This window comes from Grampus griseus, assembly GCF_964374135.1.
Source record: "Grampus griseus genome assembly, chromosome: 20".
NCBI classification, from domain to species: Eukaryota; Metazoa; Chordata; class Mammalia; order Artiodactyla; family Delphinidae; genus Grampus; species Grampus griseus.
Window position 1 is genome coordinate 11,609,104 of NC_139014.1, and position 68,391 is coordinate 11,677,494.

The window sequence follows — 68,391 nt, forward strand, 5'->3', positions numbered from 1 at the left end:
CCAGGAGGTGGAGGTGGACGACGGAGGCCGGGGGTCTGCTGGGACCTGGGCAGCGGTGAAGGTTGCGCTGGGCCCGGGCACTTGTCCGCCTCCCCAGGGCCCAGCCCAGCGTCGCAAACCCCACGTCCCCCGGCCGTGCAGAGACAGGCCTCGGCTCGGCGACCCGGGGCAGGCGCTGAAGGGAGAAATAATGTGGCCGATTTGGGGCGTTGAGAGAAAACAATTTCTGACTCTCAAATCGCCCCTCTCCAAACCTCCAATCCTCAGAGGAAGATCCTGGGCGAATTTGACTGGGGGGCGGGGTGATTGTTCCAGGCTCTCCAGGAAGCTCCCGGCTCCGGGACGGCCGACCGGGCACTGCGGCGTGGCGGCCCAGGTGACGCCGCCGGCGGACGTAGACCCCTGGGGCTCCGGGGAGCTGGCCCGGGGTCCTGGCTCGGCAATGCGGAGTGGGGGCCTGGTCCCGTTAGGGATGTTGGGGGGGGCGCGGCGGGTTCAAAAGAATGGGCCGAAAGACGCATGAGGGGGATGGGAGAGGGGAGAAAATGAAGGTTATTAAAAAAAAAAACTCTTGAGTTACAATCAATAAAATTACTCGCTTAATTAGCATGGTCATTCGGTTAAGCAGAATGCAGTAAAAGCGGAACCTCGGAATGGGGGGAGAGGAGAAAAGCTAGCGTCGACCCCAGGCCTTCCCTCAGAGACACCTTTGGGCAGCGGGGGAGGGGAGAGGGTGTGCGTGTGAGTGTGTGTGTGTGTGTGTGTGTGTGTGTGTGTGTGCGTGCGTGATGGCTTCGCAGATTTGGGTTTTTATCACCCAGAGGAGCCAGCAGCCTTTCGCCGAGGCGCCCTCGCCGCAGGGATCCGCGAAGGGGAAGCGTCGAGCTGTACGGCCGGGTTCCCTCAGGCTCCTCCGGGCGGAGCGTGGCCGGGACGGTGCGTGTGCGCGCGGGGATCGGGGCGGCCCGGGTGGCCAGCGCGCGCGCGTGCAGCGGGGAGACGCGCGGAGCTCTCCGGACCCGGCCGCCGGGCCTGGCCGCGAGGCTCGGGCCGACGGGGTGGGGGGGTGGGGGGCGGGCGGGGCGGAGACCCCCGGGCGAGCCGAGCCCCAGAGTCACCAAGTCTCCTCTGCTTGCCTCCGCAGACTATGGACCCGCACGGCGGCCGCCGGCTCGGCACGCGGCCGCCCGCCGAGGAGACCAGTCCGCCGGCGTGCTGACCGGCCCCACCGCCGCCGCCGCCAGTGACCCCGGACGCCGCCTCCTCCGCGCCTCCCGCGCGCCGTCCGCGCGCCGAGCCGCCCCCGGGCCCCGGCCGCGCTGCTCCCGGGAGGCGGCGGCGGGCCGGGGCCGGGGCCGGGGCCCGGCATGGATGGCCGCGACTTCGCACCGCCGCCGCATCTGCTGTCGGACCGCGGGAGCCTGGGCCACCGCAGCGCCGCCGCTGCCGCGCGCCTCGCCCCGGCCGGGCCCGCTGCGCAGCCCCCGGCGCACTTCCAGCCCGGAAAGTACTTCCCGTCGCCGCTGCCCATGGCTTCGCACACAGGTCAGTGCCGGCCGGGTGGGCGCGGGAGAGGAGGCCCTGCCGCGAGGTGGGCACGGTCGAGGGTCGTACGGGAGCCTGCCCCTCCTCTCCTTGGAGCATTTGCGGAGAAGCCTTCGGTTTCATTTCCCTGCACCGGCACCGGTGGCGGCCCGCGCATCCTATGGGCGCCCCGAGCCGGATCATCGCGGTTTAGAACGGCCTTCCCCAGGGTCCCCCAGTGTCTCGGAGGGGCAGCCTCGGAGCCGGCTAAAAATAAAGCCTTTCCCCTCCTGCCACCCTCCCCCACCCCTTCCTGCAAAAGAACTAAATTCCGCGGAAACCTCATTTCTGCATTCTGCATTCTGCATTCACATCCTTAAAACATTCCGGGGCTGGGACAACGAGGCACATTCTGCGGGAACAAAACGGCCGTTGTGAAGGTGGGGGGGGGGGGTGCCGCGGCCTCTCGGATTAGGGCGGTGTGTGCGCGGGGTGAGCGTTAATAGGGACTGCTGGTGTAAGACGAGCAAATCCTGTTTCTATATAAAGCCTTGAAGTGTCAGGGCGAGAATGGGTTTGCAGGGGATGCATTTGCTTTAACAAGTGCCTCTGGTATCCTGCTAAAGCCGGACAAAGCGTGGCCAGATCGCGGCCCAGCCCCGCGGCCTGCGCCCTGGGGGAGCGCAGCGCCGGCGCCGGCTCGGCTGGGGGCGGCGCGGGGGCCGCCGACGGATTTCGGTGCAGGCGAGTTCGCAGCAAATTTGCTCCAGGAGGAGAGAGCTGGGGCCGCCCTGCACTCGGGTCTTCTCCAGTTCTCTCCCGGAGAGAGCTGTTCCTTGGCAGAGCTGACCCAGGCCTCCAGAGCAGTCCCCGTCTCGGGTGGCTTTGATATTACTGTCGAGCCAGGTCAGAAGAGAAGCAGGGCCGGGCAGAGGGTGGCGAAGGGGCCGCGATCTCGCCTGAGACCCTGGAGTTTACTGGCCAGTGCCGGCTGAGTTTGCAGGAAGCTGGAGGGGCTGCGCGTGTGGGGACCCGCTGGTCACCCTGAAAGGTTGGCTTGCTTTTGTTTACAGTTTGTTCTAAACATCAGAAATGTTGTTTGCCGCTTTTTTTGTTGTTGTTAATTTGGCAGTAACAGTTATTGCTAGCTTGATGAACTGTGAATACTAATAAAATTATATCTGCTTTAATGGGATTACAATTAGTGTGTGGATTAAAACGGATGGCAGAGTCAGGCTAAAAGGGAAAATGTCAGAAGGGAGGGCAGTCAGAAAGAAAAACATAAATTACCTAAAAAGAAAAAAAATACGAGAAATTGCTTGATTACTAATGGGCGTTTAGCATTTACAACGTGAGATACGAAAAGTTCGAGCACGCTGGGAGTAGAGGGGCTGGACTCAGCACTCTCCTGGAATCAGCCCTTCGCCCGCGTTTCCTGTTCCAGTGCGAGCCTTCTGCAAGGCTGCTTTTTTTCTCTTCCTTGCTCTTCCTTCTTCCTTTCCCTTGCTTTTTTCTCTTATAGATTTATAACTCAAAAAAGCAAAAGTACTTGCCTGGGCAATTGGTGATTTTAAATATCTGTCCTTGCTGTTCCTGTGGTTGTCTCTCCTGCCCCTGCATTAGAGATGCTGCCCGCCCAGCTCAGCCCACACTGGGGGGTTGAGGTTGGGGGCTTGTGGTGGCAGCAGGGACAGTGCTACAGTTTCCCTAGCCCCTTCTGGCTGCACACACACACACATACACACACACCCCCCGCATATGCCATACCCTCTAGCCTGGAGGGTACAGAAACCGGTCCAGAAGGGCCCCCGACACCAAGGCTCTCCCAGTAGTACACAGACAGGCTGGGGCTGTGCCCCCCATGGGGTGGGGCAGGGCCAGACCAGATTCCCCGTCAGTTCAGGTCACTGCTGTCTCTCTCGTCCCCATTCAACAGCCCACGGCCCTCCCCAGGTCCTGGTCAGCCGCCATTTCCCCTTTCTGTTCTTATATCCAGATGCCCGCACCACCGAGTCAGGTGGGAACGTGGTCTGGGTGGCCCAAACCATTGTCTTGTTCATTCCAAGTTTGACCACGTGGTTCTTGGATCGTAGGCCATGGAGGGTTTGGAGAAATTGGATGGGTGCTGGCTTGGTCTGTGTCCTTGACCCAGACCCTACCCACCTCCCCCATATGCAGGGTGCTCTAGGGGGCGCTGGAGGTCCCCAGGGCACCCTGGGGGGGGGAGCTGGAGGGCCACGTGTCCCCTGCTCCTGGAGGCTGTTTGCACCTCCCGGGGGACCAAAGAGACCTATTGTGCTTGGAGATGTTCAACCCATTTGTGACGGGAAGGCTGGCCTACAGGGCGTCCAGCTAGAAACATCTGCCGCTGAAAGCCTTTTGAAATTGCTGAAAGCCAGTATCTTGTATTGGTTTTAAAATATAGCTACATCAATTTTTTTTAAAAGGAATTATACCCCAGACTACTTTGCTTTGGTCTGTATCTGTATATGATCTAGTTTAAAAAGAAAAAGGTATAATTAAGTTCAAATATTTTTTGCATCTCTTGTATGTATTTCAAAACGGCCAGTTTGGCAGACTTTCTTCCATTTTCGCGGATGGCCTCGGGTCCGCAGGCCACGGCTGCAGCAGCCCATCCCGCCCCTCCCTGCACTGACTACCCTGCTGAAAGGAAAATTGCTCCGAGCTTCTTCCTATTTGTCCGGCTCTAACATGGGAGTAAGATCCAGCCACCGGAGATTGAGTCCCTGGCTTCTGAGGATTGCTCGTCCCTGGCACAGACACACGGCCTGGCCAAGGGTCTCCCTCCCTGCCCTCCGCCAGTGCTGCCCTTCCTCGTCCCCACCCAGTGCTTTCAAAATGTCAGCTTGAGGGACCCCGATGGGATATTGGGCTCCAGGGCTCCTTCCATTGTTTTTCTAAAACTGAAAGTGCCGATAGCTTTACCATCGGGCTGAAGGGTTTTATGGTAAAGTGCTGTTCCAGTAACCTTGTCACCAAAAGGTGTAATTAGAATGTTTGGAATCGTTATTTTTAGTGCAGTGTTAGATTTTGTCTCTAATACAGATGGTCCGGAGGCAAAGCTGTGAAATCTAGGGGAAAAAAAAGGAAAATCAACAACGCACCAACCCAAGATTTTTCATCAGCGCTACTGCCTGGAGCGATTGGGGATCGCGCCTCTCCTCCGAGCGCGTTTAGTAGGAGGCAGCCCGGCCTGGGAGAAGCCCAGTCCCCGCCCCCTCTTCTAGCCGGTCAGCTCCTGCCCTCCATCCTTCTCTGTACGTCCCCCTCAGGGCTGAACCTTCGAGAATCACCGGGTCTCCACCCGAGGAAGGCGGAGGAGCCGATCAAGTCTTGGTTTCAGCAATGTGACAGCGGGTGGGTTCTCCTCTCCGCCCCTTCTCCCGGCTTCTTTGGGGTGTAAATGGCCGGGCCTGGAAGCCAGGTGCCCTGGGCCTGCGGTTGTTGGGAGTAAACAGGACGGCACGTTCCTTCTGGTGGGAGAACCACAAACTTCTCTCCTGCTAACAGTGCTTCTGATTGCTAATCTCAAAAAAAAAAAAAGAAAAGAAAAGAAAAGAAAAATGCAGAGGAAAAAAAGATAATTTCCGGGTGTAAAAAGACCCCATCAAAGGGTCCCCCTCCCTCCTCATGGGATATTTTTTTGTAAAGGAAAAAAAATACATTTTCGTAAATACCTCATTAACTCAGTGACACGGTGGAGTGTTTCTGCAACAGTTACCAACATTAAGTAGGTGTGAAAAGAGTTACTTTCCGAAGACTCTACCCATCCTGCTCTGTTAAGTGACAGAAGCAGACATCAAAGCCAAGGCTGCCCTGCGGAGCCAGGAATCCAGTGGCCTCGTGGATCGGCCAGGCTGTGGCCGCCTCGCCCACCCCAGTGAAGCCATTTTTGGAATGTGGGTTTTTTCTCAGTGGGGCTTGTACTGCCCCCATGTCTGATTTTTCCTACAAGGATATTCCTATAGGAATATCCAGGTCATGTGAGCACTAAGGCAAATTAGCCAGCAAGGCAGGGAGCAGCCTTGTGCCATCCCTCATCACCCCCAAACACTCCCGTGTATTCTTAGAAATCTCCCTCGTCTGCTGTGAGACTGGGTTCAACAGCCCGCACAGACAGGACAAAACGCACAGGAGGCTGTTAGAATAACATGGAGGGAGCTAAAAATACCCCTCAGAAACACACATAAAAAAGCCAAATCCAACAACAGAACGAGCTAAAAATATTCCAGGCTTTGGCAAAGAGCACAGAGTTAAATAAATTATACAAGAGCCATTCATGGGAGCAAGTTGACTTTCTCTCTTACGGGAACTTGGTTCAAGCTAATAAAAATAATAATTTACTGGCCACTGAGCTTTGCTTGAGTTTAGATTTAATTGGTGGGGCTTCTGGCGTTTGTCACTTCTTGGCGATTAGTGGGCTTGCCCTGGCCTGGGGTAGGGTGGGGATGGGGTGCTGAGTCTGGGTCCCTGGAAGCAGGGCAGTGTCTCCCCACCAACCCGAGGAGCAGGGCCTGGGTGCAAGGGCAGGATGCCCAGGAGGCCAGAGGAGGGAGGCTGCAGGGGAGTGGTCAGGGAAGGCAGAAAAGAGGACAGGCAAGGCGCCGCTATTTTAATTTGATAAATGATCGTATACCTTTAAGAGTGTGTTTTAACAATCAAGATACACTCCAGCAAGTTGATAGGATGTTCGCTGTCAACTTACATATGTCATCAGCGGGGGCTGTGAGCATAAATAATGTGCGAGAGTGTGCGGGATGCGCTACAGCCTCGCCAGGAGCCCGGCAGGTAGCACCCTTGTCTCTCCTGCTGTCTGGGGGCAGCTGCCAGAGGAGGATAGAAGTCGGGGCACTTCAGGCAGGGTTTTTTCCCCTCTGGGGAGTTCCCAGGTCTTCCCACCAAAATAAGAGCTCCAGATGGCTTGCTCAGAGAGACCACTGCGGGTATGATCTGAGGCTGGAATCCAGCGTTGGCTGGTATCTTTTCAGGGGGCAGATGTCTTAAGTTCAGCCATTTCCCAGGAATGTCAAACTTCCACCTTGGGATTACAGTCAGGGTAACCTCCTTCGCTCTGTCCTCTTGCTTGCTCTTGATGAGACGCCCCTGGAAATCCCAGCAGGCCCTCCCAACTCCCAAAGGACTACACTTCCCAGAATGCTCCTGGTCTAGCTCCAGGGTCTGAGCCTGGGACCGGCCCTGAGCTGGGAATTCCCAAGCTCAGATAGAGTTCAGCCAGTGCCACTGGGAATGAGTGCTTTCTGGGCGGAAGGGGGCCTTGGTTGCCACCTCCAGTAACCCCTTGCCCTTCCTCCTGAAAGAGGCCTCTGGGCCCTGCTTGGCTTCCTCCCTACCATAAATATCTGAATATAGGCCCCAAAAGATGGGAGCTGCCCCTCTGCCCCAGGGGCACCCTGTGCAGAGGGCAGCTGCCTTGATTGGCGTGGCCAGAGTCCCAGGGGGATTCCCACCATATGCCCTGATCCCAGCCCATTGCACGTGGCCTTCTCAGAGGGGCCCTGGTCACACTGGCAAAGGGTCAGCTTGGAAGGGACGTGGGGACTCCACCTGGGTGGCATCAGGGCATCTCTGCCTAGAGAGTCCCATGAGAAAACCCTGCACAGACTTTGGGGCAGCGCCCCACTCCCCAGCCTCCCACTGACAGGCGGCAGTAAACCCTATCAATGCCGTATTGACCAGTATCCACCTGGATGACTTCTGATGAACAGAAACCATCCCCCCAGGACGGGGGTGCTGTCCTAGCCCCTCTGGAAGGAAGGCCTAGCCCATCATCACCCATCCAGAGAAAGTTCTCACTCCTGCCGCTCCCGACAGCCTCCTGGAGAGGTGGGCACCCCTTGGGAAAGGCCCTCGTTGGAGGTCTTTGCTGGGACTTGCGCCACAGCTCTCGAGCTGAGGCCGACCTCAGGGCTTTGGGGTGCAGCATGTGCCCTGTCTGTTTGGCAGTAGGTAACTTGCACTGCAGGGCTTCCTCCTGCCTTGCCCGCCAGGGGATGGCTCCCCGGGGTTCCCCTGTCCCCATTAACCTCTGGGACCTCCTTTCTCCCACCAAAGACTCCAGATTAAAAGCAAACAACAAAATTACAACCAGCATGCACTGTCTAGAACATGTCCCCAAAGCCCCGGGCCACGCCAAGGAAGGTTCGGGTTTTGCAGCCCGCACTCCAAGACTGCTGCTCCGTCTCGGCTTTGACGCCCTGCCCGATGACGTTTTTATGGGATAATATACCATTTAGATCATGCAGGCCTATTTGTCAGTGGGCCGCCCCTGTTTGTTGTAATATATAATATTACTGCCTCCTGTGGCCCTGCCAGCAGCTGCCACTGGAGGACGGGGACCGGTCGGTGGGAACTGGGTGTGGGCTTAGAGGAGGTAGGGGGGCGCCGGGTGGGAGTTGCCCCCTCCCCGCTTATGGGATTGGTGTGGGTTTGCAGTAGGCTGCGGGCCTGGCGGAGAGGCATCCAGTGCCCAAGCTGGGAGCCAGCCGGGCTGGCATCTGAGGGCTGCTGCAGCTGTCCAGACGATTAGGTTCCAGATTGGATCAGCCAGGAAGCTTTTTTTTTTCTTTCTGACCTACGGTGGGGGAGGGGGAGGAGGGAATGAACAGGTGGGTTGGGTTCCCTGCCCCCTCTCCCCTCCCCCAGGGCCCCCAACAAAGAGTCCAGTGTTTTTAGATCCAAAGACTTTTGAGGCTGGGGAAGGGGGGACCCACTGTGTGCCTGGAACCGGAAGGAAAGTTCAAGCAGCCCTGCTTCATCTAAGTATAGGAACTTGGTTTCCTCTAGAAATTACCAGAAATGCAGGGAAGGGGCAGAGGATAGGTGTGCTGCTGAGAGAGGCCTCTGAGCAGTAGGCTGGGGTCCCCAAGGGTGGCCTGGGGTGGTGTCTTCTTGGGGAGCCTCGCCAAGTAAGACAGACCCATCAGCCACATTTTAGTGGCGGTTTACTAACTAAACCACGCTCTGCCATCTTCTTGGGAAGAGGCAGTCTTGGCTGGATCCCTTTGCTCCTCCTTCAGGGAAGCCAGAGCCTTTCTTCCCTGGGACTTCCTTCTGAAGGCAACTCTGGGGAGGGCACCATGGCCCCATCATCACAGAGCCAGACCAGGCAGGGCCCCCCACCATCAAGGCAGGCATGCTGGGAGCACAGCTGGATGGGGGTGAAAAGAAGGCAGTTTGGGAACAACCAAGGGGCGGAACCCAGGGTGGGGACGCGGTGGGGGTGTAAGGAAGGGGCTGCGCTCCCAGGCCGCTGTCCACCAGCATCTCACGAGCATCTCACAGCACCCTGTGGCAGGCTCCGTCTCAGCACAGGCATTGCTGCCTGGCTCAGCCCGTGTCCCCTTTGGGGGCAGAGGCACAGACCTACCCTGCAGACCCCAACGTCCCCACAGGCCCTCCAGGGCATTAACTGGCTGAGCTCACATGAGCCCACAGTGAATGGACACACGTCACACCTGCTCACGTGTGCTCACACCCCCAGGCATGTCCTTACACCCACACCTGCTCACACTCATGCAGACACTCGCTCACGGACACTCACAACTGGCCTTCAAGGAGTCACATCCCGGTTGGCCCCTGGGAGAGCCAGCCCGCCCCGCAGTCGGAATGTGCTTTCTGATCTGTCTCCAGTTCCCGCCACCTGCTCCATCCTTCAGCTCCTGGCCACCTGCCGGGGATGGAGCCTGCAGGTCCCCAGTGACGCTCGGTGGCAGACTGAGGGCCTGATGTGCAGAGCTTGGTGCTGGTGAGCTGCCCACCCCCGCTTCAGCCCCCTTCTCCACTGTGTCACTGGCTTCTGCCGAACTGGAGCTGGTCCTTTCCCAGCACCCGCCCCAGGCTTCTGCTTCGAATGAAGCTATCCCCACGTCCAATTCCTCCAGGAGGTGCCGGTCAGCTTCCCTGCTCTGCCTCTACCTGCAGGTCAGCCCCAAGCCTGTCTGAGCCTTCAGCCCTGCTTCTCCTTCCCTTGGGGCCTCCCTTACCCAAGCCCCCTACACCGTAGGTCAGCTCCCACCTACCACCCTTGTCATATCACTGTCCCCGAAGGTTCCCAACACTCAGCACATGTGCCAAGCCACCCACAGGCTCTGGCCACCTGTACTCCCCTCTTTGCTGCCCCAGGTACCTCCTCTGCTCCCCTTCCCCTGTCTCTCCTGGAGTCTCCCCACCTGGGCAGCGCCTACAGCCACCAGTGCCCAGGCTCCACCCGCATGGTCCGTGACCTCCGGCCCTGACCGCCCTTGGTAGTCTGTCCCCCCAGGCCTTGCAGCACCCCCGCCCTTCTCCACGCGGGGCCATCTTCCCCGTGGGACCCCAGCGTCCTGAGTCTGGGTGTCTGTGCCCTCCATCCCTTGGTTCCCCCAGAGCTGGGCCTGGCCGTTGCTGGCCTCCCTCCCGTGCAGGATGGCTGGGGCCGAGACGGGGTGTGCGTGCCTGTCCACACTTGGGTAAGGCACACACGTGCCTGTGGACATGAAAAGAGCCCTGTTCGTTTTTTTTCTCCTGCAATTTTGACCCCACACTGGAAAATCGAGACGATAACCCTCTGGGAGAACCTCACGAGGAAGAGAAGGGCAGGAGACACCGGATTCTGAATTGGCCCTGGTCTCTTCACTAAAAACCAAGATGCCCGCCCGACACCCGACCACACATACATGGGGACATTCACGTGGGCAGTATCTCCAGCCTGTGTGGCCACCTCCCAGGGGCCAGGTCAGCATCTCCTTACCTTCCAGAAGCATCTTCTTTCGTCCGCAGAGGCTCCCAGACTGTGTGCACTCCATTTAAAAGAGGTGTCAGAGCTAAAAAGATTGGCAGAGAGGACAATCCCCTCCTTCTTAGTGTCACACCCAGTGACGGGGTGAGGGGGTGGCAGTGAGAGGTCCACTGGGCAGTGCAGCCCAGCGTCATCCTTGTGGCATGCGGGCTGGCCTCTGGGCGCACGTGTGAGGTTGTGCAGTGGAGAGGGGGACCAGTGGAGATAGAACAAGGCTCAGGATGGGACTGTCCCTGCGGAGACACCGCTACCCCCTCCCCCTGCAGTAAGGGAGGGACCTGGTGGTGCAGGAGCTGGGCACCGGGTGGGACCACTTTCTGCCTGTCCCCTGACTGGCCCCTGCAGGTGACTCCCTAACCGTCAACATGTGTGGTGGGGCACCTACGATAGATTGGAGGACAGAAGCCAGCGGCTTCACCTGGGCCTTAGGGCCTGGTGGGCGAGGGGGGACAGACGCTGGGGGAGAGCTGCCCGCTCCCCTCCTCTCCCTTCTGTGGTGGCTGTGTGGGTGGCTGCATAGGCAGGGGCTGGGGGGGGTGGACAACCAACAAAAGGGAAATGAGGGCACAGGAGAGATGAGGGAGCAGGGCTGTGGCCCCTCGCCGTCTGCTCCATCTCCATCCCGGGCAGTCAGGCATGGCAGCGAGGGGCTGCAGGCACTGGAGCGTTGAGTTGCCAGGTGGGGCCCGCTCGCCGCACCACTCTGCTTTCCAGCATTTACACACCAGGAGGCTTCGGAGCCGCTCCTGGTTTGGGCCCCAGTGCCCGGTCTGGGAGGGGTGCGTGGCTGCCCGGGGCTGGTGCCAGTTAGTGGCACACCCCTGCCTGCACATCTCGTGGCGGCTCTTCCCCACAAGCCCTGAGTCTCCAGATCCTGGTCGCTTCTCTCCCCCAGGCAGCGCTCACACGCCTGCACTTTGTACTCAGTGGGGCACAGGCCCTTGATGCCTCTTCCCATCACTCCCTATAGGGTCCTGGCGGCCGGCAGGTGGGGATTCAGGACATGGACATGGACATGGACGTGGGGAGGGCAGGACCGGGGCTCCCGCCCGCCTCCTGGCCTCAGCAGCACCGTGCAGAAGGGTGCCAGCAGATCCCTCTGTGCCTGGCCTGTGTGCACAGCCTTTCTCACCCTACACAGGATGCCGGGGAAGGAGCCGGACCTGTGGCCCCCCAGGACTTGCCTGTTTGCCTGGTGAGGCAGCTGCCCTGTCCAGCTGGCCTCCCACAGGCCTGGCCAGCAGGTCACCTGAGGGCAGTTTGCCTGAAGCCAGTCCCCTTTTTGAGACATTTTGCATCCCTTTGGGTCTCCTAAAAATAAGCTTTCAATTTGTTTTAAATTAATATTAAAATTAAATCTAAATTAAATCGCAATGCATCTTTAGGCGAACTCTTAAAAAGCCCTTAACGAGTGTGAATACAGATAAAATCAAGAAAAGTTGGGAAGGTGCACACGAGCAGCGTCATCTTTCCACCTGTCAAACATCTGCTCCAAGACACAGGCCAGTGAGACGGCCCCAAGCAGCTGCGCAAGGTTGTGGGTCACCAAGAGGTCCGAGGGCCATTGTTGGAAGCCAGGGTGCCCGGGCAGCCCGCGACTTCCTGGGATTCCAGGGTGAGGGTGAGTGACCCTGCACGCTGCAGCCACTCAGTAACTGTTTGTGTAACGAGTGAGCTGGGTTAGAACTCCATTCTCTGGACGGGGCTCAGGGCCCAGTCTGTGGCTTGGGTGACAAGGACGTTTGTGCTGTCCGGTCTGGACAGCACTTTCTTCCGATGTTCCCACGCCAGCTGCCTGCTCTATTGAGGTCAGCAAGTGCCCCGGGCTTACCTGGGCACTCCTCCTGGACTGCCTGGAGCCGATGGAGGTTCAGGGCAGCCCCACCAGGCCCTGGCTCCCGAGGGCCGCTGGACCAGGTGGCCGGAGGGCATGGTGCATCTTGAGGTCTCTAGACTGTGTGGGGGGCACCCTTTGGAGACCTCATTCCACCCGGGCAGCCCAGCCCAGAGCCCCCTCCCCTGGTCTGGCAGCAGAGCCTTTTCTACACACGACACTTGGTCGGAGCCCAGCATGTGAATCGGGCGAGGGGTCAGTCCTCAGGCTCAGGGCTGAGTCCCCTGCTGCCCCCTGGTCCTGAGGCAGGTGGGGTCCAGGTGGAGGCTCAGCAAGGCCACGTGCTTGCTCTGTGGTCACATCGGGAGCCACCCAGGAGCACAGGCTTCTGGGCTGGAGGTCCAAGGCTGGTTCTCTGCCTGAGCCCCCCGCCCCTGGCATGGGGTGGGGCTGGGGGAGCACAGGGCTGGGTGCCCCAGGCTGTGGGTGAGCTGCACGGGGCAGGGGTCTTCCCTCCGTTGGGAGCTCTTGCTGGGCCGCCCCGAGGCTGGTTCCCCGCTGGCTCCCCTGGGCTGGCTGGCACTCCATCCCCATTTGGGACCCCCAGACCAGTGGGGTGCACTTCACCCCAGAAACAGCTCTTCTTGCCCTGTTCACTTCAAGAGTTCCCAGAAACACCGGAGTTTTACGTCAGAGAATTGAGGTTTTCTCCCTACTTATACTCACCGTCTTTAGAAATTAAAATACGTTCTCTCCGTTCTTCGAAGGAAGTGGGGTGTTTGTCAAAGCGGCGCTGTTAGAAGAAACTACAAGGATACAGAGCCCTGGGTGCGTCCTGCCCCCACCCCATCTCCCTTCTTATGGGAGTGTAGCGCTGCCCCCAGGAGCACACTGTGGGGGATCCCTGCTCCCCAGCGGGCTGCCCCCCAAATGCTCCTCCCACCAGGAGCCGTGGGCAGCCGCGGTGCCAGACCTTTCCCTGCTTCTGGTCACAGACGTTAGAGTCGGGTTGGGAGGGCAGGTCTGCTGAGAGCCTCAGAAGGCAGGGATGGGGTGCAGAGGGTGACCTGTCAGAAATTCCAGAATGTGGGCTCCCTGGAAGGCTCTGCCGGGAGAAGCACAGGGTACCCCCCCATCTGCTGGGAATGAACTGGGAGTGTTGGGTGCCCTCTTCCCCTGCCTGCCCACAGCTGAGAAAGAGGCGTGTTCAGGCCAGCTCGAGGTGCTGGGTGCCTGGGTCCAGGGGATGGGATGCAGGAGAGCGGGGTGGGCCCCTCCGACCCTGTCCAGATGGGCTCTCCCTCTGAGGGGACCGGTGGGGCTAGGGCGTGAGTGTGCACCCTGCCGTCTGCACTGGACTGCAACCACTAGGGCGTTTGTCTCCCTGCAGCTGGCTTAGTTCAGGATGGTGTGAAGGGAAGCCTTGCCTTGGCTGGAGACGCTCCTCCAGCTGGCGGGGTTTGGAGGGGGTGGCGCCGACCAGCCCTGGTCACCTCCCTGCGCCCCCCCGCCCCCCGCCTGTTTGCTGGCCTTCAGGGGCGTCCTGGAGGGGGAGTGCTGGTCATTCGCCAGGGAGGGTGTGAGAGGGAAGGGAGGCGGAGACCCCAGAAGGTGTGAAGAATAGGAGGGGGTGGGGGGCAGCCCTCTGAGTCACTCTCGGCCAGAGTCCGAGGCGGCCCTGGTGGGGAGTGTTGGCCACCCCGCGCTCCCCGCCTAGCCAAAAGACTAAATTTACCCTTTTAATAAGAACCAGACTTATATCCGGTTTTCCTTTTCTTTTATTAGTTCTGGGCTGTTGGTGGTTGGGCCCGTCCCCTGTCATCGTTGCCTCTATATTTGTGGGCCTGGTGGCTCAGCAACCACAGAGTTTTCCTATTATGGCCTGTGAGACACGGCCTTTGGGCCAACCGGGTCTTCTAGAAGGTTCTCCTGGACCAGCAGAGAGGGGCTTCCCCTGTGACGCACTCATGTTTCTGGGCGGGCACCCCTCACCGGGGCTGCCCCTGCGTCCCACGGCCGGGCTGGCGGAGGCTCGCGTTCTGCCCCCACTGCTGCCGCCCCCACGCCCCTCCCCCACCAGCACCCCCTCTCCCACGGCTGCAGCTGTCTCTCTCTGCCTCCAGCCTCCTCCTTCTCTTCTGTCCTTCCTTCCTCCCCGTGCCTGTCTCGGCCTCCTCTTCTTGTCCCCCTGTCTTCTCGGGGCTGTGGATGGCAGCTGGGGTCATTGGGTGGCATCCTCAGGGATTCTGGGACTGTGGCAGCAGCGGGTGGCTTGAAGCAGGGAAGGCTCCATGTCCGGTGAGACCAAGTGAGTGAGGGGGGTCAGACAGGCCGACATCTGGAGGCCACCGGTTTGTGGCTGGAGGGGACTGCCGCAGATCCCGATAATTTCTGTGTCCTGGAGAGCCTGCCTGGTGAGGCTGGGCCTGCCCGGAGCGGGTCCCAGATCGGAGGGGGCTTCTGAGCTGCTTCTCCACCACAGAGGAATCAGGCTGTCTGTGGGGAGATGGCCCCAGCCACGTGACCTGCCAACTGCCCCCAGAATCCACACAACCGCTGGACCCGCTTTCAGGTCCGGGTGGCTGGGGGCTGAGCAGCTGGGCTGGGGAGGGGGCCGACTCCCAGGCAGGAGGGGGTCGGGGGTCTTGGTGCTGCCGCTCGGTACAGGCTTGAGACTAGAGTTCCCCTTCCACCGTGAGTAAGCTGGATGTGCCCCCCAGGGTGGAGAAGGAGGGGGGTGTCCTGTTGTTTCTCGCCTGCCACCACAGGCATCAGGCAGAATTAAAGGCCAGGAGCCTTTTTCAGAGTCTGGGCCAGGAAGGAGACCGGTTTGGTGGCAGTGTGACCCTGGGAAGCAGCATCCCTCAGGGCCGGCCCAACCCGTGTGTGACTCCCTCACACAAGAACAAGTCACCACCTTGCGCACACTTGGAGCCAGGTGTGCACACCCACGTCGAGTGCACCCTCGGAGCCTCTGCCCCAGACCTGCATGCACATCTGTGCCTGTGTGCACGGCCATTGCCCACATGCACACTCAGCCATGCACACACACCCAGACACACCCTGAGTGCCCACACATAGTCCCATCGCTGCCTCTGTGCCCCTGTACACAGACACACACCCAGGCACACACATTATCTCATGCCTGGGCCACTGGTGGGTTCCAGCCCAGCAGGGAGTGTCCCTGGTGGCATCAGGAATTGAGCTTGCAAACTCGTGTACACCTAGAGTGGGTCTGGTGACCGGTGGTGTGGTGCAGCCTCTGTGGCCCCTGCTGTGGCCACTTTGGGTTTCCTGTGGGACAGTCCAAAGCGGCCCCTCCCACCAGGGCCTGGTATCCCCATCCCTGTCCCCCTCCCCCCATTCTGCTCCTGGGTGGTCAGACAGATGGACACCCACCTGCCTTCGAGCAGGCTGGACTGAAGCTTCTCCACCCCCGTCCACGCGGACACCCAGGGTGGACATCCTCCCTCCCCTTCCCTCTCCTGGAATGAGAGGAATGTGGGCCGAGTCCACACAGTGGGCTGTTATCCTTCCTGCCTCCTCTTCTCCAGTCCGCTCCCTCTGGAGCCTGGCCCAGCACTGGAGGGGCACTTTGGCCTCCTAGGCAGGCCGCCCCTGGTGTCCTGAGGGAGACCCAGGGATGGCCTCAGGGGAGCTGGGTGTCCCCACGCCCAGGCAGGCTCTGCAGGGGGCTGGAGGCCGTGGGGAGCCTGAGCAGGTGTGAGCAGGAGGGCGGGAGCTGTTTCGGGCGGAGGGTGCAGCCGCCAGACGCAGAGCTGGGGAGCCCGGTGCCAGCAGCCTGTCAGCTGGGCCTCCAGAAGCATCAGGAGAGCCTGGGAAGGGGCTTGCTTCTCAGCAGCGGCCGCCAGCCGTCGCAACGAGGCCCTTTTTGTTTTTTACAACCCGTTTCACCGTTTCCAGAAAAGGTAGCTCACTTAAGTCAAAACAAATGCTCGTTCTGCTGTAGCTCTGCGCTCCCGCTCGCTCTCCCCAGCTCTCCGAGGCCCTTCTCTGTCCCTCTGTCAGCCTGGCATGAAGGTGGAGGCTGGAGGGAGAGGGGGTGAGCAGGCGCGGTGCGCACCTGGCTGTCCAGGGCTCCGGACCTGGCCTCTGGTGTGCCAGCCCCTCGCGCTCTGGGGCTTTGCTGCCGGTCAGCCCCTCCCTGGACTGGAGGCTCCCTGGGGTAGCACGTGGGCTCCAGGAATGCCCTCAGCACCCCTCGGGCCCGCCCAGCATCTGTTGACCGTCTCGGCTGCAGCAGGTGGGCCTGGCACAGGTTGACAGAGGAAGGCCCCTCCCCTGGTTTTGCCTGGGCATGTGCGGTCACCTCTACCACGGCCAGCACATAGAGGCCCTGTGAGCAAAGGCTGGGCTTAGTGGTCAGGGCATTCCCGCCCAGCTCCGTCCAGCTGGGGCAGCTGGGAGGGAAGTAGCCACACAGCCAGGGTCCAGGTACGGCCTGTCTCCTGGTCCAGGTTGTCTGGGCCTTGGAGCGTGGGAAAGGTTGGGCCTCTGGGGGTGGGGCCTGGCCTGAGGAACTGGGCCATGGCAGTGGGTGGGGGGTGTCGACCAGCCCTCCTGGGCATTCTGGCTTCCGGAGTGGTTTTCTCAGCCAGCCCGGCACCCGGGCCAGGCCTCCGTGGTGTCCTAGGCAGAGCTGAGGCAGCGCTGGAGTTGGGGCTGGAGCCCTGTGTCTGGGGCCGCAAACCCTGGATTGGGCCAGCCGGGCAGTGGGGATGGCCAGCTGGGGGCTGGTGCGTAGTACAGAACGGCCTGCCTCACACAGCCTGACACCTCACACCGCATTCGGGTCCCTGTCCCAAGACGATGCTAACCTTGGCCAGATCGCTGTGATGAGAGCCTGCAGAGGATGCAGGGCACTGGCCACCGTGACCATGCTCACTGGAGGGGCCAGGGCAGCCTTGGAGTGGACAAGCCTCATCCAAACCCCAGCCCGGGCACTTGGGGCCGTGGGGCCAGCACTGATGATGCCCATTCCTTTGTCAGCCCCGTGGTGGGACCACCACCTGGGATTGCGAAGACCTGAATTGATACAAGGTTCATAAAGCCCTTGCCGAGAGAAGGGCTAGTGCAGATGGTGCCAGGCTCGGAGCTCCCAGCCCGGGGGCTCTGAGCTGAAAGCCCCTTTGGCCCTCCCTGCTGCTTGGGGCTCCCACTGTCCCCTCCCAGGTTGCTAACCACAGCACTCCGTGGGTAAGGACCTTGCCAAGAGGAAAGAAGCCTCCAGCCCAGTTCCCGGCCAGACTTGGCCGTGCAGCTCCAGCCCTGGCCAGGGCCCAGGCCGCCTCTGCTCAGGCTCTGTCTGGGCCTGGCTGCTGGTCGGCGGGCGGGGGCTGGGGAGGTGGCAGCCAGGTCTGCCCACGCCTCTGCTGGCTGGGCACGGTGCCATGGCCAAACTCCTTGGAGGTGGAAGTGACACAGGAGCCCGCACGCTCTGTCTGAGGGTCAGGGGCCAGCTGGGGGGGATGGGGGGACTCTGGGTACCAGCAGTCCCCTCCCCCACACCCACCATGGCAGTGCCCGCCCAGCAAAGCCTGTAGGACTTTGTCTGCTTCCAAACTTCTAGCCCAGGATGGCGGGGGAGAAACGGACCCCTTCCGAGCAAGGCTCATGGAGCCCCATCGTGCGGGCCCAGGCTGGGGGCCCCATCAGGGAGCTGTCTTTGCACCTGCCCAGCGTGCATCCCCCAGGGCTGGCCTGCTGGTCAGAGAGTATGAGAGCCCTTGGCAGGACCTGCTGCCATGGGCTGGGGTTTTCAGAGGAGAGGCCACCTGGGTACCTGCACAGGTCTCCCACCAGGGCGAGTGGGTGAGTGCCCAGAAGGTGGTCCCTGGGACACGTGTGTGGCTCTGCCCCAGGGCAGTGGGGTCTCCCGTGACCTCTGTTTCCTTCCTTGCTGTGTCTATCACTGGAACGTCTTACAGTGAAGATATAAAGACATAATATTCATGTGACAAGCCTCTTCCGTTTTCAACATGAAAGGAAAAAGGAAGGAAAAGACACCCCAGATAAATGGCCCAGACTGAGGCAGGACACAGGGGGCTGCAAGCTGCCCACGAGGCTGGGAGAGGTGGAGCGGCAGGGGCAGCCCAGAAGGCTCGGAGCAAAGGGGGGCCCTGGAGAGCCCAGAACCGAGGCCAGAGGGCAGGGCTGGAGCGCTGTCCCATTTGCTCACTTACCACACTCTGGGACAGAGATTCCTTCATTATGGACTCAGGAAGGGCCCCAAGAGGGTGCCCCAAGTTGGGAGACTGGCTGGCATGGGGCAAGGTAGGCACACAGCAGGAAACTCTGCCTGTTACTGGTTTGTCCCCTGCCCCGTGGAGCCGGGACTGGGGCCGGCTGAGCTGCAGCACCCCCCACAAATCTCCCATGCAGTGGGACCCCCTTCTGGGATGGTGTCAAAACAGGCACCCTTGAGAGTCCCCACCCAGGGCCAGGATCGGTCTCCCGGGGGAGGAGGGCATGAAGTCCCATGCCTCCCCCACCCCCACCCCAATTCCAGCTTAGGGGACCAGTCAGGTCAGACACCCCTCTGAGCCTCAGGCCTGCTTCCTACCTGCCCCTGCCCCAGGTGGGTGGTCCTTGGGGGTGTGGGTGGTGGGTCTGCAGAGGTGGCCTGCTGCCCGTGCAGGGCCCCCAGGTGTGGGAGACCCTCTGAGCCTCTGAGCCTCGGTTTTCCTGGATCCTCAAACCGGAAGGGCCCTATGGGACGCCAGGCCGCTTCTTCCACCCAGCCTGGGGCCTGCCCACTGCCCCCACCCACCGTGGTGTGGGAGAACTCAAGGTTCTCAGGCCAAGCTCCTGGAGAAATCCTTTATCCAGACCGACTCCTGGACTCAGTTGCTTCCCACTGTCCCCGGGAAGGGCAGGGCGGAGGGACTTCCCTGGGAGGGTGCGGGGGTGGGAAGGCCTGGGGGACATGGGGTGGGCCCGGGCGAGGCAGGAAGAGGCCTCAGTCATCCCACAGGCATGGCCCTCTGCCTCCAGGGTCCCTGGAGCACAGCAGGGGCCGCCCTCCATCTCCTGCAGGCTCTACCCGCCCGCCTGGGAGTCCAGCACTTCCCTTCCCAGCCCAGAGTCCCCTCCCCTGGCTGGACATGCCTGTGGTCTGGCTGGGGCCCATGGAAGTCCCAGCCTTGCGGTCTGGGAAGTCCCTGGCTCCTGGGCACCTTCGCCCCCTGCCCCTGGGTCCTCGCACGGTCTCCCTTTGGCCTGATACCCACCACAGAGGTCAGTTCACACCTTGGTGCCCGGCAGTTCTCACAGACTCTTCCTCTGAGGCCCGTGGCCAGGAGAGGCCTCTCTCGTCCACATGTCCCATTCCCGCACGGGAGTGGAGGGAAGGGGAGGGGAGCTGCCAGGGTCCCGGCGGGGCAGCCCCTCCCTCTCCCCCGCTTCAGGGCCGTGCTGCCTCTCTGCTGAGTCACCCGGTGTCTGGGAAGCTCCCAGGGCCAAGCCAGGCTGGATGAGGCATCACAAATTCACAAATTCCCCCTGCCTCCCGGGCAGGGAAACAGCTGCCCTGACTCACCTTGGGCCGGGCCTGCAGCCTTCTGGGGCCCCCAAAACCCTTGCAAACCCCGCCAGGCCCCTACACTCAGCCTAATGGGATGGTGGGCCCCCAGGTTCCAGTTCCCTGTCCCCTGGGATGGTCCCAAGCTAGGCTCTCTGCCCATGGAGTAGAGGAGACAAGGTGCCGGGGGCCCTGCTGGGGTGGGGGCTGAGCAGTGCAGCCCAGACCACCCACCAGGCACCGGGTGCTGCTCTGCGCGGAGTACTCTGTGTACATCCTTCCTATGCGATCCACTGGTCGCCACGGTAACCTGAGGAGGCTTGATCATCCTGGCCTTGGCCACTGGGCTTGGGCAGATAGGGTATACAGTGTCGGAGGGTGCAGGTGGGCAGGCTACGGAGGCTGGCTGCCAGGGGAAACTCCAGGAGTGTCCTGGACCATAAGTGACTGCCTGCATCCCGCTGCCGCCGGTCAGGGCCTGACCCTGAGAAACCCTGGGGGCGTTAAAGCAGATGCTGACACTTCCATCCTCGGGCTCCTCTTGCATGTCTCTCTTCCTCTGTCTTGGCTCCTTTTCTTGGTCACCTGGGAGAGGGCACCCCAGTCTGATGAGGTGGTTAACTGGACCTGGGGAGAAGGTTGAAGATGCTGCCTGGGGGAAAGGCCGGCCCTCCCAGTGCCACCCAGGGGGTGGGCAGAGACTGCCGTGCACCTGCTGCTCCTGGACCTATCCAGGAGATATCTACTCTAGCAGGTCTGCCGGCAGCTAAGAGGCCTTGGCCTGCGAGAGTCAGAGTCAGAGCCTCCGAGTCGAAGGCCCGCCCACAGGGCCACCTGTTTCCTACAGGCCCTGGGGCCCACAGTACGTGGCACCTGGCTGATGGGGGTGGGGGTGAAGGTGGGTCATTCGGCAAAAGTGCCATTCTTGGGGGTTTTGCAGTAACGAGAGGGTGTCAGGGCCTCAGGGGCCTGAGCGGGCAGCTTCTCCCACCTTGGCTTCTTGGCTGTTTGAAGACAGAAGCCCAGGGAGCTTGGGACCTGATAGTCAGCCCTGGAGAAGGGCTCCTTAGCGCTGTCCCTGCCCAGACTCACTCTTGCCCCCTGTGTCCACAGCCAGCAGCCGCCTGATGGGGAACTCTCCGGCCTCCTCTTTCATGGGCAGTTTCCTCACCAGCAGTCTGGGCTCAGCGGCCTCCACGCATCCCAGTGGCCCCAACCCCTCCCCCTCGGATCAGGCCTACCGTGGCTCCCACCCCACCACCTCCCAGATCTGGTTCTCCCACTCCCACGAAGGTAAGTCGGGGCCGGGGCTCCCAGCCGCACCGCGCGGCTGGAGCCACTGACTGTGGTGCCCAGGGCCAGTGGTGAGGCAAAGGGCTCCCCCGCTGTGGCTGGCAAGAGCCAGCTGGCAGACCATGCCAAGCACTCTGGCGAGGGGCTGCCTCCCTGTTGAGGAAGCCCCCACGGGGGAGGTGGTAATTGGTTGGAAACAGGGGGCCAGTCTCGCCAGTCAGTGATCCTGGCCAGATGTGCACCAGAGATGGTCAGAGAGGGAAGAAGGGGGTGGGGCCAGGAAGGCTCTGGGGAGCCGAGGAAATGTGGAACACAGCTGGGCTGGCCGGGCAGGGCTGCGCCCACCTCCTAGACTCGGGGAGGCATGGGCTCCAGATGTGTCAGCTGGGAGGGAGGGGTGGGGAGGAGAGAGCTGTCAGCAGACTCCAGCTGCCACCCTGGGGGCCTGGCCGAGAACAGAGCCCCTCCCGGCCCCTTCCTCCCCCTCGCTTGCAGCCTCACACACACAGTAGGTGCCTCATGTGTCTCAGGCCTCGTAGCTGGAGAAGGGCCCCTGCAGACCCTTCTAGGACCCTGGGGGTCCCCTTGGCTTGCCCACGGAGGGACAGAGCTCCGCACCGCCCAGCTCCCCACTGTCCGCTCAGCCCCTGGGCACTGTGACGTGGGCAGAGGCCCTGGGCCCCAGTGTCCCCCACCCGAGCTTCCTGGTATTGGCTTGGCCACCACAGCGTGGGAAGGGTTAAACCCGACAGCGGCTGGCACACGGAGAGGTAATTGCAGTTGGCAGCGGGCACAGAGGGCTCTCCGCTCCTGGCACCGGCACCGCCGTAACTCAATGACTGCTGAGCAGCGGGCGTTGTGTTTGCAGAGCACGTGGACCCACACACCGCGCCCGCTGCCACCCGCGTTCCAGGCGGGGAGATTAGCGCCCAGTGCTGCTGGAGAGCGAGAGAAACTTCTCTTTGTGCAACAAGAAAGGGGCTGTTTTCCAAACAGGACAGGTGACGAGTGAGGGACAGTTGTTAAAATAATCTGGGCTTTAAGCGCCGTGTGGAGCACACATGTTGGGCAGGCGATAAGGAGCAGTTCTCCTCCCCGGTGGAGGGGAGGCCGGGCTGGCCCTGAGGACCCAGGTGGGCAGAGCAGGCTCCCTGGCCGAGACACCTCTGCTGCCTGCTTCCCACCCCTGCCTCTTAGCAGCCTCCCCGGGGGAGACCTGGTGCAACAGTGCCAGGCCCTGGTTCGGGGCTTCCTGGGCCGGCCATGGGTGGACCCCACAGGCTCGTGGCACCCCTCGCTCCCCTGCTCTTTCCAGCCCTTCCGCCTTCTGTGGCTGTCAGGCACACTCCTGGCCCTGGTGGGAGCATCTGGCTCCCAGGACGTCTGTGGGAGGGAGGAGAGGGCCGATTGCTGTGGCGAGGGCAGGGGATACCCACAGCAGCCATGTGGGACCACCTCGACCGAACTAACGGCCGCTGCCCTGCCCTGGCCCAGCCACAGGTGTGTGGGCACAGCCAGGCTGGCTGCAACGGTGGCCCCGGTCAGGGTCAGGATGGCAGAGCTCTGCGTCAGGAGACATATATCCCCCGCCGCTCCGGCCCACCCTTGGGGACCTTGCCGGCAAGGAGGGCAGTTTGTGGGCAGTGCCACCTGCCCTGGGGCCCGGGGAGAAGGTGCCCCTGTCTTGCCCCTCTGGGGACTGCTGGGGAGAGGCAGGTGGGAGGCAGCCTGCAGATAGCACCCTCAACGGCCTCCAGACACTCACTTCCCCCGGCCAACGGCTGCCTCGGCGGAGCTGCTTGTGGGACACCCCGCCGCCCACAGCCACAGCCTCAGAGCCACCTGGCAGTGACAGTTGTCACCACCCAGTGGGATGGGACCAGCGTGGGGGTAGCACCCTGGCTGTGCCGGCCCCCTACCCACCCTGCCCATCCTGCATGTTGGGGAGGCAGCTACTTCGAGGCAAGGGCAGTTTGAGCAGCCCTGAAACAGCCCCGGGTCCTCCTCAGGCTGGACGTGCCCATGGTCTCACGGGGGAGGGCACGCGTGTGGGGCACTGGGCTCAGTGGGCAAACACTGGTGGATGCAGGACAAGGGGAAGCAGATGGGGCCTCCGAGCCTCCCACCTCAACACAGCCTCTGGAACACGGGGTGGGTGGGGAGCAGGGCCCATCCGGGGCTAAAGATGAGTGTGGGAGAGCAGCAGCCCCTGGGGAGAGCACCCCAACCTGCCGGGTCCCACCTGAGGTAGCTAGTGCATCTGTCCTGGGGACCACACCACCTCCCAGGCCTGTGCCTCGGTCTCCCCCTCACACTCCCCCCTTCTCTGCCTCCGGGTAGGCTGCCCAGCCTGGGATCCCCTTCCTACGGGGTTCCCCTGCCCTCCGCCCTCTGCAGCCTCGCTCCGACAGGCCACGTGGTGTGGCTGCCTCGCTGTGAGCTCCCGGCGTAGAGGCCGGCGGGCGGGCGGGGCCGAGTGGCAGTGCTTGCTGGCGGGCTGCCCTGGCAGCTTGCCGGGCTGCTAGTTTGACTGGGTGCCAGCTGGCTCCCTGCGTGCCGGGGCCTGTTTCTCTGCCGTGTGTGTTCAGGGGAAAGGGGGGAGAGGTGGGCGGGGGGCACGCGACATGGCTGGAGAGCGGGGGCCGGCAGGCACGGTGGGCTGCCTGGGCGGGCTGCTCAGAGGTCTGACCTCACCCTCATCCTTTCACCACCCCCGGGATGGGTGGGAAGACAGGTGCCTGGCAAAGCCTGCTTGCCGCCCCCTCCCCAGCCTGGGGCTGGTCAGGGCTAGGCCCTTGAAGGGGTTCTTAGCTTAAGGGCAAGGAGGCCAGGATGGGCTCGGGGATTGTCAGCGTGGGCCAGGAGGGGTATGGGCCCAGGCGCCTTTCCACTCCAGGCAGGGCCCCCCAGCTCTCCGTGGGTGGACCCAGTCCACCATCTGTGGGACAACTGCTAGAGCAGGGGCCAGAGCTTCCTGGTTCCCTGGTGGAGCAGCTGGGGTGCAGGAGAAGCACCCCGGAGCTGGAGGAGCCGCCCAGGAACATCTGGCCTGGGGCAGAGCTCGTCTGTGCAGCCCTCGGGCCTCCTGGCCCCCCAGGTTCACCCAAGTGAGGGGTCCTGCCAGAGACTAGACTTTCCCTTCTGGGGCCTGGGGTGGGGTGGGCGGCGGAACTGGCCCAAGGCAGGGGTGAACCAGTGTCCAGCCAGCCTGTCCTGGGTGGGTCCTAGCGGGGGTGGGGTGCAGCACAGCTGGTCCTATTGTCAGCAAGCCTGGCCCCCTCCCTCCCTACCCCACCCCCGGCGGCCTGGTGGGACCACCCACAGGGCCATGAAAGGGGATTCTGTTCCTGGGGGTTCAGCTGGGGAGGGATGGGGGCCGGAGCTGCTGTGCTCCCACAGCCTGGGCTACTTATGGTCTCTTGTGCCACCTGGAGGGGGAGCCTCGAGAGGCAGCAGGCACATGTGCCAGCACTGGCCGTTAGCCTGCCTGACCTCTTTGTCAGAGCCGCACCCACCCCGGCAGCCACTTCTCCATCCAAGGCTGGGCTGACCTCCCGTGGGGGCAGGGGCTGCACCAAAGGGCCACTGGGCACCCCCTGCCGTTCCTGGCGCCCCAGCTTCCCTGAGCCCTGTCAGCTGTCCCTCTGTCCCCCTCTGTCCCCTCTGAGGCTTCAGGGCTCACCAGGGCTTCTGGGAGCATGTCTGTGTGAGGGACAAAGGTCCCAGCCAGTGTCACCATCTGTGTGTGGTGACACCGTCTAGACGAGCCCTCCACCAGCCCTTCTCTGAGGCAGGTCCCTGCCCTGGACCTGGTCCTTTTCCCCCAGACCCTGGCAGCTCCAACCCCTTCTCCTGGCCTCAGTTTTCTTGGTGGCCAAAATGGCCTCTGAATCGGCCCCCACAGGACCGCTGACGATCCCTGCCCTCCGCCCAGTGAAGATGCCCCCACGTCTCAGCGGCACCCCTCACTCTGCCCACCTGGCCCTGCCCATGCTGGAGGCGAGGAGCTGGGTCAGTGGGAGCAGCTGGCTCCTCTGAGATCTTGGACAGCATGGGGGAAGGGCCCGAGCTACCCAGATCCAGATGTGGGGATCAGGGCTGCCCTGCCAGACAGGCCCTCTCCCGCCAGCTTCATCTTAGTCAGAAGGAGGCCTGTCCCGTCCGGACCTCTGACCCCCTCCAGAGCCTTCTTGGGCCAGCCCTCCCTGTGACCTTGGCCCCTCACTTGGCCTTGCGTCAGCCCGCCTCCTCATCAGGGTCTCAGCCTCTGGGGACCCCTCTGTCCTTGCAGGTCCCCTGTAGCAACTGTCCACTGCTGGGCCGGGGGCCGTGGTGCCTTCCTGCGCTGACATTGCAGCAGGGGTGTGTGTGGGCAGCCCTGGGCCTGACAGGGCTGGGGAGAGGCCTGGTGTCACATCCGGGTGTGGGGCTGGCTTGCATTGTTCCTGTGGCCCCATGCCCCGTGTCTTAGACACCACGGGGTGGTGGCGGGGGGAGGCGAGGCTTGGAGTGTGCAAGAAGGCAGCGTGCGGAGCCGGGTGCAGGAGGCCTGGGCAGGGGCGGTGCAAGGGTTCCCTCCAGCTGAGCTCCCTGGCAGTCAGAGCTGCCGGATGGGGTGTTCATGAGGGTTTGGGAGGTCGTGCCAGCTTGTTCCCAGCTCCAAGCTCTGAGATTCTGTTATCTTCTCCATCTTTAGTCCTGCAGCGAGCCCTGGGACCCAACCCTCCCCAGCCCGCAGGCCTTGCTCCCTCGCAGGGACTGTTGCCGAGCCCTGCATCTCTGCTCTGTGCGGCCTGAGCCCAGCTCCTCCCTGCGCAGCACGTGCCAGGAGCCCAGGACTGTCCACAACCGCCTGGCTCCTGGGCTAGCTGCCCGCTGCTTTTGTTCCAGAGGTGCCCGCGGCAGCCTGGCACCTTCCCCCGGCTCTGAGCCACTCCTCCCGGCCTGGGAACAGACCGAGGCTGCCAGGCCCAAACCTGGGGTGACTGGGGGTCAGTGTGCGTGCGTGGTGGGCCAACTCTGATGGGATGGAGTGGAACAGGAATCATCCTGTGTCGCCCTCGGGCCCCCACCCCAGCCCCCAACTGTGAGAGGCTGAGGCCTGGCCACTCCCTGAGGGGCCCAGCTTCCAAAGCCACCTTCAGCCCCAGAAGGGGTCTCGCTAGGCTCCTCCCAGCAAAGCCCAGGGTGGTTGGTCCTGGGAGCTGCACTTTGATGCACGGCCTGGACACCCATGGGTTCTGACCACTGTAAACCTGAGAGGGCTTATGGACAGAAGCCGGAGTGTTTGGCAAGGAAGAGGGAGGACATGGGGAGGGGGCTGTTGCAAGGTTACCCACTTCAGATACTAGAGCAAGGGTGGTGGCAAGCGTCCTCCCAACTTGTTGCCAATGCCCCTCCTGTACCCAGGGCAGACATTATTAGTCAATCGCAGCACTTTCTAAACTGCATGTGGATGCAACCTCAGAATCCTTCTTAATCCAGCATTCTGGGTGGTCACTATCGTTTAGTAGTCTTACGCACCACAGTCGAAACCCATTGGCACCCTGAGTGAAAGGGGTGTCACATGGGAGAGAGCCAGCACCCAGTTAGTGTTGGGCATTGGGTTGGGACCCCTAGCCTGGCACGTGTGGCAGAATTCAAAATGACAGGAGTGTGCAGGACCCCAGGAGCAAGGGTGGTTTGCCTAGGTGTCTGCAGGGATTGCTGTGGGTCGAGAAAGGATGGGATCTCTCAGGGCTGGCAGGACATGGGTGCAGGGATGGCGTGGTCTGGTGGGGCTCTATCCAGAGGGACTTTAGCCTCTGCTGAGCCCTGGAGGGTGGCCCCGACCCAGAGGAGATGGGTAGTTGAGATGGTCCGATCCAGGTTTCCCAGAGCCTGCCCAGAATGGCTGGCTATGTAAAAGGATGGTTCCTGGTCCCAGGGGTTGGGGGCTCAGCCAGTCATGTTGTGGGCAGCTGCCCTTGGGACCTGATGCCAGAACCCTGCTGGCAGCCCCTGGCCTTAACTCAGGGCTCAGTGGTGGGGAGAACTTTCTAGCAACTTGAGCCTCCAGAGAGGTGGCAATGCCTTTGTCAAGGTGGCATGGGGGGCAGGGGGCATCCGTTGCAGAAGGCCTTGCCCTCGTGGGTGTGCGTACAGGGAGCTGGGGCAGGACCCTGGTAGCATGGGGGTGATCAGAGCCCTGTGCGTCAGGCCCCTGGAAGAGTTTGCTAAGCCTTCAGTGTCTGCACTGAGCTCTGTGGGCCTGGGGGTGGGGATCTCGAGGGACCCTGTGGTGGGAGGACCCCTGACCCCCACCCCGCTCCGGGGATTCTGGTCCTCTGTTGGCTGGCCATGCACCCCTCCCCCAGGACCTGGCCAGGAGCACTCCCACCATAGGGGATGCTGGGGGCGGGGTGCCGGGGCGTCCCAGCAGCCCAAGGACCTGGTCTGTGCTGCCCCTGCCCCGTTCAAGACTGCTTCCACTTCACTGCACCTCATTAGGTGCTGATGGCGTCAACCTTTTGTCCTCCGTTGCCACTTATGTCACAGGATTGGGTTGCCTCCTGGCGACTCAGAGCGTGGGGCCAGGATGGGGGGCATCCTCAGTGAGGTGTTCCCTGAGGCCCAGGGCCTCTCCCCGGAGCTCACCAGGGGCGTCCAGGGCTCCGAGGGCAGCAGGGCCCAGGGATACAGCGTGGGCTCGCGTGTCAGTTGGGGTGATCACAGTAGCCCGACCTCAAGGGGTGTGAGGGCCTGGGAATGACGGGGTTCTGGACCACACCACCCCTGAAAGAGTACTGGGTAGAGGAGCTCTGACACCCGTCCGCTGCTCCCTGAGCCCCCTCGAGAGCCCTGCATACCACCACGTTCTCCTCTGCAGAAGCCCCTTCTCCCAGGCTGGACGCAGCGGCCCTGGCTTCTGGTTTCAGAACAGCTGCTCTGATTCATGAAAATCATGTTTTATTTTCTTCTTCAGTTCAGAGAGTACAGTCTTGTTGGGAAAAGAAGGGTCCTTTCTGTGGCTGGGCTGGAAGGACTTCTCCCCTTCCTCCCTCGCTGCCCCCCACCCCAGATACCCACCCGTCCGGGCCTCTTTCCTCACACTCGCCCCGGCCACCCCACTCAGCCCTGGCCCATACCCCCTCTGCTTCTTCTTCCGTCTCCCCCAGCTGCTCCCTCCTTCCTCCCTGAACCTTAATTCCCCTTCTGGGGTCCCAGAGGGTGGGGCTTCAGGCAGGCTGGAGATGGGGGAAGGGCCCCTGGTAGATTTCTGTCCCCTCATCCCTGGCCACCATCTCAGGGTCAGAAGTGGAAGGACGTGCATGGCCATCGCCCTCCCACTGCCCCCAAAGGGTGCGGCAGGAAGGAGCCCACCACTTGGCCAGCTGAATGCCTGCTCCCCGGAGGGCGGGTGGGCGGGAGGCCCAGACCTCCCGAGGGGTCATGGGGGTCTGTGCCTGGGAAACGGCGTCTGGGAAGGAGGAATTTACAGACTTCTGTTTACCAAAACGAGGCCCCGTAAAACATTTAACAGCAGCCAATTAAAGGAGGACAGCTGTGGTGGTTTAACCGCTCCCCATACTACACACACAGGCCTCTGCCCCCCTGCCCCGGCCCGCCCCACCCCCGTCCGGCTCTCTGCTTTTGTCAAGTCTTCCAGGAGCTGCGTTTAATCTAGGGAACATCTGCTCCAGATGTGTCTCTGCACACAAACCAGGCCAGTTGGCCAGGCTCTCCGAACTCAGCCGTGCCCTCGCAGGAGGGGGCTGCAGGGGGACAGGCCTGGGGGGCGGTGGGCACCTTCCCTGCGTCCTCAGATGGGCCTGGGATGTGAACCCCCAGTGGGGAGACGTCTTGGGACTTCTCAGAGCTTTCACAACGTGCACGCTGGTGGAGAGCCTCCGAATGGGGCTGGCACGGGCCGTGTTCTGCGTGGAGCACCTCTTGGGGATAGCGTTCCAGAGCTTGACCTCAGATCCCCTGGGCTAGAGAACGTGACACTGCGTCATTAGGGCTGAACGGTGGCTACTGCCAAGGGGGCTGCCAGGAGCAGGGTGCAGGGTGCGCCATTTGGACTGGGGGCCTTGATCCTGGGGCATCCCAGAGTGTCCCTGTTGGATGCCTGCCCATTTCCCATTCTGAGTGGTACTCCTGGGGCTCCTTGTCCATCCCTCCCTCTGAGCTGGGTTCCACAGCCCCACCCACGCTGGCATAGCTCCCCCTCAGCCTCAGACCTGCCAAGGGGCCTCTGGGCCCCCCACGCTCACGGTGAGCTCCAGGGCTGCCCCCCATGCCCCCACAGATGCCCCCAGCGCTGAGACAGAGCCGGCCTTCACTCTCCATCTCAACAGCTGCAGCAACATGGCAGGCCGGCCTCCAGGCCTCTGAGGGCCTGGGGGCCTGGAGGTCTGTGCTATGGCTCTGAGCCTCCCCTTCTGGAAAGGTGTTTGTCTCGTGTATTCTGTGGAGTGGAGCGGCGCGTGCGGCCATGAGTTGCCACAAGGAGTTCCACTGAAACGGCAAAGGGCTTCTGTCCTAAAAGGAGTTTGGAAAACAGTTAATGAGCAGGTTCACACGGAACTCCCTGACTCAGACTCGTCCGTGACTTCAACACGACGCACTAAGTGGGGTGCTGGCACCCCTGCTCCCCAGGCATGGGGCTCGCAGCTCCCTTGTTTCAAGGCACAGTCATGACCTTGTTCAAACACTTGCCCTGCGACCCGCGCCTTCCCCTCGGGGACTGCTGCCTCAGGGCCCTGCTCCAGCCCCTCCCTCTCCCTGTCCCTGAGGCCACTGCTCCCTGGGGAGACCCGGTGACTCCTACTCCCTCGTCAAAGCCCAGGAGCCCCAGAAGTCAGGTGGGAAGCCGCTCCCAGCAGCCGGTCACTCTTGGGACAATCATGGGGTCCCCAAGACAAACTCATTTTCCATGGGGAAAATGTTCAGAGCATTAGCTCAAAGCATGAGTTGTGGAGTAAGACAGCGTCCTGCCCACCCCAGCCCAGCCAACTCGGCCATCCCAGCTGCAGGCCCTCCACCCACCCCTGCCCCCTCACTGCTGGGCCTGGTGGGGAAGGACCAGCTGTGAGGAGCCACATTCCAAGTGGCTGGTAGCTCTGGGCGTCCAGCAGACACACCTCCCCTGGATGTGCCTGGCCAGGACGCCAGTGCCCAGATGGGCCTCCCCGGCCAAGTGTTAGTTCTGTCTGTCTTCATCCCTTCTAGGGGGCAGGGTGTGTGTCCCAGGTGGCCAGAGCGAGGTCCAGGGTGTGGCTGGTGTTCCTGTGCTGGGCAGGGCCAGGCCAGGAGGACAAGTCCAGGCCCCTCAGAGGGACAGAAAGGGGCCTGCTTGACCTGACTGGGAAGCTCCAGGGAGGGTCTCAGGCTGGGGACCAATGCAGGGAACTCTCCTGGGGGCGATGCTGCCACAGCTGGGCACCAGCTCCTTTTGCAGATCTCACAGCACAGAGGAGGCCCGGCTGGTGGAGAGCCCCATACCTGCGGCCTCCAGCAAGGCAGAAGCCTGTCACACCCAACTAAGTCAGCCCCGGGGTGTGGGTCACTGACCCCAGAGCCGCTTGCTCACCTGGAGGCTATGGGTGGTGCAGGCCCAGGTCGTGTCCAGCCCTGCCCCTCCTGGCCAGACGCTCAGCCAGGGCTGCAAGGGCCTCTGTCCACTGTGTGTGACCACCGCGTCTCCCTCCTCCCAGGACGCTCTTCAGAGCCCCTTTTGTTGCCCTGCCTCAAAGCTCCCGCACTGCTAAGTGCTGCTGGGTGAGAAATCAAAGGCTCCCTCCTCCATCCTCCACTCTCTCCCCAGCCCATCAGCAATTCAATTTGTGCCACACCGGAGGGATGGTATTAGTCGAGTCAGAGTTAATATGATGTATTGATGGGTTGATTTCCCACCGGCGGGCTGCACGCACCAGGCTCCACGGGGCATCGCTCCCGGGCCACCCGCCAGCTTCTCGCCTCCCTGGGGTCAGGGCGGGTGCGAGCCTGGGGCCTGGAGGTGCCTCTACAGCTGTCTCCTTGCTTCTCTAGCTCCAGGGTACCCCAGATTTTCAGGGAGTCTGGCATCTACCTTCCTACCCATGAGCCACTTGGATCACCATGGAAACAGCAATGTTCTCTATGGGCAACATCGTTTCTATGGAACCCAAAAAGGCAAGTGCTGGTGTGGGGCCGTGAGGGATTGCGTGGGGCCTGGGGCACAGGTCATCCTGGAGGGGTGGAGGGCAGGGCTGGGGGCTTCTGGGGTGCCAGGTAAACGTGGCCAGCCTGGGTGAACCCTCACCTCCAGGTCTTAGGCCACGGCAGGGATAGGGGCTGGAGGAGGGTGGGCCTGCTTCTCAGGCCACTGGAGACTTTGAACTGCACGGCCCAGGACCACAGCCAAGCAGCAGGTTACATGCCGGGGTCAGGCGAGCTCGCTGAAAACACAGCCGAGCTCCCTGAGCTCTCGTGGCTCAGACGGAAGCATCGCAAACAACCGTGGCCCTGAGGGGTGGCACCCAGGTCCCTCAGCACCTGGCCTTTTGCTGTAGCACCCCCCGCCCCGCCCCGCCCCAACAGGGGTCCCAGGGACATCGGGTGGGAGTAGGGAAGGCCCCCCAGAAGCCTGTACTTCGTGCCTCACCAAGCTAGGCAACACGAGGCCCAGGACCCACCCCACACCTGGGCCTGAGGTCAAGACAGGGCAGGGGACGGGTGGCGGGGGGGGGCGGGCGGCAGCAGGGAAGGGGGGCAATAGCGTGCCCCCAGCAGACAGAGGAACATCTACCCTGTTGGCAGGAGGTGTCGCTGGAGAGGGGATGCTGAGGTTGAGGCTTTGCTGATGAGAAGGCGGGGTTGGTGGAGCCATGGGGAGGGCATTCCGTGAAGAGGGCATATGCTCACGCCATGCACACACACACTCACACGTCTGCGTGCAAAGGAGGGCATTCCGTGAAGAGGGCATGCTCACGCCATGCACACACACACTCACGTCTGCGTGCAAAGTAGGGCATTCCGTGAAGAGGGCATATGCTCATGCCATGCACACACACACTCACACGTCTGCGTGCAAAGGCCCAGCCTCAAGGAGCCCGTGGGAGATGTAGCCACCTGGAGATGAGACAGGTGTGGGGAGTGGCATGAGGCCTTGCTGCCCTGTCTGCAGGATTTTCCTTGGTGGGGTGACGTCTCATTTGCATTTTATAAAGATCTTCTGGGGGTGGTGCCCAAGAAGCTGGGGCAGAGAGATTTTTCGGTTAGTTACTGTGTTTAGATGACAAATAATGGACTTGAATGGGGACATGGGATCCCATGGGAGACCTGAAATGGGCATGAGGGTCAGGGGGTTCCCAGATAACCCCCCATTTATGGCCCAGGCTGTAGGAGGGCGGCGCACCTGCAGAGGAGCAGTTCAGAGGGGAGGGGTGAGTTCAGCTTCCTTGCAGAGGGACTGGGGGACCTGCCTTCTCAGGGGTGACTGGACATTCATGGTGGGGGGTCAGTGCCAGAGGGGCAGGTTAAGCGGTTGACCCAGGCCAAGGAGAGGGACCACCTGGGTAAGGAGGGTGGATAAGGACAGAAGCAGCTCCGGGGAGCCCAAGGATCCCCAAGATCAGGGCTCTGAGTGGGGGTTGGCTTCAGGTGGCAGCAGCTAAGCAGGAGAGAGTCCTGAAGGGTCTCACAGAAGGAAGGGGACCCCAGAGAGGTGACCCTGCGAGGCAGGTTGGCGGCGGGCCTGTGGCCAGCCCTCCTGCCCTTCCACCGCCGTCCCCAGCCCCTTCTCACAGCCTCCCACTCTGTGACCTCAGCTTGTCTATGTCCTGGAGCCCATCTTGCATCTTTGTCCAGGCAGGGCTAGGGAAGGCCTTGGCCCAGCCCAGGGCTGGCCAGCTTTGATGGGTGCAAGTAAGACCCCGCCTACAGACAGGGCCAGGAGAGCTCCCCAGCCCCATCAAGGGTAGGGATGGACGCTGGACGCTCCCAGGGAACCAAGTCTCCTCGGGGCTGGAGGCCAGGTGCACTGCTGCCCAGAGGACAGCCCCCCGCAGGCGTCAGGCTGAGCACCTCAAACTCCCACATCAGCCGCTTGTGTGCTGCTGACAGTGCTTGTCAGGAGCAAGCAGGTGGTCCCAGCCCCAGAAATCGGACCCACAGCTAGGGACCCCCTCCAGGGTGTGGGCCCCTGGCTTCCAGGAGCACTCACTGGCTGGTGGCCTCCTGCTTTCACAGTGCTGTGGTGGAGCCCCACCCAAGAACACTTTGGTTTTGGAAATTGAGCTAATTAGGTTTAGCTACACTCTTCCCCCTTGCTTTAATTAGCAGGAAATTGACAAGTAATTTACATGACTCAGGACGGTTTTACAAGTTCTGAAGGTTTCTTTTGTTCCCTCTCTGCTCCATGCCATCCAGGGTGCCAGCTGGGTGTAGATGGGGTTGGCCCTCCAGGGTCCCCAGAGACAGGCTTAGGGAGCTGTGGGTGTCCCCAGGGCTGGCTGGGGACCCAGGTAGAGAGCAAGGCACCCCAGGTTGAGGGCCCATGCTGGACAGCAAGCCGTGGCCCAGCGCAGGGAGCTGGGGTACACCTGCCACCCACCCAAGCTGGATGGGCCCAGAGCTGTAGAGGCATTGAGAGCCCATAGTGGACTAGGTGGGGACGGCCATCTGGGACCATTTTCCTTTCTTTAAATGATCCTAGGCCCCCAGCCTGGCTGGGGGCCTCCCAGGGTATTCAGGAGGTAGGTGGGCCCGGTCCTTCACACCCGGCCCATTCTCAGACACATACCTGCCCTGGGCCTCACTTCCTCCTGGGGGTCTTAGCACTTACAGGGGGCTACTAAAGGCTGTCCACTTTACTGTCCACAGTGCACGGTCCTGCTTACAGGGGCGTCTCTCAGGCAACTCTCCACGTGGCTGGGCATCCTGAGCTGTGTGCTGTGCACTTAGCCATTCCCCAACTGTGAGCCCACAGCCTCCGCAGCTTTTAAGGTTCTGACAGCTGTTTGTAGAGACCCAACCAGTTTACACTCCCCCAGCATCGTGTGGGGTTGGGGGAGAGGCCCGTGGCCCCAGACCTCACCCCCTGGCTCTGGTCAGGGCACACTGCCGCCCGCTCCCGCCTTCCCTTCACTAATCTCCATGGGTACAGCCGGGCACAGGGGCTGGGCTCTTTGCAGCTCCCATCTCCTAGGGGCTGAACATAAGTCAAAAGCTCTGGGGCATGGGGAGTCAGTGTTTAATGGGAACAGAGCTTCAGATGAAGCTCATCAGGGACGATGAAGAATTCCGGAGATGGACAGTGGTGAAGGCTGCATCACACGAGTGTACTAATTACCACCGAACGGCACACTTAAAAATGGTTAAAGTGGTGATGTTTACATCACGTGTATTTTACAATTATAAACCTTCCTCATAAAGTGCCAGTGGGTCAGTGTCAGCTGGCAGTGGGGAGGCACCTGGCACAGTGTCTTGGGGGCACTGAGCCCTCCAGCCCCTGCCCCAGGCTTCCCGGTGACCTCAGCTCTCTCGGCACACAGATAACTTCTACCTGCGCAACCTGCCGCCCCAGCCCACGCTCCTGCCCGCCAACCACAACTTCCCCAGCGTGGCCCGGGCCGCCCCCGGCCACCCCATCGGCTCCTGCAGCCGCGACCGGGGCGAGGCCGGCCACCTGCAGAAGGGCGCCAAGGAGTTCGACCGCTTCCTCATGGGCAAAGAGAAAGCCGGCAAGGCGGCCGAGGGCAAGGAGCGGCCGGCGGTGGAGGAGGACGTCGTCAGGGGGCGGCACAAGCTGGTGCTGCCCATACCGGGGGACTCGCACTGCAAGGAGGGTGGCGTGGCCCGGGGTGCCTGCGAGGGCCGCCCCAAACACCTGGCCTCCTGCCTTCTCAACACCAAGGTGCTCGACGGTGAGCTGGGCAGGTCCGCGCTGGCCAGCTGCGCGGGGGGTGTGCTGGGGCGGCCGGGTGTGGGCGTGCCGGCCTCCGGACGCTGCACCAAGGAGGCAGCCGGCCCCGTGGAGCCTGGGCCAGCCTTCGGCGAGTGCCTGGAGCGGAGGCAGCTGCTGCACCATGCCGTGCCCTACACGGTGCCGTCTGGCCTGCCCGCCGGGCCGCCCCCACCCCTCAGCACGGCCGCCGGCTCCTTCCCCTGCCTGCAGCTGCATGGGGGCCCGGATGGGCTCTGCCCCCTGCAGGACAAAGTCCCCCGGGACCCGAAGGCCAGCGGGCCCACCTTCGTGCCTTCCGTGGGACACCTGGCCGACAAGAGCCGCCCGTTCCAGGTGGCCGAGGCCTGTGCCGTGGCGGGTGAGGGCAAGGACCGGCACCTGGATGGGGCTGCAGTGCCTGACCATGCTGCGCTTTATGGGGTCTCCTATGCCCACCTGAAGGCCGAGGGCAAGGGCGAGCGGCGGCCCGGGAGCTTCGAGGCGGCCCTCAACCCCCGGCTGAAGGGCCTGGAGTACCTGGACAGCGCAGGCCCCGAGGCCCCCTTCCCGGGGCTCCCCAAAGCAGGTCTGGACAAAAGCGGCTACTTTGAGTTACCCGCCCCCTCACAGGACTGCGCCCGGCCAAGTCACCAGGACCCGTTGGGCGGGAAAGTCACCCAGGCCTGCTGCACTTTAGACAAGACTGCCAGCAAGGAGACCCCTGTGGGTGCCCCCGGGGCCCAGAAGGTGGCTCGTATCCGGCATCAGCAGCAGTCGGTGGCCCCCGAGGTAGAGCCGGGGGGCAGCGGGGCTGAGGCCAAGCGCAAGTCTCTGGAGCTGGCGTCTCTGGGCTACGGCGGGCCGCCCCCGCACCCCTGGAGTGTCCAGTCGGGCCAGGGGGCCACCGTGGCCATCAGCGAGGAGTGCAAGGCTGGCGCCTACCTGGACCCCTTTGGCGGCACCCTGCAGCAGGCCGCCCTCCTGCCTCAGGACCTGCCCGCCCCGCCTGACGAGGTCTCGGCCATGAAGAACCTGCTCAAGTACAGCAACCAAGCACTGGTCGTCGGCCAGAAGGTGCCCTTCGTGGGCCTGGGGGGCCTGAAGGCCAGCTGTGCCCAGCAGGACGGGAAGTTCCCCGCCTCCAAGGGCACGGGCCAGGCTCCCGGCGACATGGAAAGGCCCGACTGTGCCCGAAGCCGAGAGCACGACGCTCCGCATGGCGATGGGGAGGTGCGGCAGCCGCCTGTGGGCATTGCGGTGGCCTTGGCCCGGCAGAAGGACACGGTGAGCCGGGCGGAGTCAGCCTACAGTGCCAACACAGGGCGGCAGGGCCGGGCAGCCCCCGCCTTCAAAGGTATGGCCCCTCCACAGAGAGGGAGGCGTGGGGCTGTGTTGCTGACCTGCCCTCATCCACGCACCTGAGGCTCCCAGGGCTGTGCCCTGGGCCTTTGTGCCCATCACCTCCCCATGTCTCCAGGCCCTCCCAGGGCTGCCCTGCCCTGCCCCTTCCCTGCGAGGGCCACGGGGCAGAAAACCCTCTCTTAGTTCATCGGCCCCCCTGGCTCGAAGTAGGGTTCCTGCTGGCTCCCCAGCCGCCCCAACCCTCGCCCCTTTCTACCATCTTTAACCTGTGCAGCTGGCGGTGGGCCCCGCTCCGCCCACGCTCTGGACCTGGAGGCCGAGGAGGAAAGGGTGCGTCTGTGCGAGGACCGCTTGGGGCTCGCCGGCCGTGAGCTGCTGCTGCAGTAAGAACCGGGCTGCAGCCTTCGGGGTGGGGTCCGGGCCGTGCCTCTGGGCTCACCCGATATTGCCGTGTGGGATTAAGTGGCCGCTGTGTCAGGTTTTGTGGCCTGTCTCAGGCACAGCTGTGCACCCACCCCAGGCTTTACTGGGGTTTCTGTCGCTGTTGGAGGGAGTTCTGCTAACTCCCCCTCCCTCCTCTGCTAATTCTCCTTCTGCTGGGGGACTGCTGCTGGGACAGATACCTCTGGCGCTGAGCGTGACCCCGAGGGGTGAGGTGGAGGAGCTGGGCCAGGGATGGCAGCTGTGCTGAGCCCCCCACCCATCCCCCGTGACGTACAGGGACAACAAGGACCTCGTGGAGTTCGCCCGGATCCACCCGTCAAGCGGCTGCCCTGGAGACCTGGCCCCCCATCTCATGATCGCCGGGGGCTCCTCCCTGCAGAGCAGCCAGCTGGGCGGGGACCCAGCCCCCCATCCCCACCCTGCCCACCCCCCCTGGCTGCCCCGCACCCGCAGCCCCTCCCTGTGGATGGGGGGACATTCCTACGGTCAGTGCTCTGAGGGCAGGTAGGGGTGCATGGGGCAGGACAAGAGTCCTGGCCGGGCGTGGTGGCCATTGCTGGCCTGGGGCTGACAGCCCTCAGCCTGGAGCCCTGCTTCCTGCCCCGCACTGCCTGACCTCAGTGCCCTGTCTCCCCAGGCCTCGGGCACCCTGCCCTGCACCAGAACCTGCCCCCCGGCTTCCCTGCGTCCGTGCCTGGCTCCATGCCCCCCGTCTTCCCCCTCTCCCAGGATGCCCCCACACAGCTCGTCATCCTGCCTCCTGAGCCCACGCCCCACGCCGCCCCCCATGCGCTTGGTAAGGGCCCCCCGGGCCAGGCTATTCGCGTGTGCGGCTGTCAGAAGTGGGTCTGAGGAAGGGAGCAGCCCCCCACGGGGGTAGGGGAAGGGACAGGGAGGCAGGCACCCGGCCAGAGCCCGGGAGGCAGGTGCGAGGCGGTCGAGCGGGAGGTGAGGGCTGGCAGAGGCCAGCTCGGTGGCTGGGATGCAGCCCGGCGCTCTGTCGCCGCCGGGGGCTGACGAGCCCTTTGGCCCGGCCCACAGCTGATGTCATGGACCAGGCTTCACTGTGGCCCCCCATGTACGGGGGCCGGGGCCCTGCCTCCCACATGCAGCACCCAGGCCAGCTCCCTGTCTACTCGCGGTCCCAGTTCCTACGGCAGCAGGAGCTCTACGCCCTGCAGCAGCAGCAGCAGCAGCGGGCCGCTCAGGCTCTGGAGCAGCAGCGGGCCACCCAGTTCCAGGTACCTGCCCCCTCGGCCACACCCAGCTGGGACCCAGGACACTGCTGGCTGCCTGTCTGCTGCAACCTGGCCTGGCCCAGGAGTCCCCACTGCACACTCCCCCCACCCCTGCCCCACGCTGATGTGATGCCCTGAGCAGGGGGCCCAGCCGGGCTGAGCCTCTGCCCCAACCCAACAGCAGAAGCCTGAGGACCGCCACCTGGAGCTGGAGGAGCCCGCCCAGGAGAAGGCCTTGAAGTCCACCCACAAGCCAGTTGCCTTAACCCCCACGGCCAAGGGCACCCCCTCACCCGCCACCGCAGGCCCTGCCAAGCTGTCACCCTGCTGCCACTCTCCCGCCCCGAAGCCCCCCGCCGCCAGCTGCCCTACACCACCACCGCATCCTGGCGCCCCGTGCACTTTATCCGTCTGCCCCACCGGCAGCCCCGGGCCAGGCTCCAAGCTGCCCAGCGCCGAGGAGAAGAGTGGGGAGGGCCAGCGGCCCGGAGCCGACCTCAACACGTTGGAACCAGGTGAGAGCGGGCGGCACTGGGCTGGCCTTGGCCTGCCCCCCTCCACTCAGGCCTGTCACTTGTCTGGTGGGCGGGGCTGCCTGGCTTAGCACCTTCAAGGGTGTCCTCACAGACCCAGTCCCCCCAGTAGGGCCTGGGGCAAGGTCGCCTGTCCCTCTGCTCTTTCTCTTCCTTCTTCTCCACAGTCCTTCTGGGGGACCCACAGGGGAGGCACTCAGGGCCCCCGCCCCTGGCAGATGGGGCAGGATGAAGGTCAGGCCCAGCCGGCTGGCACTGGAGCCTTGTGGATAAGGAAGCGCCTGGCCTGCCGGGGACAGTGGCAGGACCACAGGGCAGCAGGCACGAAGCTGGGCAAGGGAGCTCATCCTCACTGTCAGGGCCCGAAATGCCACCACTTGGGCCCAAGGCAAGGAGAGGCAGCCTGTGGTGGAGGGTCCAGGCCCAGCCTCGGCCTCTGCAGCTGCCCTCCCACCCTCCGCCCCGCAGCTCCTCCACAGCTATTTGATTCTCTCTGAATTAGGCTGAGCGTGTACACGGGAAGCCCGTGTGGCGAACATAAAATTCGTCCCAGTTCCACAAGAAGGAGGCTGAAGCCATCCGAGGTTGTTGGGTTTTTTTTTGCAGAGTTTTTTTCCTTTTTTTTTTTTCTTTTATTGTAGTTAATGGGGCATAATGCCTCCGACAGGCTGCCAGCTCGTTCTGGTTCAGGGAAAGCCCTGATTCAAGTATCTTGTTTTAAAATCCCCCTTTTCTGGTTAGCCACACCACACAGACCAGAGATGGCCTCCAGGGACCGCCATGGACCCCCCCACCCCTGCCCCACCCCCGCACGAGGCAGTGGCTCGAGCTGGGGAGCACACAGCTGTCCTGGCCAAGGAGGAGGGCCTGGGGGCTTCCCCTCCTGCACCCGGTGCTCCCCTGCTGCCCCCCTCAACATACCACGTCCCCATTCCTGCCTCACACATTTCACAGGCAGAGGGTTGGCTGGGGACCCTCCCCGTCAGGTGTGGGTCTGAGGTGTTTGAGGTCACCCTCACCCCCAGCTGCTCTCTCCTGACAGCGCCCTCTTTTGCAGACCTGCCTCCCGGATACGCGTGCCCTGCGGCGGGCTCGGGCTTCTCCCTGCCCCGCATTGTGCACTCATCTGACCTCTCGGACCCCGAAACTATGCAAACCGCCCCGCCGGGGGCCCAGCCTGAGCTGGCCAGGACGTTCCCACCCGGGGAGCTGGGCCCACACAGCCCCCAGAACCTGGAGGAGCCTGGGCTGCCCTCAGGGGCCAGGGAGGCCACCCAGGAACTTGCCGCACACCCCAACCCTGCCGAGCGGGGACCCCCGGGGAAGGCAGCGGACCCCAGCCCACTGGAGGGGCTGCGAGAACTGCGGTGTGGGGCCCTCCTCGAGGGAGGGGGACCTGAGGCCACTGGCCAGGCTGATTCTACTCAGGGAGGGGCCCAAGAGGAGAGGACCACAGAGGAGGGACGGGAGGAGGGAGAGCAGGGGCCCTCATTGGGGGCCAGCCCCCAGGCCACAGAGCAGCCGGCAAGGAGCCTGGGTGCCCCGGATCAGGCCACGCCGGGCGAGCAGCAGGCCCCTGCAGAAGCAGAGGCGGAGGAGGCGGCCAAGTTCAAGGAGGCCGAGCTGGAGGAGGAGGAGGAGGAGGACTGGGGGCTGACTCCCGAAAACAGCCAGCCGCCCAGGGAGCTGCCGGGTCTGGACGCCCTGGTGGCAGCCACCATCAACCTGGGGGATCTGCCCGCTGTCAGCCCACTGGACCCTCAGCCCCGCACTGTCCCTGGGCCACCCAGCACAGCTCCCCTGCCCCGTAGCTCAGGGATTCATGGCATTGCCCTGCTCAGCGAGCTGGCCGACCTGGAAATCCAGCAGCAGAGGACTGAGCCAGACCTACAAGGTAAGCCCCATCCCTCCGGAGCCCCAGGAGCTGGACCTTTGGGCATAGGCTCAGGGTCAGCCGGCCAGTGGCCTTCAGCCCTGCTCCGTTGTCCCCACAATGTGGCCCCTTGTCAGGAAACCAGGCAGGTGTGCCCACACGGTGTTACCCCCAGCCCTGGCTGCAGGGTGAGCCATGGGGTAGGGCCTCAGGGCCAGGCCTGCACCCTGACGATGGTGTCAGAAAGGTGGCTGTGTGTATTCACGGTGCCCTGAAGGGGCTTGAGGGTGTCTCCAGTTTACACACAAGGATGCCAAGGCCCACAGGGGTGGGGGTGGGGGGGTCAGGTCACTAAACTACGGCCTCACAGCCAGGAAGCGGGTAGGAAAGACGGTGCTCTCGCTATAAGCTTTCACTTCCTTGGGTTCTGCAGCTTCCGAACCTAGCCTGCACGGGGCCCAGCTCAGGACGTGGCAATCTCGCCTCCCAGGCCCCAGGGAGGTGGCACCCCCCACGTCCCCCTCAGCCTCACTAGGCCTTGGGGCTGACCTGTGGGACAAGATGCTCCTGGGCTCCCTGCACCCTGCCCAAGGTCCCCAGGGTGCCAGCCCAGGGCTGGTGCCGCCCTGACTCGGACCAGAGCCCAAGGGCCAGGTGTTTGCTTAGGCCTCTCTAGCACTTAGGTCCCCCACAGGGACCCCTCCCAGGCGCTCCCTGCCGGAACCCCTCAGGCGGTGAGGGGAGCACCCCCAGCCAGGCTTTGTGCCCCGTTGATACTTATAGAAAGAACCCAACAAAGTCCTCAGCTGGCCCACTCGTTTTCCCACCGCGTGAAGCTCTCCACTGCCCACTGCCAGCCACCAGCACCTCTTGTGCTGCGTGGAGCTACGGGAAGGTTCTTGTAAAGTTAATTTCCCTGAAGGTCTCTGTGTCACTCCTCTCTTGTCTGACCAGAGGGGCCACCACTGTGCTGAAGAGAGTAAGCCGGGGGGCCCTTGCCGGTCAGGAACTCTGGGAGGGCCTCGCCTGGAGCTGTAGCGTGAGGCGGGGCTGCCCCAGTCAGGGCCTTGCTGCCCAGAGCCACCGAGCGAGTGTGGCTGGCGTGCGGGTGCACCGAGCAGGCTGCCGGGCGCCATGTGTGTGGCCACCGGTCTGTGCACGTGAATGCCTGCTGGACCCGTGCCCGTTCATTGAATGGATGCTCACGTGTAGACCACGTGTGTCCCATTGTGGGTATTGCAGCTGCCAGCCCAGGCCAGGCCCTGCTGCCACTGGTGGGTCTCCACCCAACCCTTCCCTTCTGGAACCTCCAAACCCCCTTCTCCCCTCCTGTTTCTCCCAAAACCCCCGCCCTCCCCTCTTGGAGCCCTCAGGCCTTCACCCTCCCCTCCTGCTGCTCCCAGGCCCCCACCCTCCCTCTGTCCCAGTTACTTGGCACGTCTGTGCAGCCTCTCAGCTCTAGAGCCGTTCCCTACAAGCTCAGTGACTGCTTTGCCTGAAATTACTTAGGAAATCAGTTCATTTTCTGAGCAAAAGGCAGGACTCACAGACAGAGGAGGCGGGAGAAGACCATGCCGGGAACGGGCCAGGGTACAGAGGGGAGAGGGAGGGGTAGAGATCCAGAGGGACATCGGGGCCTCCTGCCCCCTCCTCCCAGAGGAGACCCCCTGAAGTACCTCCCAGGCCAGGCAGAGCTGGTGAAAGGCCAGGTGGCGGCCCCTGAGAAGTGGGGGTGAGGAGGTAACCAGGTTCTGAAAGGTGACACGGCCCCCAACTCCCATAGCCGGGCCGAGTGGAGCTGGTATTCAGGTCCCGGGCTCTTTGCTCCCAGGCTGGGGCCAGCCCCACCCTCACTGATGTGGGCGTCCAGAGCCCTCACACCCCGCACCAGTAGGACTTGGCCGCAGGACCCTGGCTTATCCCCCACCTGGGCTCAAGTCTAGGGAGCTCAGTGGGCAGGCTGCCCAGCCCGCGGACTGCCATCGCAGGGGGGCAGGGACTCAGGCCCCAGATGGAGCCCTGGGGTGGGAGGGAGTCGGACACTTCTCTGGCCATTCACTTGGCTGGCGTGGATGCTGGGGCCTGCCTGCAAGGGCCCATCCCCAAGACACCCAAAATGCTCCACTCTGCATTTGGAGGGGCCACTGGGGGGCATGGTGCCCACTGGGCTTCCCATCCACCCTGGAATTTTGGGAAGGCCAGGCCCTGTCCCTTCCGGAGTATGGTTGCCCCTTGTTCCTGAGTGACCCACCTGGTTTAGGTGAGTCAAGATCCCAGACCCCCCTTTTGAACTTCCCTGCTGACCTGCACCCCTCCTCCCACCTTCTCCTGGCCCCAACAGCTTCTACCGGCCTGGCTGGTTGGGGGAAGTCCAAGCCTTCGGCCTCTTCTGTGCCTGTGGAGCCCTCAATCTGCCTGGACAGCCCAGCCCTACATCTCTTCCGGGACAGGGATTATAGACCCCCGAGGCTTGGGGGTGGGGCTGTTATTGTCTGCCGCACAGCTCCCTGAACTGGAGAGCAAGGCCGGTTGTTTGGAGGCCAGAGAAGAGCCCAGCAGCACCACCACCCCCGCCATCTCCCCGAGCCCACCATCCCCTCGCAGAGCTCACCCTGCAGGACTTTGCAGTCTCAGCAGGCTTAGCCTGAGGAGTGGGGGCCGGGGTGGGGGGGCTTCAGGGAGGAACAGAGGGGCTTCCTAGCAGTCACAGGGACCCCAAGAGATGAGGAGACCCTGTGGAACTTTTAGCTGAAATGGGGCTTGCAGATATCCCTGCCCCAGCTGGAGGTGGGAGGAGAAAGCCCCCTCAGCGCCTCCCCCACCTTCCCAGGGCACCTTTGACCCAGCAACCCACCTCTGGCCTTGACCCAGCACTGCGTACAGAGGGTTGAACTTCCGGTGTCCACCTGTGCTTTGTCCCATTACTGAGGGTGGGTCACTGTGATAACTCCATCAAGGCTATGGCTGGGCACTTCCCCTTTTGTAGTTACTAAGTATTTCGTGGGGAGGGACTTTGAAATGGTGTGATATCCCCTTCCCCTTCAAACATTGGATTCATTTATCTATATCAGTGTGACTTGTGGAGTTTTATTCGCTTCAATCCGTTATAATGTGTCACTGTCACTATTTAATTTTGGTGATTGAATTATCTCAGATTTGGCCCCTTCAGCTGGATCATCCTCTGAGAACTTCCTGTGTTCCAAGCTCACCCCGAACGTCCCAGTCCCTGGAATCAGCCATTTCTCCAAGGAGCCCAGTTCGCTTCCTCAGAGAATTTTAGAAGCCAAGTTCAGGGTGCTAGGTGTGCTCGTTGCTACTGGGGTGTTGCTGCTCTCAGGCCTTCTCAGAGGGCAGAGCTGGCTGTGTGTTCTAGAAATCACGACTGCCCACTGACACCTCCAGCTCTAGGCACCCTGTCTGACCCCACAGGGCTCATCCTGGCTGATTCCTTCCCCAGCTGTAACTCCTCGTACGATCAGCCCACCTGTGCATGCCCAACCCCCATTTCTGCCACCACCCCTCTCCCCGTGGTTGCGCTCAGTCCCAAGTCTCCACTCCAGGCCTGTCCCCTGGATGGACACTGCCCTCCACTGGCTCGGCTCTGACCCTGCACTGGGCCATCCCTCCCCACCCACCGGCTGACTCTCCGGGTTTTCATGGATCTGGAAGAGGGCAAAAATGCAAGGCAGTTTCTGTTACGAGCATAGCAAGCCACGTGCCTGAATGGTTTGGGCACTGTCCTGAGGACTTGTGCCATCCCAACCGGCCTGGCCCACAGTAACCAAGGGTGACATCTCTCCCACCCAGAGCAGAGGCGAGTGCTAGGTGCCCATCTCATTGTTCCAGGCCGCCTCGCCCTGCATGTCTCAGGGAGTCCGGCTGCCTCCGGGCGTCTGGGGGTGGGGGTGGGTACATGGGGTAGGAGGGAGTAGTCTGGGCTGTGCTGAGATGCAGGCTGACATCAGGAGCCTCTTGCACACACACTGACCCTCATGTCCCCTGCAGAGGAGGAGGATGTGCTAGCCTTCAACCTGCAGCGCCTGGCCACGCTGGCCTCAGCCTGGTCCCTGGTAGAGGCTGCTGGCCTGGACAGCCCCGCCTCCTTGGCCCAGCCCTCCACTGCCGACTCCTGCAGGGCTCCCACGCTCACCCCCCGTATGCAGATCCTGCAGCGCAAGGACACCTGGACCCCCAAGACCAAGCCTGTGAGTGGGGGGCCCTGGTCGCCCCCATTGCCCAGTGCCGTGACCTGGGGGAGGCCTCGAGTGCCCAGGCTGGCCACCTTCCCACCCCATCTTGGTCCCCTAGCTGGGCTCACAGGCCCCTGTGCCCCTGCCTACTAGGTATGCCCACTGAAGGCTGCCATCGACCGGCTGGACACACAGGAGGTAGAGATGCGCGTGCAGCTGGCGGAGTTGCAGAGGCGCTACAAGGAGAAGCAGCGGGAGCTGGCCCGGCTGCAGCGCAGGCATGACCATGAGTATGGCCCAGGCTGGCAGTGGGGTGGGGAGGGCTGGAGTGTGGCTTGTGGAGACACCCCCAGTTCAGGCACTGGGGCAGATGTGGGCACAGCCCAGCCCAGGGCCACCGCCTTGTGGGAAGAGGTCAACCTGTGTATGCTGGGATGAGTTGGGCCAGAAGTGGGGGCCTGGGAGGGTCCCCAGAGGTAGTGGAAGGTTGAGGCGTTCACTCAGTGGAGAAACCAAGGGAGAGTGGAGGGGTGGAAGGACCACCCAACAGAGACTGGTGCGAGGCAGAGGCCGGTCCTCATGATAGGGGGGCAAAGGGTGAGAATAGTGGTATCTGAGAGGGGGCTGGGAGGCTGGGGCAGGATTGGGGTGTGGGAGGGCGGAGGGAGCCCCTAAAGTTGCCGTAGCAGTGCGGGGAGCTCACCTGACTGGAGTGTGCAGGACGGCTGAAACTGGGAAGCAGGGATGGTGGGGGCAGCCGGGACGCTGGCTCAGCCTTGCCCTCCGTTTGGGGACCAGGCTCCCGCCAAATCTTGGGAGGGCCCGCCCCCCGCCACAGCCCCCAAGGGTATTGCCCTCTCCTGGACCCCTGTCAGGGAGCCAGGACAGGCGTCAGCCTCTGACCACCCCTCCTGTGGCTCCCAGGAGAGACGAGAGCTCGCGGAGCCCTGCCAGGCGAGGCCCCGGCCGGCCACGGAAGCGCAAATACTCCAGCTTGCTGCCTGCCCTGCGACCCAGCGAAGGCAAGAAAGTCAAGTGAGTCTTGCATGCATGGGCCCCGTGGGGTGCGTGGGGCCGGAGGTTACTCAGTGGCGCTGGGCTGGCCCAGGTGCCCTTGAGGCCCGGGCAGTGGGGACTGGGCTCCTCTCTGGCTTCCGTGGCCGCTGGGCCTCCGTCACAGCTTCTCCTGAAGATCCAGAACCCCGGACCAGCCGCGGTGGGGAGCGTCTGGGGCACTGAGCCCGTAGCAGACAAGCCCCTCCCCCTGGGCCTGGGGCATGGCCGCACCAGCTCCACGCACCTGGCCGTGGCCGGCTGGGGCCGTGGCATCCCTCCTGCCAGGCCCCAGCCCCAGCCCGGCCCCACGAGTGCGAGGCGGCGTTGCGTAAAAGCCTCTTTATCTGCACCGTATAGAGTCGTTGGTCACGCTGCGGTGCTGCGCACGGCTGCCGGCGCGCGGTTATTATCCATTACCCGCCCGGCGCAGTCATTGGCGCACTCCCGGGCCTGGTATAATTGTCCTTCTCGGCTACAAATTGCCTCTCCCGGCAGGCCCATTTGCATAAATCCTCGAGCTCCTCCAAACACGATTGGCGCGGCGTGTGCGCACTGCATCAATCCTGATGATTTGGTAATAATAGTTAAATCGGCACTAAATGGTTCCTTCAATTAAGACAGAGGCAAAAAATTAATCTCAGGGCTTTATGTCACAAAACATTAGCAAACGCGGAGAAGGTTACAGGGAGGGGAGTTCGCGTAGGCTGCTGCGGACGGGGAGGGGATGCACCATATGGCTGGGGGGCCTCCCCAGGCTGTCCCTCCGCCCTGCCCAGGTGTCACCCGGCGGGGGCTCCAGGGGCCTCCCTTTGAGGACCAGCCAGAACTGTAGGGGCTGCTGGCTAAGACCAGGGCCTGGCAGGGGGCCCTGTTGGGGAGCCCCTGGCGAAGCTGCCCCATGCTTTGCTCGAGCCCGCCTGGCGCCGAGCCCCTGCCTGACCCTGGAAGCCCCATCCTGGTGCTTGCATTGTGGCCACTTTCTCCACTGACCTGAGAAAACAGGCCCTGGCTGGACGAGGAAGGAAGCCGAGGCCAGGGCCCTCCCTTCCTAAGGATCGGGGTTCCCTCCCGCCCTCTCCCCATCTCAGGCTCCTGCCCACTCTCCATCCCTCTGGGGGGCCCCTGCCCTTCAGTAGCTGCTGACAGTTGGACCCAGGCAGGAAGTGGGAGGGCCGAGGCCCGGGGGCCAAGCATGGTTCCGGGCCGGCTTCCTGCCTGGCCTCTCTGGGCAGGAAGGTAAAAGTTGACGTCTGGCCGCACAAGGCCAGGGCCGGGCCAGGGCCCTCAGCCTCCATCTGTGACTCATTTTCATTAATGCTATGTGGGTAAGGGAGGGAGTAGGTGAGAGGCCTAGCCCCCAGCCCCTGTCTGGCAAAGGACAGGCAGCCAAGCTCCCAGCCTCACACCTGTGGGACACAGGGAAACAGGCTCAGAGTCAGCAGCTTCCAGGGCCCCATCTGGGAGCTGGGGGGGGGTGTGCAGAGTTTCTCCTTTGAGACGGAGAATTGAGGGCAGGGGACAAAGCTCTGAGGGGTCTGAGCCCAGCACTGGGGGTCCCTGGGGGCTAGGAGGCAGAGCCTGGGCACGAGTTTCTCTGGCCGCTGTCCCCCACATCCTCTTCCTGGCGGTGGCAAAGATGCTTGGGGTGGATCCCTTTCTCAGGTGCCTCTCCTGATGCAGTTTTTGTTCCTAACTGAGGTAGCTGCTGGCCTTTGCACTCACTAAGTGACCTCAGTGAGTGCAAAGGCCAGCATGATCCCACCCCAGCCTTGCACGGAGGCACAATTTAAAGCATCCCCATTTTCCAGGTAGATAGACTGAGGCCACAGCCCAGGTCACACAGTGGCCCAGCTGGCCACAGAGCCCTGGCCCCCGAGCAGTGGGCTGCCCCTCCCCAGTCAGTGGGCAGAGGGGGCTAGCTAGGTAGCGGGGGCCAGGGGGCTCAGCACTGGCTTGGCCCCCCTGGCCTCCCAGCAGCTCTGTGTGCTTAGAGGAGACTGGCCCAGGGGCACAGCCTTGGCCAGGAAAGAAGCAGGGCCCTTACAGGGGCAAGTGGGTCTCCCAGACATGCAGCTGCACCACACGACCCACCGCAGTGCCCTGGCTGCTGCCACAGGGACTGTCTCGGGGACAAGGCCCAGGTGCGCAGGTGTGACCCGCGCCCCCCGTGCTCCCAGGGCAGTGCGGTCCAGCCTGAGCCTGCTGTGCACCGAGCTGCGGGGCGGCGATGATGAGCCCTCGAAGAAGCGAGGCCGGCTGGAGAAGGGCACCTACGTGGGCCTGCAGCCCGCATCTGCGGTGAGTCCCACAGCAGCCTCACCCTCAAGCCCGGGGGCAGGATGTCAGATGGACAGGACAGGGGGCAGGCGGTAGACCAGCCCCAGGCCAAACACTGCCACCCCGCCCTGCCCCGTGTCACCATCCGGCTGGGGCCCCACTGCTCAGATGAGCAGACAAGGTCCGGCGAGCTTCGTGTGCGTCACACAGAGGCGAGCCTGTGAGGCTGCAGGTATGACCCGGGGCTGGTTATGCTCCACGACTCCTCGCTTTCCTCTGCTCAGTCCAGCGGGAGGAAAGCAACACACAGTCATCACAGGTCACAGGAGGGAGGGCTCATGATGTCCACCATGTCAGGTGCATACCTGGTGTAGTGGGTGGACCGAGGGCACTGCCCCTCCCTTGGGACAGGCTTCCCCAGGGGTGCCAGCACCCCATTCCTTCTCAGTACAGTGGGTGCCTCCCACCCCTCACCTATTCTAGGGTCCTGGGAGGGACAGGTGAGAGGTGGGTCTGAGTCTGTTGTCACTTTGCCTGTCCCTCCCGGAGCAGGAGGCTGGTCCCTCTCTCTAGGACATGACAAACACCTGGGCCCTTGGCCACCCTCCGCCAAGCTGAGTAGGCTGGGCCGTCCGGGGAGGCTGTGCCATGGGGGACAGGACAGGCACAAGCTTAGGCTCCAGTGGGCAGGCCCTGTGCCCCGGGGCCAGATTCCCTCTCGGGCATTTTGGAGGGCAAGGCCAGCGAAGTGTCACCTTCCAGGCCCAGCGCTGGCAGAGGGGAGGCGGAAGGCCGCAGGGCCGTGGCTCAGGGCGGGGGACCCGGTGACTGCAGCCTCCACCTGCCCGTTTACTACAGGAGAAGGTTCGGTGCAAGAAGAGCAGCGGTCAGGGCGACCTGGCATCTGCAGTGGCCCACAAGGTGGCCCAGCTGAAGCCGAAGGTCAAGAGCAAGGGGCTGCCCACCAGCCTCAGCCCCTTCCGGCGGAAGGAGGCCACCCCAGGGGGTCGCATCCGGAAGAAGCTGTCGCGAGCCAAGAGCGCCAAGGTGTCTGGGGCAGCCCGGCACCCACAGCCAGATGGTGGTGCTGCTGGCAGGGAGACACCTAAGTTCCCAGCCCAGCCGGCAGCGGCCACAACACATGAGGCAGGCAAGTTGTCGGTCTGAGCTGCACAGCCAGGACCTCCACGGTCACTGGAGGCTGGGGGAGTGGGAGGGCGGGAGCTGGGACAGCCATCAGAGCCTGGTCAGGGCTCATTGCGTATGCCGGACACAGGGAGAAGCTCTCACTGGCCCAGGATGGGTTCTCCGTGCCCCACCCCCACACGGGGGGGGCCACAGGGAGAAAAGAGGCTGCTGGATGCATCCTGGAAAGAGGGGCTAAAAATAGCCCTTCTGCCTGCTCCAGCCTGCCTTCCTGTAGCGTCCGGCCCGGTGACCTGGAGGGGTTATCTGGCCCCCAGCAAACACACATGTCCAGAAACAGGAGCCTGGAAAAATAGATGCTTCCTCCCTGCCAGCCCCTGCCCCCTCCCCCAGGTCCCGACTGAGAAAGAACAAAGGGAGGGAAGAGGAAGCAGGAAACAGGAGGGCATCTGGCAGGGGGACGAGGGAGGGGAAGGGGCTGCCCTGGGGAAGGGGGTCCCCAGCCCTGCAAGGCGGGTGCTCCACTGCCCAGCGCATAAGAAAGGAAAACTGAGGCAGAAAAAGGGAGGTCAGAGGCAGCCCCTTCTCCTTTCTGGTCCAAACACCCTCACCTGGACACCTGGCCCAGGTGCCTGCCCTCGAAGCAGCCCCGGGATGACAGTGACGGGCTCCACTCAGCCCCCAACACATCCGCCCCCCCGAACCCACCCCAAAATGGCACTGCTCTGGTGCCAAATCACCTGGACCACCCGCCTCTCCCCAGGCAGCGGCTCGGACAGTGAAAACTGCGAGGGTCTGTTGGAAACAGAGGCACCTCCCAAGGAGCCCGGGCTGGCACTGCACGCTGGGGCCCGCGTGGCCGTGCTGGGGCCCTCGCCCTCCTCCGTGGTCAAGATGGAGGCCAACCAGAAGGCCAAGAAGAAGAAGGAGAGGCAGGGCTTGCTAGGTACCCAGGGGGTGAAGGCGGGCTGGGGCAGGCCTGGCCGACGAGGGCCCCAGCAGGCAGCTGGGGCTCCTGCAACGGCTTCCCTCCCTCCCTCCCCAGGGGCCTGCCGCCTGTCCAGCCCCGAGAGTGAGGTCAAGGTCAAGAGGAGGACGGTGAAGGCCAAGGTGGGCGGCAAGCTGGAGCGGGCCCCGGGGCGCAGGCCCCCAGGTGGGCCTGGCAAGAAGAAAGCCAAGGGCAAGGCCAAGGGCAGCCTGCGGGCAGAGCCGGGGGCCACACCCGGCAGGGAAGCCCTCTGCAGCCCCACCCGGGCCTTCACCTGCCACGAGGAGGGCAGCAGGCTGGCCAGTGAGCGCCTCAAGAGAGCCACGCGCAAGAGCACGGTGCTCCAGCCAGGGCTGCGGGTGAGGGCCAGCGGGCACCCCAGGGTCCTGGGCCCAGCAGGGTGGGTGCCAGATGTGAAGGGCCTTCGGGGACATTTACTCCACTCTTTCTCTCCACTTGCTACACCAAGTCACACTCTGGGACTCCTATTCAGGGTCACACTCAGGGTCGGCCTGAGTCACACCATGGTCAGGCTGGGGGCAGGAAGGCTGGTGCCACCCTCACCTCAGCCCCTCCCCTCCGACAGCGGAAGAACGGGGCCCTGTCCATCGCCCTGTCGCCCCGCAACGCCAAGGCCATCCTGGGGAGGGGCAGGAAAGCGGGCAAGGTGAAAACCAAGGCTGCCGGCAAACAGGTAGCATCTCCACCCCGACCTTGGGACCCAGCCAGCCCTGACCTCTCCTGCCCCTCCCAAGAGAGCTGACACTTCTGACCCCCCAGGGCAAGGGCCGGGCGGTGAGCCGGCTGCTGGAGAGCTTCGCAGTGGAGGACGACTTTGAGTTTGAAGACAGCAGCAGCCTCTCAGAGGAGGAGGAGGCCAGGGGCCCCCTGAGCGCCGAGCAGAGCGCCGCCTTGGGTGAGCGGCCAGGAGGGGATGCCGAGCATCTGGGGCCAGCAGTGGGCGGAGAGGGGCCAGGTGCTGACACCCCCATCTCCCCAGCACGCTCATGCACCATCCACAAGGAGGACCTACAGGACGGGCTGCCCGTGCTCATCCCCAAAGAGGACAGTCTGCTATACGCAGGCAGCGTCAGGACCCTGCAGCCCCCCGACATGTAAGGCCTGGGCGTGTGCAGGGAGGGGTGTGGGCTGAGGCCTGAGCGGGAGGTGGTGGATGCGCAGGCCTGTCTCATGCTCCCCCACCCATGCCCCTCAGCTACAGCATCGTCATCGAGGGTGAGAGAGGCAACCGGCAGAGGATCTACTCACTGGAGCAGCTGCTGCAGGAGGCGGTGAGGGGACAGCCCCCGCTCGGCTCACCACCCCAGGGAGGTGGACCTGGCTGCGCCCAGCCCCTCCCGGGCACCCCTTGGCCAGCCCCGCCCACTCACGGCCGCCGCCCCCACTGGTCCCGCAGGTTCTTGATGTCCGGCCACAGTCCAGCAGGTACCTCCCGCCCGGCACGAGGGTCTGTGCCTACTGGAGCCAGAAGTCCCGCTGCCTGTACCCAGGCAGCGTAGTGCGAGGTAAGCCCCGCCCAAGGACCCCCAGGGAGGCCCATCAGCCCCTCCCCTTAGGCGAAGCTGAAGATGAGAGACCCGAGTGCCAGGGAGAAGACCCTGTCTCTCAAGGAGGGCCTCCCGCCAGCCCTGCTTCCCAAGCTGGAGCGGGTCAGACAGAGCAGATGATAACATCAGCTCCCTGGTCGCCAGGAAAAGGCGAGGGGGGACCTGGGGTGAGGACAGGGTGGAGCCTCTGGCTATCCAGAAGGCCTAGCAGAGAAGGGGCCCCAGAGCCCCAGACCTGGGGGTTATAAACTGGTCACCTGGGCACCAGATTTCCTGGGGTAAATCCTTCTGCCCCCTCCCCCAGGCACAGGACGTGGGGACCCTGCGGTCTGACAGGTGCGGGGGCAGGGGGGCGGGCAGGCCTCAACCAGGCATGTGTTTGCACACATGTGCGTGTGCATAGGGGGAGGTCGGGGCCCCACGTCCCTGTGAGTGTGCCCTGGGATGCGGGTGATGGATGGCGGTAATATTGCCTCTCCGGCCGCACTCCAGGAGGTGGAGGGGAGGCAGGCTGCTCCCAGCTGCCATGGCAGCTCCAAGGTCAAATGTGATCAGGGAGCAGAATATCCCAGCATCATCTGTCAGGCGCTACGGAGCCCATCCTGTCATCCTCCCGTCCCGGCCACCCGGCCACCAGGGAGAACCCCGTGGGCCCCGAGCAGAGGGCCCCGTGCTCAGGTGGGCCCTGTCTCCAGGCGCCTCCAGTGATGAGGAAGACGACCTGGACTCCGTGGTGGTGGAGTTTGACGATGGGGACACCGGCCACATTGCTGTCTCCAACATCAGGCTGCTGCCTCCGGACTTCAAGATCCAGTGTGAGCCCCAGGGCCCTCCAGCGTGGGGTCCTTACCTTTCTGGGTCGGCCCCTATGGCTGGAGTCGGGCTGACAGTCTCCCAAGGAGGGAGCAAGGGGAGGCGGTCACCCTGGCAGCACGGCGCTGAGGCCACTGGTCCACTCTGCAGGCACAGAGCCCTCGCCAGCCCTGCTGGTGTCCAGCGGCTGCCGAAGGACCAAGAAATCTTCCTGCGAGGCGCCCCCACCTGGTGAGGCCGCCGCTCCCAGCCTGTCTCCCAAGGCACACGATGGCCCTGAAGCCTCAAAGACCCCCGGGAAGAAATCCGCAGGCAAAGACAAAGCTGGTACTCGCGGGACTGCGGGGACCTCGGGTGGGGAGGCACCCTCGGGAGTGGGGGGCCAGAAGGGGCGGGCAGGTAGTTCCTCTGACTCTCCCTGGCCTCTCCCCAGGCAAAGCGGAGCTCCTGGCCTCTGGTACCAAGCCCTCCGCGGGGGCCTCAGACCACTTCCTGGGCCGCCGGGGCAGCCCGCTGCTGAGCTGGTCCGCGGTGGCGCAGACCAAGCGGAAGGCGGTGGCCACGGCCGCAGCAGGTGGCAAGGGGCCGGGCGTGCTGCAGAACCTCTTCCAACTCAACGGCAGCGCCAGGAAGCTGCGGGCCCGCGAGGCGCTCTTCCCCGTCCACAGCGTGGCTGCTCCCGTGTTTGGCAACGGCTTCCGCGCCGACTCCTTCAGCAGCCTGGCCAGCTCCTACGCTCCCTTTGTCGGCGGGGCCGGGCCCGGCCTGCCCGGGGGTGCCCACAAGCTGCTGCGGGCCAAGAAGGCCGAGCGGGCGGAGGCCGAGAAGGGCGGGCGGCGGCGGGCGGGCGGCGAGTTCCTGGTCAAGCTGGACCATGAGGGCGTGACCTCCCCCAAGAGCAAGAACTGCAAGGCGCTGCACGCGGGTGACAAGGATGTGGGGCCCAGGCCAGGGAGGCCCCTGCCCGGCCCCAGCTATGGGCACCCGGCCCTTGTGGGCAAGGACAGGAAGGGGCGGTCGCCTGTCCACCCGCTGCCCATGGGGCTGGCGCTGCGCAAGTTCGCAGGCCAGGCCGAGTACCCGCTGCCCTGCGACAGTGACTGCCACAGCTCCTGCTCGGACGAGGAGGAGGACGGGCCTGGCCTGGCCCCCGGCGTGCCCTCCCGCTTCCTCGCCCGCCTTTCCGTGTCCTCCTCCTCCTCGGGCTCATCCACCTCCTCCTCCTCTGGCTCCCTGTCCACCTCCAGCCTCTGCTCCTCGGATGACGAGGGCTCCTCCTACAGCTCAGACGAGGAGGACCCAGCCCTGCTGCTGCAGACCTGCCTCACCCACCCGGTGCCCGCCCTCCTGGCCCAGCCCGAGGCCCTGCGCTCCAAGGGGGCTGGCCCACACCCGCACGCCCAGCGCTGCTTCCTGTCCAGGGCCGCGGTGGCCGGTGGGGGCGTGGGCGCGGGCCCCAGCAGTGGCAGACCCAGGCTCAAGCGCAAGGAGGCCCTGAGCTTCTCCAAAGCCAAAGAGCTGTCCCGGAGGCAGCGGCTGCCCTCCGTGGAAAACCGGCCAAAGATCTCAGCCTTCCTGCCTGCCCGGCAGCTCTGGAAGTGGTCGGGGAACCCCACACAGGTAGGTGGGCCCGACCATGCACACTTACACACAAGACACACCATCTTTCTCTCCTACACACTCCCTGCGTCTGTCTCTGTCATTCTGTCCTGTGTCCCCTGCCCGCCGCCTGTCCCCGAGGCTCCTGTCCTCACTGCCCTCTGCCCCTGGCTGTCTCCTACAGAGACGCGGCATGAAGGGGAAGGCCAGGAAGCTGTTCTACAAGGCCATCGTCCGGGGCAAGGAGACGCTTCGCATCGGGGACTGTGCCGTCTTCCTGTCAGCTGGGCGGCCCAACCTGCCCTACATCGGCCGCATTGAGAGCATGTGGGAGTCATGGGGCAGCAACATGGTGGTGAAGGTCAAGTGGTTCTACCACCCCGAGGAGACCAAGCTGGGGAAGCGGCAGAGCGACGGGAAGGTGGGGACCGGGGTGGGGCAGGGGGTCCGGGGGTATGGGCAGGCTCAGAGTGGGGGGCCTGGGAAGGGGTATCTCAGCAACTGGCACCAGCAGCCAGAAGGGGAGTGGTCATCTATGGACATCCCTCGCCCCCGGTTCCCACACCTCAAGGCCTCCCGGCCCAAGGGTGCCGTGGGCCCCACAGAGAGTAACACAGCTGAGGACTCAGGCCCCAGAGCCAGGCCACCTGGATCCCTCCCCAGCTGGGCCTTTGTGGCTCCCCACGCAATGGGTGACAGTTTCACCTTGTGGGGGGCCGTGGCCCACAGCAGCCTGTAGCACCTGCCCTCAGCAGCCCATGTCCCCCACCACGGGCCTGCTGATCCCTGCCTCCCGAGGTCAACCCAAGACAGAAAATGCCCCCAGCTCACTCTCCAGTCTTCCCTGAGAACCATGTTTGCAGACGGTGCAGAAACAAGTGTTTCTCCAATTCTGCCAGCCTGCTGGGGGTCCGGGCGCAGACCCCGGCCACACAGTTAAGAGCTTATCCAGAACTGAGGGTCCTGGGTCAGGTGGGGTCCGCTGGCCAAGGCCAGACCTGACGCCGAGCGCTCCTCGCCCCCTTCCCCAGCAGAACGCGCTGTACCAGTCCTGCCACGAGGATGAGAACGACGTGCAGACCATCTCCCACAAGTGCCAGGTAGTGGGGCGCGAGCAGTATGAGCAGATGACACGGAGCCGCAAGTGCCAGGACCGGCGGGACCTCTACTACCTGGCGGGCACCTACGACCCCACCACCGGGCGCCTGGTGACGGCCGATGGTGTGCCCATCCTGTGCTGAGCCTGCACAGACCGGCTGCAGGTGACCCACCTGCCCCGCCATGCCCAGTGCCAGAGCCACAGGGACGTGAGGACGTGAGGACCCAGCCCCATGCCTCCGAGCGGGAGGCTGGCCCACACCTCGGAGGGGCAGGTCTGAGCAAATATGCAAACCCACCAAGGCAAGATCCAGGCTTTTTTATTATTTTCCCTGGAAGGAGAGAGAGCTTTTGGGCATCAGAACCCAGTTCATCCGTCTGCTGCGGAGGGTCAGCTGTGCCCCGACTGGGACCTACCGGCCCTCTCTGTTTTCCCACATCGGCAGTTCACGCGAGATTAGAATCCAAGCCATATTTTCCCTAGTACCTCCGACTGTCTCCCACCAGGGAAAGCAGAAATCAGGTGTGTTGTCTATTTATTTCTCTATGTAAATATTGTATTTCTGCGGGAAAGTTTTATGGAAAAAAAGCCGAAAAGGATTTTTTTTTCCTCACATGCGTAACGAGGGTATGCGTGCGTGAGTGTGTGTGTGTGTGTGTGTCTGTGTGTGTGTGTGTGTGTGTGTGTGTGTCTGTGTGTGTGTGTGTGTGTGTAGAGATTTTGTTCTTGGGGGGGGTGGGTTTCTTTGAAAATGCACTGTTTTCCTCAGCCTAGCTGAGTTCCAACTGGGGCGTCTGTGACGACAGAGGCAGCTGGGGGTGGGGGCAGGGGGGCCGGAGGGCACAGGAGAGGTCAGACAGGACCCTAGGTTACACCTGTTGATATCTTGGGGGGACTGTCTAATATGGAAGTCACACTCAAGTTTATTTCCTTTTAATTCATCTCCTGGGAAAAAAAGGATTGGGGGGCGGGCTTGACGATAAGGGTCCCTCGGGGAGAGAAGGGATACCAGAGCAGGCTCCCCAGCCCAAGAGTGTGACGGCAGCCATATGTGTATCTTACCTCTGTTTAAAACAAAGCAAAAATGAACAAATATTTTAAACTATCGATAAGAAAAAGTGATGTTTTGATTTTATTTCCTGAATGTTCCAAGTTATTTCTGATTTCCGTCTCAATGGCCAGCTTGTCCAGCCTTCACTCAGAGCAAGGAAGGAACTGGCCCCCGCCAACTCATGTGGAGGTTTCTGGGACTTTTCTGCGGCCACTTGGCAGGGCCGCTGGCCTGGCAGGGTAGTGCTTGGGGCACAGAGCAGGGTTCCGTCCTGCCTACAACCCAGCCTCAGGTGCACGGAGCAGCCCTCTGCCCAGCGCCCTGGCTACCGTTGTGCCGTGTGGGTGTCCCAGACCCTCAGCACCACCCCCGTAATCCTGGAGAACTCATCACACCTCCACTTCTCCTGAGGCCAAGAGGGACAAGCAGGGCAAGCCAGACCCGTGGCCCAGCAGCCCTTGTCCCCGAAAATACGCACTGAGGGCCACGTGCTCCCATGTCTCACCATGCTAAGTCTCCCCTGGCCACAATGGGAGCCCCAGGAAGGCCTCCCAAGTTAGCCACTGCTCCTTAGGACGGGCTCTTGTGTGACCCACAGGCACAGGCCAGGTACCTGGGAAATAAGGGATGTCAGTGGGTGCCCGGGCCCCTTTTTCTTTCCAACCAGGAAATCACCCCTCCCCCGCTCCTGGTGGCTCCACGGGAAGTATAGGGACATGGAGGGATTCCCCTGCACCGCAGCTTTCTTCTCCCACCCCAACTCTCCACTTTGTCTCGGCTCGAGTGCAATATTTCATTCTGGTGGTCGTCCTGGAGAGGCGGCTGAGGTCCTGCTGGCGGCTGGGGAAGTGGCAAGATGCTGTGGGGCGACGCGGCCAGTGCCAAGGCGTGTGTGGGGAAGCCCCAACCACAGAAATTAGAACCTGAGGCTACTTCCAACCCCAAGCACCGAGGCAGGAGCGAACGAACAGGCAGCCTTTTCTTGGCCTCCCGCCCTCCCATTGGTTCTTCTCCCTAGTCCATGGACTTTTGTCCTTTGCTTTTCTCTTCCCATCCCCCTCTGTCCGTGTGCGTGCGGACAGCGCGGCCCTTCCCACCATGGTTAAACCTGGCAAAAGCACGACTCTTGTACATGTGTAAACTAAGAGGACGGTTGAATTGTTTTTCAATGTAAACACTAAAAACAAACAAAAAAAACACAAAGGTTTTATGAACAGCAAACTCTATGTAAAGGCATTTTAGTATTAAATTTTTTATTGATAACTTGCTTAAGAATAAATATATGAACTATCGTGCAGGTTTTCAATGGTCCGGAATCCTAACTTCACCCCGGTGTCCGTGTGCGTGTCCCATGGGGACTCCCTGGAGGGACTGGGACATCTGGGTCAGGGCTACGTCGGCTGCGGCAGCCGAGCAGAGCCCCTTGGGGTGCTGGGCCCGTGAGAGGCACATGCAACCAGAATGATTTTGGGGTGGCCTTGGCCTTTGAAACCCCCCAGGATGAGGGTCCCTTATCTTAGTAGATCTCCCCCACGGTGGGTGAGATGTTCAGCCTGAACCAGTCCACGTGGCCAGGCCGGGTGCCCCTGGAGGGGAGGAGTGGAGGGCCCAGACACAGGAGGAAGGGTGGTCCCCACAGTGCAGGGGAGGGGTCTGTGCAGACCAGACAGCAGACGCCCTCCTCAAGGAAGGCATGAATTGACTCATTTGAGAAACATTTTCAGCTGTGCAGGAGTAAACAGCAGTCCTGATCGTTCAACAGCAGGTTGGCCCCCCAGGGCCTGAGGGGTGTTGGGCGGGGGTACATCTCAATGCATCCCCCAGCCAGAGAGCCCCACCCAGTGAGGCTGCAGCCCCGAGGGCTTTCCAGGAACCCTACCAATTTGGGGGGGTGCTGTTTTTCCTCCACCTCTAGGACCCCCTGGGGAGTGACCCCCTCAGCTGGGATTGGGGACCCTGATGAGGGGACCCTAGGTCAGGGCAGATAAGCATGGGGCGTGGGGCTGTGACCAGTGTGACCAGCACTCACCAACCCCCCCCACCCCCACCCCACCACCGCCACCCCCCACCACCACCACCCACCCCCGCTGGCGTGTCAGGAGCTGTGGGCCATTTTCACATATGCACAGACAACACTGCCAGCCCACCCACTCTGGGGCTGTCCCGGGCCAGCCCTGACCACGCCCCTTTCCTCCGAGAGAACAGAGGGGCAAAACCCCTCCCTGGGATGCAAAAGGACAGGCCAGGGCCCAGAGCATGGGGACCGAGGCCAGGCGAGGCTTGACAGTCTCTTCCCTTGGCCCCTTCCGAGCCCAGCAAGCGAGAGTGGTTAGAGCGAGACTCCTGAGCCGGCCGCCTGGGGCCGCAAGGCGTTGGGACAAACAGTCTGAGTGCCCAGGTTCAGCTGCGCCTGAAGGCAGGCGACCTAGCCCTTGGATTCTCCGTCCGTGAGTCAGCAGCCCCCACTTTGTGCAGGTGAGTTGCACAAAGTGCAGCCCTCCAGCTGCTCAGGAGGGAAGCCCAATTCCAAGGGCTGCAGCAGGGAGAGGGAGCGAGTAGGTCCAGAGGAGGCCTCGGGACCAAGACGAGTGACAGAAGAGGTCTGAGAAGGGAATGCCTGCGGACCAGGGTTTCTGGCTCAGAGCCCCTCTGTCGGGGGGAAAGGGGGCAGAGACCCCCTGTGGGCATGGAAGACCGTCTTCAGTACCTTCGGTTACGTGCTGCAGCAGAGTCCACGCAGGACCTGGGCCAGAGCAGGGGAGAGGATAGGTGAGGAGCACAGCTGGTGGCCAGGAGGGCCGGAAGCTGGAGCCGGACTGTGGCAGAGGCTAAACCCTGAGGGGCCTAGACAGGGTCTGCATTGTCTGCTGGACAACGGGACACACCGAAGGCTCTAGGCAGAGTCCGAAATCAGATTGAGACCACTCCCTCTGTGACCCCAGAGTCAGAGTTACAGGGGCTTGTCCAGCACCTGAGGGAGGAGTTGACACCAGAGACTCTAAGGGCCTGGGGTGGGGGCAGGTGCACAGTTTTAGGCTGGGGGGTAAGGGGGCCCTGAGGGCCAGAAACCAGGGAGGGGTGCCAATGGGCCCAGGAATGTGGGCAGGTGGGGGTGAGCTGGGAGGCAGGTGACTACTGGGTCACAGCAAGTGAGGACCACAGCAGGATTAGGTGAGCCCCCAGGGGTCCATCCCCAGCGGCCCCATCTCCTCCTCCCTTCCCCCACCCACCCCCTCTTCCCACCTTAACTCAGACAGGGTGGCCCTTGCCTTCCAGAACCTCCTGCCTCCCAGAATAGGGCCTGGGCAAGGGACGGCGGTGGGCACGTGAGGCTGCAGAGCCCCAAGGGTTAAACACACGGGACTACACTTGAATCAAGACAAACGAGCCATTATGTGAAACGCTGAAGCAAGATAAGTGATGGCATTGGGTGAGTGAGATCAATAAAAGTGATGTTTTATCAGGTAGAAATGACAATCTGGCTGATCACAATTTGTTTTTAATACCACAAACCAACCGGGGACAGGGGTTGAAATGTTCGTGCCTGGTTGGGGCGAGGTGGCTGGGGGCTGGGTGGGGAGCTCAGACCCAGGCCAGGGATGGGGGAGCTCGACTCTGCAGCCTAGCCATTAAGAGGTCACCTGGGCACTCAGCCAGCCAAAGGCCGATGACCAGCCAGGCCCTGGGCGGCCTCCTGAGTCTGTGCAGAGGCCCTACCAGGTTAGGAGGGACCCACCTCTGGGGCCCCTGAGTGAGGAAGTGGACCAGGGCAGCACCAAATAGGGTGACCCTAAGGGCTCCCTGGCTCCCAGAGAGAAGCTGGGGTCCGGACCTCCAACCTCCATGCCCCCGCCCTCTGCTGCCACCCACCCCATTCCCCAGGGCTCCCGGTGACAAGGTAGCACCCCTTCCAAGCCATTTCTGCTCTAAAAGTCAGGCCACCTTCTGAGATCCAGGACAGTGACGAGAGCAGGGCTGCTCGGTGCACAAGGTCCAGGCAGACAGACAGGCTAGGGATCACCAAGGTGAGGCCCCACTCAGCGCGGCCTCCGGGACCAGAGTGCCACTAGCAGGGGCGAGAAGAGGCCCGAGTGACTCGGGCCTCTGGAGAGAAGGACGGGAGGAAGCGGCCTGGGCAAGGTGGCCGGTGGGAGCGCAGAGTCCTAGTCTGTGAACCGGGTCCCTGACGCTTGCCCGCTTATGGGAACGGGGTGAGGTTCATGGGAGATAGCAAGGGATTTCTGGATCCACATGTGGGCAGAGCCCTTTCTGTGGGCCACACGCCACTGCCCAGGTAGGAAGAGAGTGACCGTCAGGGCCCTGGGCCGGGCGCCTCACACTGTCTGCCACGCCACCCCTCTATGCCCTCCTGGCTGGCAGTGACAAGGCTCAGGGTGGGGACACACGCAGGCCCCGGGCTGGACATAGTGGAGCTGGATTCCACCCACTGTCTGCCTCAGGGGCCTGGCTCTCCCCCACTTGGGGATGCCTCAACACCCAGGAAGCTGCCCCAGCAACTCCACCAAGGAGCCCCCGGCCTCCCCAGGGGCTTGGCTGGGGGTTGATGGGGCTCCCCTCTGGCTGCCCTGGGGGCACTGCCTACCCTCCCCAACAAATACTCACGGAGCCATCTAGATGTCAGATATGCATCCACTTGCTGCCCTATGTGAGAGGGGATGCCTGGTGGGTCCCCAAAGCCACACTTCCCTCCCTCCGCGCTATCCTGGGACCCCAGGGCCCCCGTGCAGCCCCCAGCCCAGCCCTGAAGATGGCAGGAGCGTGGGGGCTGCTGGGAACAGCGCTCTGGGACAAAGAGGACCCGAGGGAGAGAAACGGGGTGAGCAGAGGGACCGAGGGTGGGAGCGCTCTGAGCAGCAAACTGGGCTGGGGGCCAATGTTCCTCCTTCCTGCCTGGCCCCCTTCCACCTACCGGCTGCCCCTTCGCCAGGCTCCAGCTCCCAGAACTCAGCCTGACAGGTGCGCTGCTCATTTGTCAAACTCTGTGTCCTTCTGAGGCCAGCCCAGGCCCCAGGGACAGCCTCCACCAGATCTGCCAGGGACCAGCCCCCTGGGAGCTGTGGTGCTGGACGGTGGTGTGGGCCCTGACGGACAGCATGGGGCACCTTCCTTCACCCCCCTCACCAGGAGCCCAGACCAGCTCTGGTGAGAACAGGAAGCAGGTCGGTTACTCAAGGCATGGCAGATTCGGTCACATCTAGATAGGCTGGCCAGCACAGCGCGAGGCCGCTGCAGGACATGGAAACCAAGGCCATAAACCGAACAGCCTGGGAGGGGCAGGCCCCTGAGTTGTCCGGCTCCCTGACTCCACATTCTGCTGTCTTAACGCCCCCTCCTCAGAGGTTCCTGTCCCCGCCCCACACCCTCACGAGACCTGGGAGGGCCCAGTTCAGGCAGAAAGAGGACAGGCTGGTCTCCAAACTACTCCTCTGTGTTTGGTGCCATATTGAAGGAATCGAGTCTGGAGCCAGAGCTCTCCGGGCCTTACATCAGCTCTGAAGTTCAGACACGTTTCAACTTGTCTTCGGCCTACTCGAATCTCGATGGCTGGGGAGAAGGCCCTCCCCAAGAGGAAGAAGCAGCGTCTAGAACCAGCCATCTCGGAAGAGCAGTCGAAGAATTGTCCTGTTACTTTGCTGACCGAGAGTGAGCAACTCAGAACCGAGAGAAGGGCTTGGAACAAGCTTGCCACACAGCTGTGGGCACCTAATGCCGCTGCAGAGCTTGGCAAAGCTTTTATTTTCTTAGGTTCCAAGTTCCCCTGACAGCATCCTTTGCCCCCTTCCTCTCCTTAAACTGAGCTTTCAGGCGCTCTCCGTCGCAAGCCACCCCAGCTCAGGGTCAGCGGGGCCTACTCGAATGAGTTTCCCATCTGACTGTGGGGCTCCGGAGGCAGACTGCATCCATCTTCAGAAAGAAAAGGCAAGAGACTGACCCAGCACCCTACGCTTGCTGGGCCAATGACTATTGTTCGGGGAGAAACTTCACCAGTCCCAACTCCCTCGATGGAGGACAGGGGCCCCTGGTGATACCCAGGCCTAGCGGGAGAACAGCCAACGCCTCCCGCCCTTTCCAAACATCCTAGAATCAGCCATCCTGCCCGTCAGAGAAGGACATGGCCTACATCATTTCTCGACTCCCGCAGATGTGATCTGTTCCTGGCAAGAGCACAACTTGTTTCCATCTGTCCACTCATCCATCCATCCATCTATTATTTCAACAAGTATGTGCTGAAGACCTACTGTGTGCTGGGCCCTGTGCCAGGCACCAGAATGAAGCGTCGAGGGCATTACCCCAAATCCCCGCCCTCCAAGAGCTTGAGCTCAACAGGGAAGAAGGCTGGCACAGAAACCACGGCATCCAGTGAACTCAGAAGCTGTGCAGGGCCCTCCTTAGCACAGAGCAGCTGCAGGGCCGAGAAATCCAGGTCAAGGACCCGGTGCGGGGGAGGGGAGCTCCTCTCCCAGGAAACTCAGCCCCTGACAGAAGTGCTTCTAGGGGCATCCACAGCTGCTTCCTTTAACTGGTTTAATCTGAAGAAAAAAATTACAGCTGAAGCAGCTTTCAGGGGACGGCAGGACTAGGGGTTTGCTGGGTGGGAACCATCTTCCACTGGCATCACCCCAGAAAACAGTGACACGGAGAACAACTCTAGGCCTGAGTTCTCAGCTCTGGGGTAGCCTAGCCCTGAGGCCAGCAGGAGCTCTGCTCTTCCTGAGCCTGGGAGTGGAGACTGGGGCTCCACTGAGGAAAAGCGCTCCAGACGGCAGTGGGGTGGGCTAAACCCAAGGCCTCCCACAGCCCCTCTGCCCCAAGGTTCCCAGCAGTCAGGAGCCTCAGGCTCCCCAGTCCTACCCGCAGTGATGGAATGGTCCAGAGGCCTCCTCACAATTTGGTTTGCTAAGAGGGGAAAGTTAAAGCCACCCTTTTTTTTTTTTTAAGGGCAGAGTACTTTTTATTTTATTTATTTATTTGGCTGTGTTGGGTCTTCGTTGCTGCGTGTGGGCTTTCTCTAGTTGCGGCGAGCAGGGGCTACTCTTCATTGCGGTGCGCGGGCTTCTCATTGCAGTGATTTCTCTTGTTGCGGAGCACAGGCTCTAGGCGCGCAGGCTTCAGTAGTTGTGGCGCATGGGCTTAGTTGCTCCACGGCATGTGGGATCTTCCTGGACCTAGGGCTCGAACCCGTGTCCCCTGCATTGGCAGGCGGATTCTTAACCACTGAGCAACCAAGGAAGTCCCTATTTGGGAGCTTTTGAACAAGTTTAAGATCTTGCCCCTTGTCAGGAAATCTGTTTTCACTTATAAAAAACAGACTCGGGGGCCACCGGTGAGCAGGGGGAGTGTCAGGAGACTCCACACTGACAGGGCAATTATATTTTTCTCCACCAGGTCCTTCAGCCGACCCCTCTGATCCTGGGCAAAGCATCCCGGCCCTGGGGCTCCCCAAGGTTCCTGCAATGTCTCCCTTCTTGGGGTGCCCGTTGGACGCAGGCTGGAAGTGGGTGTGGAGGGACCCAGCAAGAAGGGGACACTAGCCCACTGCCAAGGACAGGACAGCGCCAGGGCAGCCTCTGCTCAAGCCACCAAAAATTCCGTGGGATCAGCAGGGAAACCACGCCGCCCCAGCCCCACGGGAGTCCCTCCTGAGGCCACCCGTGCATGCTGAAAGCCAAAGCACTTGGAGGCTGCCCAAGGCCACTGTCCCAGGGGCCCAGAAGCCCCTGGCCTAGCAGGAAGAGCCTCCTCTGCAGTCCACACCCAGACGACCAGGGAGAACTGCATCACACAGCACATATGAGGTCACGCGGGCAGCCAGGCCACGCTCTAGTCATATAACCTCAGCCTAGCCAATCAGGGTGCTTCTGCCACAGTGGTTGGTTTGGAAGTGTGTATGTGACCCAAGCTGAGCCAATCAGGGTCTAATCCTGGGATTCTCAGGTGAGCTGGAGATGTAAGCACAGCCCTGCTTCGAAAGCCAGGTGGGGTGCATGAGCCCACGGTAACGCAGGTGAAGCCTCTATCTCCTGGCTTGGTACCAGCCTCCTGCAGAACCAACCCCTGACCTGATCTGGCCACTGGATAAGAAACAGGACGCCCAGTTTAATTCGACTTTCAGATAAACAAATAACTTCTAGTAGAAGTATGGTCCATGCAGTAATAGGGGTATACTTATACTAAAAATTATTCAATGTTTGTCTGAGATTTAAATTTAACCCAACATCCTGGGACTTCCCTGGCGGTCCAGTGGTTAAGACTCCGTGCTTCCACTGCAGGGGGCACAAGTTGGATCCCCGGTCAGGGAACTAAGGTCCTGCATACCGCGTGGCACCGTCAAAAAAAAAATTTTTTTTTAATAAATAAATAATAAATTTAACCCGACATCATATATTTATTTGCTACTGCGGGACAATGGGTTGAACTTGAAACCCAACTGTTCAATATAAACTGGGTGCTCCCCAGCCCACCTGGCCATAAGCAGGTGTACCCAGCAGCTGTCCGTCATGGGACAGGAAGGGTGCACACAGAGGAGGCCAGGAAAGCCCTGAAGGAACAGGAGCCACTGGAGCCTCTGCTCCTGCCTAAAACCCATGGCCTCCGTGGAGCCCTATGGTCTGCTGACTAAGGAAGAAGAGCCCAGTTCTGGCAGGGGGAGGACACCGCCCTCCAGCCCAAATGAGGGGCTAATGCCAGGGTTGGGGTGTGTGCTGGGACTAAGAGGGGCAGCTCCCATGTCCTCCCCTCTCTGCCTGTGCTCCTCTCCAGCACCAAGGGCACATCAGTCATCCAGAGCTTGGCCACCTGCCTCCAGTCCCTGCCTTGCCTCCTATGCTCTGGGAAGATGGGGGCAAGGGGGGTGGTTATGGCCACTCCTGTGTCCTACTTAAAGAGTAGGGGGACAGCCTTGGGCATCTCGGGGAAGGAAGTGATGGGAGCTTCATGGTCTTGAGCCCCCTTCACCAGATGGGTGGAAGTTTGCAAAGTTCTTAGCAGGGTCTGTTTCTCTTGGCCTGTGTCCCAGCTATGGACCCTTGGACAAGCCACTTTCCTGCCTGAGACCTGCTTCTCCTGTCTGTGAAAATGAGATGAAATGTGAGGCCAACAGGACAGCTCATTGGTGGAGACTCCTGCATGCTCTGTGTACCCCATGGTCTCTGAGCTGCTGGGCCTAAACAATGACACTATCTGCAGGGAGGAACAGAGGTACAGTCCACTGGTCATTTCTTGTCTTCAGCATCATCTCCTCGTTTCCAGTTACCAGAAGAGGCAGAGACTGTGTTGCTCCAATATCTGTCTTCCCCTTTTTCCTCAGTAATAGAACCACACTTGTAACTGGGCACCTGGCTGTCCAGAGTCAAGATCACATTTCCCAACTTCCCTTGCAGCTATTCTGAGTTCTGGGCAATGAGGGTAAACAGCAACATCATGTGCAATGGGATGTGTCCTTAACATAGGGGCTGTGCTCTTCTTTGTCCTTTCTCCTTTCCTGCTGGTTAGAATGTACATGTGATGGCTGGAGCTTGAGCAGCCATCTTGGATCATGAGGAGGAAGCTACATTTGAGAACAGTAGAGCAACAAGACAGAAGGAGAAGGAGCCTGGGTTCCTTCTGTGGAGGAACTGTGGATGACTCTGGAGCCTCCAAAGCTGCCCTGGAGGCTTTATGTGAAAGAGAAAGAAATCTCTCCATTGTTTTAAGTCACTGTTATTTTGGAGTTTCTGTGGAAATGAAATCTAATCCTCACTGAGTGTTGGATCTTGTTCACTCCACCACCCATCTCTCGGGCTCTCCTTTTCTTGCTGCTTCTCTGTCAGTGCTGAGGACTTCCACTTCCACCTCCTGCTGCCATTCCCTCCCAGACCCCCCACCCCCATTCTGCTGGGACACCTCTTTTAAGAGTCCCTCGGGCAATGTGATCTCTGATGTGGTTCATTCTCAGTCCTGACGTCACTACCAGTTCGGGCCCTCTCACAGCACAGAGCGCTCATCACAGCCTGTAATTATGTATTTATTGTGGATTTCCTTGATTGCCTGCTTCCCAGGACTGTCATTAATGTGAGGGCAGGGCCCCTGCCTGTGTGGGTTCAACATTATGTCCCTGTGCCCAGCTCAGGGCCTGGGCACAAGTGTGCACCAGGTGGGTGCTTGCCCTGCTGACACCACTGTCCTCCCCACCCCCACTCCTCAGCACCCACAGCCCCTACTGCTTCCCATCGTCCTCCCTTGCCCTCCCTCCCCCAATGCCCAGAGTTCCCTCCACAGCTCTCCTTGCTCTGCACCAGTCCTGATCTTGCACTGGATCTCCAAGCCCCAGGGCCTTCCAGCTATCCACACCAGCCACATTTCAGTTTCTGAGTTCTGGTTTCAGAGGTGAGGAAAGAATTGACACTGGAACTCCAGAAGCAGATCCAGTGCTTACTGGTGGTGTGGCTTCACTTCTCAGGCCCTCCCCCTCTTCCTGTCCTATCAATGGGATAATACCACCCCCACCCAGGTAAGCATCCTATTTACAGGGGCATTAGGAAGATGAGGAGGTGGAACATGTTCCCCCAAACCCCAATGGCTAACAGTAAAAGACAGACAATCTCAAGTGCTGACATAGGCGTGGGGCTACCAGAAATCACCCACACCGCTGGTAAGAGAGGCGGTCAGGACTGACATTTAGAGAACTGGTGGCATCCACTAAAGTTAAATATTGCCTCCTCAGCAACCCCGCTGCCAGGCACAAACTCAGAAGATGTGCACTAGAATGTTCACAGCAGCACTGTTTGCAAACTTTGGAGATTTATTTGCATGTCCATTAACAGGAGACTGGGCGAATAAACTGGCATGCCCATACAACAGGATACAACCCGGCAGTGCAAAAGAACACAGCACGGACACACCCAGCATGGGAGAAAGGAACGAGGCCAGCCTCAGGACAGGCGGTGTGGCTCCATTAACAGGAATATAAAGATCAGGCAAAACTTATCTCTAGGGGGCACTTCTGGGGTTTGGGATGAGAGGGGGCACCACGGAGCCTCTGGTGGGCAGTTATCTGGGTGGGATGGTGGTTGCATGGTGAACACAAATGGAAAGTCCATCCACCCGTAAATCTGAGATTGGTGTTCTCACCTCAGGATTTTTAGATGAACTGATTGATTGATTGATTTTTTAAAAATAAATTTGTTTATTTGGGGCTATGTTGGGTCTTCGTCGCTGCACGTGGGCTTTCTCTAGTTGTGGCGAGCTGGGGCTACTCTTCATTGCGGTGTGCTGGCTTCTCACTGTGGTGGCTTCTCTTGTTGCAGAGCACGGGCTCTAGGCGCCAGGGCTTCAGTACTTGTGGCGCGTGGGCTCAGTAGTTGTGGCGCACGGGCTTAGTTGCTCCGCAGCATGTGGGATCCTCCCGGACCAGGACTCGAACCCGTGTCCCCTACATTGGCAGGAGGATTCTTAACCACTGCGCCACCAGGGAAGTCCCTGATTGATTTTTAATTTTCTTTTTTTGGCCACACCACGCAGCATGCAGAAATTCCAAGACCAGGGATCGAACCCGTGCCCCTGCAGTGGAAGTGCGGAGTCTTAACCACTGGACCACCAGGGAAGTCCATAGATGAATTTCTAAAAAGAGGAGGCATGGTCTGGGGACACAGAACATGGGTCCACAGGACAGTCTTGTCACTGTAACCCCCCAGACCAGCCCTCATTCCTCCTCCTCCTCTATCCCCTCTTCTGTTCAGGACTCGCTGGTCTCCCGCCCTGAGGCTCTGGACTCTGCACAGTCCCCCAGCCAAGCCCCACACTCCCAGCAGCCGTGTGCTTCTGTGCTCTCATGCTCCTTCCGATCCGTTCTCTCTCTTTGACCTTGACAGGCACCACCACACTGGCCTCCCTGGCCTTGGGTCGGGGCTGTTCTGACAGAGCCAAGGGCACATGCACATCCTGACCCTGCACGCCAGAAGGTGCTCGTGCTCTTAAGGACACACCCTCCCCACTCCTGAGCAGTATCCCGTCCACCTGCCCTGGCTTCCTTCCACACAGTGGGAGAACCCAGGTCTGAAACTGGCACTCCTGATTCCAGGCCATCAGATCCCAACTTCTGATCTTGGCCAAGTCAGGGATGGCAAATCGGTCATCTTATGTCATCTTATGTGCCAGCTGCGATTGATTAGAGGGCTGCCCGGAGAATGTGCTGATTAGAGGGCTGCCCGGAGAATGTGTTGAGAAGGATTCTGAGG

The 68,391-nt window shown here is 62.0% G+C and overlaps 1 protein-coding gene across 2 annotated transcripts; it reads left to right on the forward strand.

The window, feature by feature from the left end:
- Positions 1-1,323: 1,323 nt before the first annotated feature.
- BAHCC1 (BAH domain and coiled-coil containing 1) lies at positions 1,324-55,826 on the forward strand. 2 transcript variants are annotated; one of them, XM_082679038.1, is made up of 27 exons: positions 1,324-1,549; positions 20,834-21,009; positions 31,042-31,176; positions 34,527-36,272; positions 36,555-36,663; positions 37,001-37,209; positions 37,362-37,520; positions 37,766-37,965; positions 38,144-38,531; positions 39,538-40,389; positions 44,374-44,573; positions 44,712-44,848; positions 45,483-45,593; positions 47,792-47,912; positions 48,750-49,045; positions 49,805-49,983; positions 50,083-50,384; positions 50,612-50,719; positions 50,806-50,941; positions 51,026-51,140; positions 51,242-51,317; positions 51,443-51,551; positions 52,289-52,408; positions 52,557-52,733; positions 52,840-54,026; positions 54,190-54,426; positions 55,040-55,826. In XM_082679038.1, the coding sequence occupies exons 1-27, from the start codon at positions 1,368-1,370 to the stop codon at positions 55,244-55,246; spliced, it is 7,974 nt and encodes a 2,657-aa protein (XP_082535164.1). In that variant the 5' UTR covers positions 1,324-1,367; the 3' UTR covers positions 55,247-55,826. The 2 variants fall into 2 exon arrangements, with proteins under 2 accessions (XP_082535164.1, XP_082535165.1); XM_082679039.1 differs by having other exon boundaries at positions 38,144-38,477; positions 39,553-40,389.
- The last annotated feature ends 12,565 nt before the right edge of the window (positions 55,827-68,391 follow it).

Coding starts and splice junctions, on each gene's coding strand:
- BAHCC1 (XM_082679038.1), top strand. CDS start 1,368: ATGGATGGCCGCGACTTCGCACCGCCGCCGCATCTGCTGTCGGACCGC. Junction 44,574..44,711: donor GGACCCCCAAGACCAAGCCT/GTGAGTGGGGGG, acceptor CCTGCCTACTAG/GTATGCCCACTGAAGGCTGC. Junction 51,552..52,288: donor CCCAGGCAGCGTAGTGCGAG/GTAAGCCCCGCC, acceptor CCCTGTCTCCAG/GCGCCTCCAGTGATGAGGAA.